Genomic DNA, 72,089 nt, shown 5'->3' on the forward strand with positions numbered 1-72,089 from the left:
TTTCCGTGTCTGGATAGCTCTTTTATTAAAAACTCATCACTGATGATAGGAGGGACGTTTGACAGAGTCACCCTCGTGGCCGGCTGCGTTAGCGGCAGCACCGGCTGAAACATCCCATTCACGGTGATGCCCGTCTCCACCAACCTGTTCACCTGCTCCACCTTCTCAACAAATAGCACCACAGCCTTGTTCATGCGGGCAGCAGACCTTACTGAGCTGTGCCCGATCACCTGCCCCACGGCCAGCGCCACCTCCTCCACGCCACACGGAGAGCGGCACCAACCCTGATGCCGTGCTTCCGGGACAGCCTGGAGAAGCCACCGGACGTCATTGTGGCCTCCCAGCATAGCTGGGAAGCACACCAAACAAAACAACAAAAACCTAAATTAAACTGTCAACACACTACACAAAGTACTCGAAACCAACACAACTAATGAAACATTAAACAAATGAAGACAAGGATAGAGAAAAAAAGGTAAGAAAATCACTTTCATTCTAAGTCTTTCTCTCAGCTCTACTTCCACACCTTTCACGAAGAAGAAGAAGAATATAATACTTTTATCACTCATAGATCAATCCACCCATTTTTTATACCTGCTTAATCCAACTCAGGGTCATGGAGGGTTGGAGCCTATCCCAGCTGTCATTAGGCGAGAGGCAGAGTCCTGGACAGGTCGCCAGTCCATCACAGGGCCACATAGGGACAAACGAGGCAAGCAACCATCCAGGCTCACGCTCACTCCTGAGGACAATTTAAAAACACCAATTAACCTAACATGCATGTTTCTGGATGGTGGGAGGAATGCACTTAGCAAACCTGAAAACTCCACACAGAAAAAGCCCAAGCCCAGAACTACCTCTTGCTGTGAGGTGATAGTGCTAACCACTATGCCATTATGTGGCCCTTCTTGTCACTCATTACTTTCCTTTCTCACCAGCCCTCTCCATGTGCTAACACCCCTCCCCTCTCCTTTCTTTTTGTTCTTCATCACACTCTGTTTTTATCATCCTGAAATGTCTCCAAGCCAGGAAACTGTATGCATATTTGTGCATTTCTACAGTGTTCCACACATGTGAAAATATGTGTCTGTATATATAGTACACTAAGAATAAATTTTCACTGTGTGCACCCACTGTAGATTGTCTATTTTATAAGGTTTATATATAATAGATGCATAAATGTATGTGTGGCTGTATTTGTTTACAGTGACTCCAACTAGTATGCTACAGTGTGTTGTATAACTCTGAATAATGTGGGAATGAGACACTCAATCACTTCACAGCCACCCCCAACCTGTAAGATGGAGTGATTTACACAAAGTGTGTTTCCTTTCCTTATCTGTTTTCCCTTCCTCCTTATTCTACTTCCTCTCTTTCTGCCTGTTGACACTGTGATCGCCTTCACTTCCTTCTGTGTTTGTATGTGAGCCAATAAGGAAGCAATACATGCATATACAGGCATATAGAAAACATGCTTGTATTCAGAAGTGGTGGTGAACTTATTGTTCTGCCAGAGGTTTCCTCTGACCAGACATCTGTTTATTAACTTAATTTGTGTGTCTGTTTGGCAGCTCAGTCACCTTTCCTGTCATACTTTCATGATCCCTTGTTTCTGAGGATTTACTGCTACCACTCAGGAATGGATGTGGGCTCAAACACACTCAGTAGACACTTTTGTAGTAAAAGTTTCATACATGCATATAAATTGCCAGTAAATGTCCGGGAAACAGACACCCTCTCTAACTTAAAGATTATTCTTAAAACTTTCCTTTTTGATAAAGCTTACAGTTAGGGATGGCTCAGGTGACCCTGAAACATCCCATAGTTAAGCTACTATAGAACTAGACTGCTCAGGGGCCTCTTATGTCTCACCTTTTCTCACTCAAGGGAGTCCTTTCTTTCCACAGTCACCTCATGCATGCTCAGGATGGGGGGTTGGAGCGAACAGAAGTTTCGGTGCAATTTGTTGGTTTTCTTAGTTAGGAAATTGTTTTAGAATTGGCTCTGTATGTATGAAATGGGCCCATTTTGAATTTAATTAATGATATTTGATTGGATTATGACAACAATGAATTGAACTCCAATTGGCTTGAATTGGACTGTATTTGAAGTGCCTTGAGATGACATTTGTTGTAATCTGGCACTATATCAATAAAACTGAATTTAATTGAAATTGAGTTCAAATGTGCACACACACACACACACACAAATAAATAATTCTTTCAACAAGTTTTTAACATGTGTTTTGTTTCTCCAGCTAACTGATGGAGGAAAATACAGTTTGCTTCAGTTTTAGTGGCTATATGTCTATATTCAATATATTTATGAGCATTGCACTGGCAGTCAGCAACTAGGCATTATGTCTCAGTCTGCATTATGTCTCAGAGGGCAGAGCATCTCTTGTGCATCTAACAGAGCTGCTATTTTAACAGTCCATATACACTTATACTCTCTCACACTTTGTGAAGGCTAAACTGTGATCCACACAACATGGAAAATATTTGCAAAGCTTGCAGAAATACAAAGTATTTTGTTTCTAAATTTCCATGCTTATGTCAACCCATGACTCTCCTAACCATACGTTAAGTATTTTTAATGTCTAACCATAACCAGTTGTGTTAAATCAAATGAAAAATACAACAAAACAATGCAGTAATAGAGTGTGGTCAAAATAAAGACAAAAATATAAAAGTGAGAAACAGCGATCTTAAGGTTGGACTCAAAATCCCGAAGATCCGAAGCAAGTTTTTTTTTTTTGCCTGTATGCAACTCATACCATGCCACCATGAATCACAACTTCGTAGAGGCTCGCCATATCATTCAAAAAGTACTGCACAGGGAATCATTTATTGTGCTTACCTTTCTTGTTTATTTGTTCTAAACAGCCAACAGCACGTATCACTGCTTACTTAACTGTTATCTTAGCTATTCATTCTCCATGAGTTTCCATTGTTGTATAAAAGTCTTATTTCTAGTCTTGCACACTTTTCTTGGAATCTTTTACTGGTTTGACATTTACATACTCTAGTGGTATATCTAGAGTCTTATCATCCCTGCAAACTCTCACTTGCTTGGTGTCTGTTAAGCTAGTCCTCTGCTTCCTTAAGTGATAATAATATTTCTAACAAATATAGACGTTTTGAAGCTCTTGACACAACACTTTCCCATTTGGAAGCTTACATCTGCATTGTTGAAAACAACCAGGTAGTTAGCCAAGCCCCCATCAGCCAGTAAGCTACCAAGCCGAGCACAGCTAAGCCTCTCAGCTGTCTCTCAGCAGACCCTGCACAGATGGGACCACAGGCTGAGTGATAGTTGGGAGGAGGAATAACCCTAAACTCAAATTTTCAATTGATTTTCCTTACTCAGGGACACACCTGCCCCCACGATTTCAGGTAGTTTTCAAAGATGTGGATGCGTACCCAAACGCAGTACCACCGAGAATCGTGGGGGGCAGTGTGGCACAGTATAGCTCACCTGCAACCAGTGAAAGGAACAAACAAGAAGAAGAGCAAAAACAGTAATGGCAGAGTTCCGTTGACATGCTGCGATGCATTTAATGGCCACACAGACCGCTGTCTTCTGCTGCACGCACCCTTTACGTCTCTTTCTGTGAAAGTGTTATATCGTGATCTTTTCCACCGTCGTCATATTTGCTATTGTCTGAAACTGAAGTTGGAACTCGAAGTGAACTCTGAGCTCTGTTCTGGTGGATGTATTGCCTAACAACTGTGGCAATGTAAAGCACAGATGTGGTAGTGATGCTTGACAACGTTTGAAATGGATGTACCTATTTATGTACAAGACCCAAGATAATATAATCAAAAAAAGCACCAGCGGAACCTTTAACTGTGAAAAGAAATGTAGAAGATATGATAGGAAAATATAATGTTAAGCCTTTTAGACAAAGTATAGTTCAATAATTTTATTTGGCAGGTTTGGATTAGATTAGGCCATGCATAGGAGACATTTATGTAACATAACATATGTCTTTTTGAATAATTAATGGCTGTTTCATCCAGAACATATTTGAAAATTATTAAGAAGCAGGTGAAAGTATAACACCTCATCATATTTTCTTTAGACAGGGAATGTTGATTATTTAAGCATCTTTTTTTAATAGATAAACTGGCACAGTTTGACCTTGTCATGCCCTGAAATTTATGCTTAAGGCAGTCTGGTTGCAGTAGTTACCAGTTCATGATCCCCATAACCCATCACATCTTTCAATCTGTCTCTGTATCAATGTCCTGTGTCAGTGCTGTGTGTTGAACTGTGTGTCAACCATCTGCCATTGAGCCATGAATATTTGAAGGGCCCCCACACTTTAAATGGCTTATATACCCCATGGATGTTGACACGCATCTGAGGAAGTCATGTGTTCACCCTGTGTGCATTTACAGTTGGCCCATTGATTTATAATTAACTCTGGGGTTATTGCTCCAGCACATACACAGCTGGCCCGCTCTCTGGGGTCATAGCAGTGTGAGAATGCCAGTGTGTGTGTGCAGAAAGTTATTTCAGTGTCCAAGGAAGATCTATTGGGCTCTAGTGTATGCAAATAAGGGTGAATGCTTGTGTAGGCGGAACGAGAGCCAACATGTCTTTATGAGTGCATGAAGTTTATTACCTGCTTAACTGTATCTACCTATTCTTAAAAATGAGCATATGCATTTTAAATTGGTTTATCTTTGAGCGTGCATATATCTTGAGGAGAGTTACCATGGTTACCTGCAGACCCATTGATTATAGTGCACATGTTAGCAGACAAACATGTTCTTCAGTCAGCTGCTAACACCACTCCGCTGCACTCTTAGAAATGCTTGCCTCCAAGAGCACAACACACAGATCTTGTTTTACAATAGAGTTAGGACCACAGTTTGTATTGTCATGCAAGAATGAAAGATGTGAGAACTTGTCAAGGTTGATTCACTTTGTTGCTTTTTTTTATTATTAATGTTATCTCAGATTATTAACGCTATTTGGGAAGAAAAGCTCCCTCTGAAAAGAGTATTTTCTTTCATATTTCATAAGAAAAATGTAAGCACATTTTTCCTTGCATATAAGGGGGATTTTTAAAAAAAAATTAAGATGCTCCCACAATTTGTCAAAAGTTTTGAAGCACAAGGAAAAATACGCAGCACCACTGTTTTCTCACATTTTTGTCTCTGTGACAGTATTCAACAACCATATTCAACAGAGTTTGTGCACTGCTAATCTGATGAAATAGTGCACTCTGACTATATATGCATATACTGTATACTGAATATACATGAAGGTGAAATATCAGCTGAAATGATCAATCTCAACATCAACTGTAGGACTGCACAGTGGTGTGCTGGTTAGCCCGGTCGCTTCACAGCAAGAGGGTTCCAGGTTCAACTCCTGGCTGGGGCCTTTCTGTGTGGCGTATGCGTGGGTTCTCTCCGTGTCCAAAAATGCATATTAGGTTAGTTGGTCTAAAATTGCCCTTTGGAGTGAATGTGTGTGTGTGTCCTCTGTGTAGCTTATCTGTGTGGCCCTGCGATGGACTGGCAACCTGTCCAGGATATACCCCGCCTCTCACCCACCACTGGGATAGGCTCCAGCCCCCCCGCGACCTGTCCAATGGATTAAGCGGGTATAGAAAATGAATGGATGGAACATTAACTGTATTTACAGAAGACTTATGAAGATTAGGTACAACACAACCAACTAGAGACACAACTGGGAAAAGAAAAAAAAAAATATATAAACTCGGAGCACATACTATAAATATAAATGCATTTACTGTAACGGTACTTTTTAGTTTACACACACTCACATGCTGATGATTGGGTCGGAGGGAAAATTATGCCTAAGGACACTTCAACACATGTACTGGGTAAGCTGGGGATCAAAAAGACCTGATCGGCAGACGACTGCTTTTTCTCCTGAAAGCTCAGCTGCTCCACATGATTGTTATCCAGGACACCCAGCTTCATCGCCTATTTGACGCTGTACTTTTAATTTGTTTTTAACTACAATTTTGTTTTCACTTTATATTCATCTGTTTAATAGGTTTTGGCGTGAGAACCACATGCTTAAGATTAAGGCATTAAATCCAATGGCAGTTTGTCAAGGGAAAAGCAGTCGTCTGCCAATCGGAGGTTTGGTGGCTCGATCCCTAGTTTCTCCTCTCCATATGCCAAAGCTTCCATTGGCTAGATACTGAATTCTACTTTACTTGATGTAGTCATCTGGGCATGAAATTGTATATCATAGAAAGAAGCTGTGTAGCCAGTAAGACTGTATAGACTTATGAAGTAAGTGATTAATTGCAGATGATTCCCATCCCATCCCAAAGGGCAGACACGCTGTAGGCATGAAAGACACCTCCAACTGACACCCAGAACAACTGTCAAAGTTGTGCTGGGTATCATGACAAAAAAAAAAAAAAAAGACAAAAAACTATCTGCATATATGCAGTCATTTTTTTTTTATGCCGGTGTCATGTTTATACCATGACAGAGTACCATTACAGGTACAGTTGAGTTGAGTTGTGCCTGCAGCTCGACTTGACCACTTAACTGGACCACAGTCCTTGTCCCAGTTGACATGCATAGAAGCAAACGCAAGTTATTGACTGTCGCCACAGTACTGAAGACTGTCTGAAAAAACATTTAAAATATTCTGCCACTTCAAACCTTCCCTGTATGAGATCAAGTAATTATATGTTCATTACTCTACACTATAACTGCTCAGGCTATAAAACCAGGATTTAATTTGAACAGAGCAACAGTATCAACATGCTTTAAAAATCAATACAAACTGACAATTAGGCTTATAAATATATATAGTATAATAATAGTAAAATATGTTATTGTGAGCAACTTTTTGTACTTACTGTACTTACATAGTGCTTTTCTAGTTGAGTTGACCACTGAAAGTGCTTTTACAATACATTTTCATCCACTCACACACACACACACACGGCATGTTTTAGTCTGTACAGTGTTACAGGCTACACATTGCTCTTTAACATATAACACACACAGATGGGCACATCAGAGCCAACATAGAGTTCAGTACTTTGCCCAAGGACATTTCGACTGTCCAGGGATGCCAGAAATTGACTGATTTTCTTCCTCCTGGGCCACAGGTGTTCGGATGAACGTTCTTACTGGGCTGGTAGATTATCTAACAAGGTAGGACCTAAGTCAATTGATATTGTGCTTTAGTTGCCTTTAAAGAAACAGAAAAAAACTGCCATGCTTTTTCCCGTGGAAAATTTGGCTATGGAGTGGAGCACAAACAACAAACTGATTTTAATATGTATAACTGAGATACTTCCCTTCAAAATTTTGAAACTTGGCAAAACGAGAGAGAAGGGGGGTGCTGTCTTTGACCTTCTGAAATAAGAAAGAAATGAAAAAAATCAGTTTGACAAAGATTGCTTCAAAAAAAAATACTGAAATAGAGCTATGTGTCAGTGACAAGTAGGAAAGGTTTGTAAAGTGTTAAACATAAAAAAGAGAAAAATTATAAAAAGTCATAACAAGTTAGATACACATTTGTGGTCATTTGTTATTTATTCCATGTATGTTATTATTGTTGTTGTTGTGTACTGTTATAGAATGTTCTTGGGCACACCTGTATTTTGCAGTTCAGGGTTCAATATTCTTTTCTGCACACGATACAATGGAACCCATTTTTTTTTCTGTTTAAAGTAGGAGTACACTTTTGTCTTCAAGTCACAAGTAATTCTTGTATCTTCATTCAGTTGACAACATGTCAACATAGACTTTACTGTATATTATGAAGGTACTCTGAACTATCTTGACTTCATTTGAATTGCCAAAGGAGAACAAACCCATTCTATTTACTGCAATTCATTGCTGTAGAGACTGTTCAATAGGTTACTTCAAGAAGGTGTGACCTCTGAACAATAATGGAATAAAAATAATCTCTCCAAGGCCATGATGGGTAAAACAAAAAAACTCAACTTTATGCTCTAACAGCATGACTCAAAGCCCACCACAAGGTCCTTCAGTAGAATCAGTATACTTTTACTTAACTTAACACTACTTAATCAAAGGATGGTTAAAAATGAATAATTATTGCTCACTGTTATTTGACTCAATTACAAAACCCTGACAACATACTAAAACGTTAAAAAAAATCAAATTAAGCGAGCTTTGTTATAATACATCAAATAAAAGTGAGCTAAGCATAATGACAAAGCTTTAGTTTAGGTTCTGAACAATAATTATTAAAAGTTTTGGGTATAGAAAAAGTTTAATTAGGGGTCTAGCAGTGTAGCTGCAGACGCCTATTGTTTGGTAGCTTTTCTTATTAGGGGTCTAGCAGCGTAGCTGCAGACACCTATTGTTTTAGTAGCTTTTCTTCTTATTAGTAGGGGTCTAGCAGCGAAGCTGCAGACATCTATTGTTTTAGTTGCTTTTCCTATTATTATTATTATTGGGGGTCCAAGGAGCGAAGCTGCGGAACCTCATTGTTTTTCTACCTTTTTGGGGGTCCAAGCAGCGAAGCTGCAGAACCCCATTGTTTTTCTACCTTTTATTATTATTATTATTAGGGCCCCTAGCAGCGCAGCTGTCAAAATTTGTGATTTTCAGCGGTAAAATTTTTTTTTAGCGATCACAAATTTTGACAGATTCTCATGAAACTTGGCACGGAGTATCTTTGGACCAATCTGCACAAAAGTTAGTCATTGGATTCTTCAATTTCAACTTTGTTCACCCACTACAACCAATCAAAGTTGGCGGCGATGCCCCCAAACAGGAAGTGAGGCCATATCTCAGCAACCCTTTGATATTTTGACATCAAACTTCTAACACAGACTCATGACTCTTTCTCTAAGACTCTCAAGAATGTTGGTGATCTTTGGCCTTTAAGGGACGCTATATTTAGCAAAAATGCATTTTTGCTCACATCTTTAGACCCATTTGTCCAAATTTCACAAATAAGTTAGCGTTGGAATCCCTGGATGTATCCGAGGTTAACGCCCCCTATGATGTCATTCACGCCATCTTGGATTTTCCGCCATTTTGAATTATATCAAAAACCTTCAAAAACCATTACAGGTCACCCAGATTGTCTGATTTCCACAAGACTTCACACAGAGCCTTCAGACCAAGCATTACAAGAGCTATCATGTGGAATTTTAAAGTTCGCTTCCGTTTGCCCATAGCAGCCAATCAAACTCAGCACTGAATGCCAAACAGGACGTGAGGCCATATCTCAGGAACCATTTGATCTTTTGACATCAAACTTCTAACACAGACTCATGACAAAGTCTTTAAGAGGCCCAAGAATTCTGATGAACCTCCACCCAGAGGGGGCGCTATAAGTAGCAAAAATGCATTTTGCTCATAACTTTGGAGCCGTTGGTTCAAATTGAACAAATGAGGTACCGTTGGAATCCCTGGATTAATACGAGCTCGTCGCAAACACCAAACTTGGTGTATGGACTCATGATGCCTTCCTGAGCAGCCATAGGTTTATCTGCTATTCTGCTAGACGCCGCCATCGCTGCTTGCAGCTATATTTTAAGATTGCTCTATGATAAATGGAATGACCCCTTGGTTGTTTGTGCAAGTGGTACATTATGACCCATAGTTAAATTTTCTTTTATGTTGTGGTCATAAGAAACAGCATTAGTTGTTTCAGCAAGTACTTGAAATTACCACTGGCTCAAATTATAGTACTGGTTAGTTACCAAAGTAATCATGACTAAAACGGAAGTCACGTGAAACTATTATAAAACCAGCTGTCCATGAGTTAAAATCTAGGGGCGGCTTAATTTTTTTGTGTGTTTTACTATTTCAAAAGTATGTTTCTATTTGCAATAAGTCTATATATATTTCAATCAAACAATTTTCAATCTTGTCAATTGCTATTGAGGCTTACAGTGATCCAACTGAACTTTAAAATATGCTTTAATCCTAGAACACTAATTTTAAATTTTTGTGTTTAAAATATTGATATAGCAGTTGTAAAATATAATGAAAAAAAATTCAAACTACTGTGTAAAATCTGTTTTTCCTGCACATCCAATATCTGTATGACTCAAATTCAGCTCTGGTGCGATGGAGAAATCCCCCCAAGGACGTGGGGTTTTGTAGCAGATTAGCCAATAGCATATTCATGTTGTCAAACGTATGATACATTTTTATCCAATCAGCGCTGTCAAAATAATTCCAAGCCTAAACTAAGGCAGTTAGACTCTCAACAGGTGCCATTTTTCTACATGATAGCAAGCAAAATGACAACCCCGATAAGACCGAGTCCTAACTCCAAAAGATTTCTCCTTCAAGACCCATTTGAGGGGAGAACTTTGATGGAGAAGCTTGGGTAAAAGAGTTGGGTTCGGATCAACCTGACCTCGCTATCAAAAAGCCGGCAAGCAAGAAGGGAAAGCGATAAGTGAGAGGCTTCTCTCCTAACTGGTGCTCCAGATAGACTTGGCTAGCTGGATTCAACCATGTTAACGCTTTATTATGTTTTCCATGTATGCTTTTTAAAACGACTGGGACAGATCCTGCCTGGACAGTTACAGGAGTAAGGGATATGAAACATCTTTCTGAGAAAATAAAGAAACACCAGAACACCAGAGCACACATGGATAACTCTGCAAAGCTAGTCATATTAGGACGGCAGAACATTGCTATGCAGCTGGAGGACGGTAGGTGACATAGGTTGGCCGTGAGGAAGCACAACGAGGAGGTGGATAAAAACCGACACGTTTTATCCAAAATAATTGATTGTGTGAAGTTTTGTGGTGCTTTTGAGTTAGCCTTGTGTGGACATGATGAGACAGACTCATCAGAAAACCCTGGTATTTTTTCGGGGTCTGGTAGATTTTGTTGCCACCCTGGATAACGTGCTGGAAGAGCACCTGAAGACGGCGACTGTGTTTAAGGGGACGTCGAAGACAGTCCAGAATGAGCTTCTCAACTGTATGTTGTCCGTAGTGAGTTATAATCAGGAAGAAGTGAAGAATGCCAATTTTGTCGCCATTCAAGCAGACGAGACGACGGACATTTCCACCCAGTGTCAGCTGGTGCTTGTGCTGAACAACAATAAAGTACAGGAGCGTTGTGAGTTACTAAATTAAGATGTTCTGGTATTGGTCAGAGTTATTTCATGATGGAATAAAGTTATTGTTGAATGTATAGCCTTTTAAGTGGAAATATCTTACTTTACTTTTTTGCATTAACTCATTTTAAAACATTGACATCTGATCACTGGATGTGGCACAGCCCCACCTAAAAAATATCTTACCAGCCGTCACTGGAAACAGCCTTTATTTAATTAAAAACTAAATAAAAACAATTAAATAGGACCGCTATTCCTGACCAATACATGCAGGCCTGGGAAACGAAACAAACAACACCATGAATCTCTTTAAATTCCGTGTTTTCTCGTGCGGGACGGGAGAAGACCCAAAATCAATGCATCTCTATTGTGTGTGCATAAATAGTTTTGCAGGTGCGGGCAGGAGTGTAACACGCGTTGCAGAAGCAGGTGGTAATAGTCAGAAATGCAAGTAATGCACACAAGCCCAATGACTGAGATAAACTGAAACTCTTTTTTTGGGGTGTTTTAGCTCATAACACACTTTGCCACTGATAAACAACAACAGAGACATACCTATCCACCCCTCCGTGTGGAACAAAGAGCACATTTACATTCATGTGTGCTGCCATTCGTTACATAAATTATTATTTCCATTTTAAAAAGACAAACTCTTGTTGCAAAGGATAGCCTACTTTTCCACTTGATCTGATGATTGTCATTAATAAATATGCACCGACGTTACAGTGTGACAAAAATGAGAATGTGTGCCTGACAGACATTCAAGTTTAGGGTGTCACAACAACCCGACGAGGAGAGAGAGAGACAGAGACTCTCCCTCTCCCCGGCCCCCCCACCTCTAAAATTAATCCGGCAGCGCTGTGCCACATTCACCCAATTTCTTATTTCATATGGATTACACACAATGGTTTCCTCTACGTTATTCACAAATATTCATGTAGCCTGGGGAAGCCAGGAGACGAACCACCAACCTAATGACTAGTAGGCAACTGCGAATCCTCCTGAGCTACAGCCATTGCTCTCAAGCTGTGTCTGCACCTGGGTCCTCATTCCTCAGCACCTCTTACACGTGACGGTTGGATTTTACCAGACCATGGACCCAGCATACATGTTCTCACATTGACCTCAGGCCTCTGCACAATCCTGGTGTGCTGCTCCGAAAGGGCAGATGATGATCAAGCAGGAGGAACCGAGTGCAACCGGTACCAGCAGTCACACTAAAAAGTCAAACAAAAGCATTGCCTCTCAGCCCTGGCCTGCCTCCCCTGTGCCCTGGCTCGCCTCCTCCAGTTTCTGATCCCGAGGGAGCCTGGAGGGGCTCGCCTCCTGATCCCGAGGGAGCTCATGGGGGCTCGCTTCATTTTGTCTCTCTACCTGTTCCAGAGGGAGCCTGGAGTGGCTCGCCTCCTCTATTTCCTCTTCCTGGTCTTGTCCTTGTGCAGTGATGGTGGGCCAGCTTCTCCGATGCTGGAGGTCTGGCCGCCCGACAGACCATTGCCGGCTCCAGTTCCCTCGTCGCTGGATGTCTGACCGACCACCAGAGTGGCCTCCTGCCCATCCCCCTGGTGGTCCTTGTTCCTCAAGTCTCCTGCCATTCCCACGTAGTGGTCCTCGTTCCTCAGGTATTCTGCCCATCGCCCGGAGTGGTCAGTTAAATTCAATTCAATTCAGTTTTGTTTATATAGCCCCAAATTACAACAATAGTCATCTCAAGGCACTTAAATAATATAGTCCAATTCAAGCCAATTGGAATTCAATTCATTGTAATCATAATCCAATGAAATCCAATTAATTAATTTCAAAATAATCCAATTCATTCATATAGAGCTAATTCAAAAAACAATATCCTAATTAAGGAAACCAACAGATTGCACCGAAACTTGTCTTCAGTCCAATCTCCCGTCCTGAGCATGCCTGTGGCGACTGTGGAAAAGAACGACAGGGAGAACCTCTGGCAGAACCAGACTCAGGAAGGGTGGCCATCCGCCTCGACCAGCTGGGGACCAGCTGACAGAAAAGAGGGGAAAAAAACACCATAACACGATTCAAAGGATACAGGAATGGTTAATAACCACAATAATTTTACATGTACATAATATCATTTGAGAAATTAAACAGGGGGAACAAGAGAGGAAAGTGAGGAAATGTGTGACAGATGAGGTCCCCCAGCAGTCTAAGTCTATAGCAGCTTAACTATGGGATGTGTCACAGTCTGCTCTTTCACAGTCTATGTTTTATCGGTCACAGTTTGTTTAATCATGGTTTCAGTTATGTTCTAGTCCTGTTTTTCCCCTGCCACCTCGGTTCACTCTAGTCACCTGGCTCATTGTTCACAGCTGCACCTCATTCACTGATTACTCCCTCCACAGTATTTAGTCTTCTGGTTTCCTTTCAGTCACTGCAGAATCCTTACCTCACTATCCCTTCATGCTTCCACGGAAAAAGATAAGTTTGATTTCCTGCCTCATAGCCTGTTTAATATAGCCATAGTCAGTGTTTTTTCATAGCCTTGTTTTGTTTAGTGTTTTTTTTTTATGTTTTTTTATGTATTTTTGATAATCCGGCTCTGCCGCGCCTTTTGTTCCTGCTCCCCGTTTTGTAAATAAACCTTTTGATTTTGGAAAAGAACTGCATCTGGGTCCTACCTCTCCGAACCGTGACAGGATGTTTCAGGATCACCTCAGTCATCCTTAACTATAAGCTTTATCAAAAAGGAAAGTTTTAAGCCTAATCTTAAAAGTAGAAAGGGTGTCTGCTTCCCGAACATTTACTGGCAGCTTATTCCATAAGAGAGGGGCCTGATAACTGAAGGCTCTGCCTCCCATTCTACTTTTAGAAACAACAAGTAAACCTGCAGTTTGGGAGCAAAGTGCTCTGTTAGGAAAATATCTTACAATGAGATCTTTAAGATATGATGGAGCTCGGTCATTAAGAGCTTTATATGTGCGGAGAAGAATCTTAAATTCTATTCTGAAGCCGATGAAGAAAAGCTAAAACTGGAGAAACATGATCTCTCATGTTAGTTCTCATCAGAACTCTGGCTGCAGCATTTTGGATCAGCTGGAGGCTTTTCAGAGAATATATAGGACAGCCCACTAATAAAGAATTACAGTAGTTCAGTCTTGAAGTAAAAAATGCATGGACTAGGTTCTCTGCATCACCCTAAGACAGGATGTTCCTGATTTTAGCAATATTATGAAGCTGAAACAATGCAGTCCTAGAAACCAGTTTTAAATGTGCATCAAATGATAAATTCTGGTCAAAAATAACTCCAAGGTTCCTCACTGTAAAACTAGAAGCCAAGGAAATACCATATAGAGTAACTATATAACTAGACAATTTCTCCCTGAAGCGCTCAGGTCTAAAGAGAACAACTTCAGTTTTGTCTGAATTTAGAAGCAAACAGTTCTGAGTCATCCAGGTCTTTATGTCACAAGACATGCTTGTAGTCTGAGCAAACTATTGGTTTAATCTGGTTTCATAGATAAGTAAAGCTGAGTATCATCAGCATAACAATGGAAATTTATGTCATGCTGTCTAATAATGTTACCTAATGGAAGCATGTATAAAATAAAAAGAATTGGTCCAAGCACACAACCCTGAGGAACTCCATGACTTACTCCGATGTGTGAGGAGGATTCTTCATTTACAAGAACAAGCTGGAATCTATCAGTTAAAAGACTTATACCAGCCTAACACAGTTCCTTTAATCCCAATAACATGTTCAAGTCTCTGTAACAGAATGCTGTGATTGATCGTATCAAATGCAGCGCTGAGCTCTAATAGGACAAGCACAGACACAAGTCCGCTATCAGTGGCTAAGAGGATATCATTGGTAACTTAAGTGCTGTTCCTGTGCTATGATGCACTCTGAATCCAGACTGAAACTCTTCAAACAGATAATTTCTATGTAAATGATCCCAAAGTTGAACTGCAACTTTGAACTGCAACTTTCAAGAACTTTAGACAAAAAAGGGAGCTTGGATATAGATTGATAATTAACCAACACTTCTGAATCAAGAGTAGGTTTTTTAAGTAAAGGTTTAATTACAGTAACCGTAAAAGTCTGAGGTACAAATCCTGTCAACAAAAAGACAGATTGATCAAATCAAATATGGAAGTGTCAATTAAGGGGAAAACCTCCTTGAACAGTCTGGTTGGGATTGGGTCTAAAATACAAGTTGATGGTTTAGAAGAGACTATTGCTGTTGTTAGCTCAGAGAGATCAACTGGGCAGAAGCCATCTAAATACAAATCAGGTTATAAAGATACTTCTAAATCTGCTCAACTTGATGATACATCAGTGATAATAGTGGGAAGGATTCCATTAATCTTCTCTCTGATAGAAACAATTTTATTGATAAAGAATCTCATGAAATCATCACTGCTGACAGTTAAAGGAATACATGGCTCAACCGAGCTCGGACTCTTTGCCAGCCTGGCAACAGTGCTGAAAGGAAACCTGGAATTGTTCTTATTCTCTTCTATCAATGATGAATAATAAGCAGTTCTAGCTTTACGAAGGGCTTTCTTATACGTTATTAAACTATCTTTCCAGACTAATTGAGACTCTTCTAAATTAGAGGAACGACACTGTCTCTCCAGCTTTCTTGCAGTCTGTGTTAACGTACGCAGCTGTGGATTATACCAAGAAGCCAACCTCTTCTGACTGATTACCTTCCTTTTCAGAGGGGCAACATTGTCCAGTCTAGTATGCATTGAAACTATAGTGCTGTCAACAAGAGAGTCAAGTTCTACTGGAGTAAAATTTAGGTAGCCGTCCTCATATATGTCATATCTGCACATGGCAGTGAAGAAAAGGATGATGAAATCAACTCTTTAAAACTGGCTACAGCATTCTCTGATAGACCTTCTATATGTAAATTTCTTCTCAGAAGCCATATAGTCAAGTAATGTAAATTCAAAAGTTATTAAAAATGGTCAGACAAGACAGGGTTATGAGGGAACACTGTTAACTGTTCACTCTCAATGCCATAAGTCAGCACAAGGTCAAGGGTATGATTAAGGCAGTGAGTAGGTCTGTGAACACTTTGAGAAAATCCTGTCTAATATAGAATTAAAGTTAATATTTAGGCTGTCATTTTCAACATCTACATGGATATTAAAGTCACCCACTACAATGACTTTATCTGTACTCAGCACTAACTGGGATAAAAACTCTGAGAATTCAGACAGAAACTCAGAATAAGGGCCAGGTGGACGATACACAACAACAAACACAAGAGTTTTTGTGATTTCCACTTTGGGTGGGAAAAACTGAGAATCAGAGATTCAAAAGAGCTAAAACTAATCTTGGGTCTGGGACTGATTAGTAACCTTGATCTGAAGATAGCTGCCACTCCTCCTCCTCTACCTGTGGTTTGAGGAACGTGAACATTTAAATAGTCAGAGGGAGTTGATTCATTAATGCTAACATGATCCTCCTGCTGCAGCCAGGTTTCTGTAAGACAAAATATATCAATATGATGATCACAAATCAAATAATTCACTAACAGAGACTTCGAAAGGAGAGATCTAATATTCAGCAAACCACATTTAAAAGTTTGATGTTTTTGTTCAGTTAAAGTTTTTGTTTTAAATTTTTTTTGCACAAGAGGATTTGCTTCTTTTGTGTTTTTTGATTGAGGGGTAGCATCAGGTGGGAAGCCGCAGAGAAGTGTGTAAGACTACGACTCTGCATCCGGGTCTCAACCCTGGGTTGTCATGTTTTGGGATGACTAATAAATTCGTACATATTTCTAGAAATGAGAGCCGCTCCTTCCAAAGTGGGATGGATGCCGCCTCTCCTCATCAGACCAGGTTTTCTCCAGAAAGATTGCCAATTATCTATGTAGCCCACGTTGTTTGGTCACCATCTAGACAACCAGTGATTGAATGAGGAGATACGGCTAAACATGTCATCACTGGTCAGATTTGGCAGGGGTCTAGAGAAAACTACGGTGTCCAACATTGTTTTGTCAAAATTACACACCGATGCAACATTAATTTTAGTGACCTCCGATTGGCGTAACCGGGTGTCATTACCGCCAACGTGAATAACTATTTTACCGTATTTACGCTTATCCTTAGCCAGCAGTTTTAAATAAGATTCCCTGTCGCCCACTCTGGCCCCTGGAATACATTTGACTATGGTCGCTGGTGTCTCTAATGCCACGTTTCTGACTATAGAGCTGCCAATTACCAGGGTTTTGTCCTCAGCGGGTGAAATTACCACTGGCTCAAATTATAGTACTGGTTAGTTACCAAAGTAATCATGACTAAAACGGAAGTCACGTGAAACTATTATAAAACCAGCTGTCCATGAGTTAAAATCTAGGGGCGGCTTAATTTTTTTGTGTGTTTTACTATTTCAAAAGTATGTTTCTATTTGCAATAAGTCTATATATATTTCAATCAAACAATTTTCAATCTTGTCAATTGCTATTGAGGCTTACAGTGATCCAACTGAACTTTAAAATATGCTTTAATCCTAGAACACTAATTTTAAATTTTTGTGTTTAAAATATTGATATAGCAGTTGTAAAATATAATGAAAAAAAATTCAAACTACTGTGTAAAATCTGTTTTTCCTGCACATCCAATATCTGTATGACTCAAATTCAGCTCTGGTGCGATGGAGAAATCCCCCCAAGGACGTGGGGTTTTGTAGCAGATTAGCCAATAGCATATTCATGTTGTCAAACGTATGATACATTTTTATCCAATCAGCGCTGTCAAAATAATTCCAAGCCTAAACTAAGGCAGTTAGACTCTCAACAGGTGCCATTTTTCTACATGATAGCAAGCAAAATGACAACCCCGATAAGACCGAGTCCTAACTCCAAAAGATTTCTCCTTCAAGACCCATTTGAGGGGAGAACTTTGATGGAGAAGCTTGGGTAAAAGAGTTGGGTTTGGATCAACCTGACCTCGCTATCAAAAAGCCGGCAAGCAAGAAGGGAAAGCGATAAGTGAGAGGCTTCTCTCCTAACTGGTGCTCCAGATAGACTTGGCTAGCTGGATGCAACCATGTTAACGCTTTATTATGTTTTCCATGTATGCTTTTTAAAACGACTGGGACAGATCCTGCCTGGACAGTTACAGGAGTAAGGGATATGAAACATCTTTCTGAGAAAATAAAGAAACACCAGAACACCAGAGCACACATGGATAACTCTGCAAAGCTAGTCATATTAGGACGGCAGAACATTGCTATGCAGCTGGAGGACGGTAGGTGACATAGGTTGGCCGTGAGGAAGCACAACGAGGAGGTGGATAAAAACCGACACATTTTATCCAAAATAATTGATTGTGTGAAGTTTTGTGGTGCTTTTGAGTTAGCCTTGTGTGGACATGATGAGACAGACTCATCAGAAAACCCTGGTATTTTTTCGGGGTCTGGTAGATTTTGTTGCCACCCTGGATAACGTGCTGGAAGAGCACCTGAAGACGGCGACTGTGTTTAAGGGGACGTCGAAGACAGTCCAGAATGAGCTTCTCAACTGTATGTTGTCCGTAGTGAGTTATAATCAGGAAGAAGTGAAGAATGCCAATTTTGTCGCCATTCAAGCAGACGAGACGACGGACATTTCCACCCAGTGTCAGCTGGTGCTTGTGCTGAACAACAATAAAGTACAGGAGCGTTGTGAGTTACTAAATTAAGATGTTCTGGTATTGGTCAGAGTTATTTCATGATGGAATAAAGTTATTGTTGAATGTATAGCCTTTTAAGTGGAAATATCTTACTTTACTTTTTTGCATTAACTCATTTTAAAACATTGACATCTGATCACTGGATGTGGCACAGCCCCACCTAAAAAATATCTTACCAGCCGTCACTGGAAACAGCCTTTATTTAATTAAAAACTAAATAAAAACAATTAAATAGGACCGCTATTCCTGACCAATACATGCAGGCCTGGGAAACGAAACAAACAACACCATGAATCTCTTTAAATTCCGTGTTTTCTCGTGCGGGACGGGAGAAGACCCAAAATCAATGCATCTCTATTGTGTGTGCATAAATAGTTTTGCAGGTGCGGGCAGGAGTGTAACACGCGTTGCAGAAGCAGGTGGTAATAGTCAGAAATGCAAGTAATGCACACAAGCCCAATGACTGAGATAAACTGAAACTCTTTTTTTGGGGTGTTTTAGCTCATAACACACTTTGCCACTGATAAACAACAACAGAGACATACCTATCCACCCCTCCGTGTGGAACAAAGAGCACATTTACATTCATGTGTGCTGCCATTCGTTACATAAATTATTATTTCCATTTTAAAAAGACAAACTCTTGTTGCAAAGGATAGCCTACTTTTCCACTTGATCTGATGATTGTCATTAATAAATATGCACCGACGTTACAGTGTGACAAAAATGAGAATGTGTGCCTGACAGACATTCAAGTTTAGGGTGTCACAACAACCCGACGAGGAGAGAGAGAGACAGAGACTCTCCCTCTCCCCGGCCCCCCCACCTCTAAAATTAATCCGGCAGCGCTGTGCCACATTCACCCAATTTCTTATTTCATATGGATTACACACAATGGTTTCCTCTACGTTATTCACAAATATTCATGTAGCCTGGGGAAGCCAGGAGACGAACCACCAACCTAATGACTAGTAGGCAACTGCGAATCCTCCTGAGCTACAGCCATTGCTCTCAAGCTGTGTCTGCACCTGGGTCCTCATTCCTCAGCACCTCTTACACGTGACGGTTGGATTTTACCAGACCATGGACCCAGCATACATGTTCTCACATTGACCTCAGGCCTCTGCACAATCCTGGTGTGCTGCTCCGAAAGGGCAGATGATGATCAAGCAGGAGGAACCGAGTGCAACCGGTACCAGCAGTCACACTAAAAAGTCAAACAAAAGCATTGCCTCTCAGCCCTGGCCTGCCTCCCCTGTGCCCTGGCTCGCCTCCTCCAGTTTCTGATCCCGAGGGAGCCTGGAGGGGCTCGCCTCCTGATCCCGAGGGAGCTCATGGGGGCTCGCTTCATTTTGTCTCTCTACCTGTTCCAGAGGGAGCCTGGAGTGGCTCGCCTCCTCTATTTCCTCTTCCTGGTCTTGTCCTTGTGCAGTGATGGTGGGCCAGCTTCTCCGATGCTGGAGGTCTGGCCGCCCGACAGACCATTGCCGGCTCCAGTTCCCTCGTCGCTGGATGTCTGACCGACCACCAGAGTGGCCTCCTGCCCATCCCCCTGGTGGTCCTTGTTCCTCAAGTCTCCTGCCATTCCCACGTAGTGGTCCTCGTTCCTCAGGTATTCTGCCCATCGCCCGGAGTGGTCAGTTAAATTCAATTCAATTCAGTTTTGTTTATATAGCCCCAAATTACAACAATAGTCATCTCAAGGCACTTAAATAATATAGTCCAATTCAAGCCAATTGGAATTCAATTCATTGTAATCATAATCCAATGAAATCCAATTAATTAATTTCAAAATAATCCAATTCATTCATATAGAGCTAATTCAAAAAACAATATCCTAATTAAGGAAACCAACAGATTGCACCGAAACTTGTCTTCAGTCCAATCTCCCGTCCTGAGCATGCCTGTGGCGACTGTGGAAAAGAACGACAGGGAGAACCTCTGGCAGAACCAGACTCAGGAAGGGTGGCCATCCGCCTCGACCAGCTGGGGACCAGCTGACAGAAAAGAGGGGAAAAAAACACCATAACACGATTCAAAGGATACAGGAATGGTTAATAACCACAATAATTTTAATATATATTTAATTTAATATATTTAATATATAGGACAGCCCACTAATAAAGAATTACAGTAGTTCAGTCTTGAAGTAAAAAATGCATGGACTAGGTTCTCTGCATCACCCTAAGACAGGATGTTCCTGATTTTAGCAATATTATGAAGCTGAAACAATGCAGTCCTAGAAACCAGTTTTAAATGTGCATCAAATGATAAATTCTGGTCAAAAATAACTCCAAGGTTCCTCACTGTAAAACTAGAAGCCAAGGAAATACCATATAGAGTAACTATATAACTAGACAATTTCTCCCTGAAGCGCTCAGGTCTAAAGAGAACAACTTCAGTTTTGTCTGAATTTAGAAGCAAACAGTTCTGAGTCATCCAGGTCTTTATGTCACAAGACATGCTTGTAGTCTGAGCAAACTATTGGTTTAATCTGGTTTCATAGATAAGTAAAGCTGAGTATCATCAGCATAACAATGGAAATTTATGTCATGCTGTCTAATAATGTTACCTAATGGAAGCATGTATAAAATAAAAAGAATTGGTCCAAGCACACAACCCTGAGGAACTCCATGACTTACTCCGATGTGTGAGGAGGATTCTTCATTTACAAGAACAAGCTGGAATCTATCAGTTAAAAGACTTATACCAGCCTAACACAGTTCCTTTAATCCCAATAACATGTTCAAGTCTCTGTAACAGAATGCTGTGATTGATCGTATCAAATGCAGCGCTGAGCTCTAATAGGACAAGCACAGACACAAGTCCGCTATCAGTGGCTAAGAGGATATCATTGGTAACTTAAGTGCTGTTCCTGTGCTATGATGCACTCTGAATCCAGACTGAAACTCTTCAAACAGATAATTTCTATGTAAATGATCCCAAAGTTGAACTGCAACTTTGAACTGCAACTTTCAAGAACTTTAGACAAAAAAGGGAGCTTGGATATAGATTGATAATTAACCAACACTTCTGAATCAAGAGTAGGTTTTTTAAGTAAAGGTTTAATTACAGTAACCGTAAAAGTCTGAGGTACAAATCCTGTCAACAAAAAGACAGATTGATCAAATCAAATATGGAAGTGTCAATTAAGGGGAAAACCTCCTTGAACAGTCTGGTTGGGATTGGGTCTAAAATACAAGTTGATGGTTTAGAAGAGACTATTGCTGTTGTTAGCTCAGAGAGATCAACTGGGCAGAAGCCATCTAAATACAAATCAGGTTATAAAGATACTTCTAAATCTGCTCAACTTGATGATACATCAGTGATAATAGTGGGAAGGATTCCATTAATCTTCTCTCTGATAGAAACAATTTTATTGATAAAGAATCTCATGAAATCATCACTGCTGACAGTTAAAGGAATACATGGCTCAACCGAGCTCGGACTCTTTGCCAGCCTGGCAACAGTGCTGAAAGGAAACCTGGAATTGTTCTTATTCTCTTCTATCAATGATGAATAATAAGCAGTTCTAGCTTTACGAAGGGCTTTCTTATACGTTATTAAACTATCTTTCCAGACTAATTGAGACTCTTCTAAATTAGAGGAACGACACTGTCTCTCCAGCTTTCTTGCAGTCTGTGTTAACGTACGCAGCTGTGGATTATACCAAGAAGCCAACCTCTTCTGACTGATTACCTTCCTTTTCAGAGGGGCAACATTGTCCAGTCTAGTATGCATTGAAACTATAGTGCTGTCAACAAGAGAGTCAAGTTCTACTGGAGTAAAATTTAGGTAGCCGTCCTCATATATGTCATATCTGCACATGGCAGTGAAGAAAAGGATGATGAAATCAACTCTTTAAAACTGGCTACAGCATTCTCTGATAGACCTTCTATATGTAAATTTCTTCTCAGAAGCCATATAGTCAAGTAATGTAAATTCAAAAGTTATTAAAAATGGTCAGACAAGACAGGGTTATGAGGGAACACTGTTAACTGTTCACTCTCAATGCCATAAGTCAGCACAAGGTCAAGGGTATGATTAAGGCAGTGAGTAGGTCTGTGAACACTTTGAGAAAATCCTGTCTAATATAGAATTAAAGTTAATATTTAGGCTGTCATTTTCAACATCTACATGGATATTAAAGTCACCCACTACAATGACTTTATCTGTACTCAGCACTAACTGGGATAAAAACTCTGAGAATTCAGACAGAAACTCAGAATAAGGGCCAGGTGGACGATACACAACAACAAACACAAGAGTTTTTGTGATTTCCACTTTGGGTGGGAAAAACTGAGAATCAGAGATTCAAAAGAGCTAAAACTAATCTTGGGTCTGGGACTGATTAGTAACCTTGATCTGAAGATAGCTGCCACTCCTCCTCCTCTACCTGTGGTTTGAGGAACGTGAACATTTAAATAGTCAGAGGGAGTTGATTCATTAATGCTAACATGATCCTCCTGCTGCAGCCAGGTTTCTGTAAGACAAAATATATCAATATGATGATCACAAATCAAATAATTCACTAACAGAGACTTCGAAAGGAGAGATCTAATATTCAGCAAACCACATTTAAAAGTTTGATGTTTTTGTTCAGTTAAAGTTTTTGTTTTAAATTTTTTTTGCACAAGAGGATTTGCTTCTTTTGTGTTTTTTGATTGAGGGGTAGCATCAGGTGGGAAGCCGCAGAGAAGTGTGTAAGACTACGACTCTGCATCCGGGTCTCAACCCTGGGTTGTCATGTTTTGGGATGACTAATAAATTCGTACATATTTCTAGAAATGAGAGCCGCTCCTTCCAAAGTGGGATGGATGCCGCCTCTCCTCATCAGACCAGGTTTTCTCCAGAAAGATTGCCAATTATCTATGTAGCCCACGTTGTTTGGTCACCATCTAGACAACCAGTGATTGAATGAGGAGATACGGCTAAACATGTCATCACTGGTCAGATTTGGCAGGGGTCTAGAGAAAACTACGGTGTCCAACATTGTTTTGTCAAAATTACACACCGATGCAACATTAATTTTAGTGACCTCCGATTGGCGTAACCGGGTGTCATTACCGCCAACGTGAATAACTATTTTACCGTATTTACGCTTATCCTTAGCCAGCAGTTTTAAATAAGATTCCCTGTCGCCCACTCTGGCCCCTGGAATACATTTGACTATGGTCGCTGGTGTCTCTAATGCCACGTTTCTGACTATAGAGCTGCCAATTACCAGGGTTTTGTCCTCAGCGGGTGTGTCGCTGAGTGGGGAAAATCTATTTGAAACGTGGACAGGTTGATGGTGAACCACGGGCTTGACTTTAGGACTATGACTCCTCTTCCTGACAGTCACTCTTAAGTCCCGGCTGCTCGGGTTTTGCTCGGGGACGACTAACAGAGCTAGGTGGCTCTGCACTGACTAAAGGGGCCTGGCTCACTATCAGGTGGTTTTCAACAGTGCAGAGCCGAGCTTCCAATTCAGATAACCTTGCCTCCAAAACTACAAAAAGACTACATTTGTTACATGTACCATTACCACTAAAGGAGGCAGAGGAGTAACTAAACATCTGACACACGGAGCAGGTGAAAGCAGGAGATAGAGGAAGAGAACTGGTAGCCATGCTAAGCTAGAGAACCAGGCACATGGCTAAAAAGTGAAAAATAAAGACTAAAATTCTCTAAGAGTGAGCGTTAGAATATAACAAGTATGCGATAGAGTTAACTATGCAAGATGTGTATATTATAGGGAGAAATAAGGTGATTATTAGTAGTTCAAGAGGAGCAAGAAATGTCACAGTGCACACACAAAGCAACAGGAAGTGATGCAATACGTCTTACCGCAAAATACATCTAGTACATCAAGTGTTTTAGTACATCATTTCAGTAGCTATCATGAAATCCAAATGAGTGTTAGATTAAAACAGCTGTGATGCTCTGACTGAATGTTGGTTCAAAGAGGCGCCTTGCAAGCCTGGTCACAAGTTTCTTTCCAGCTGTCCTCGACTTCGGTCTGTCACAAACAGTTTCAATGCTTTACAACTAAGGCTTATTCTGCTTACTCTGTGCTCCAGCTGTCCTTAATTTAACTAATTTAAAGCATTGTTTTTATTGTTTTCTTTGTGTGTTTATGAAAATTATCAGTTTTATTGAGGCCTCCACCTTGGGCCACCTACGCTTACATCCGAAGTTTCTAGAAGTTCAGCTACGGTTACAATAGACATAGCCATTTATTTTGGATTGTCCTTTCTCAGTGTACAAGCATAGGAGGGAAATTGATTTATTAACCAAAATGTGTCCAACTCATGTCAAGCAGTTAATGAACAGTTTTACACCACAGCTCTTGACATTTCCCATGTGCTGTTTGCTTTTATTTTTTATAGTATTCATTAATTTATATATTTTTTCACTAGAGTGGTGAATTCTAACCTTTCTGTGTATTCACTGATGTTATAGGCTTCTTTGTTGGTGTGTTCATGCTTTTCCTGTTACTTTCAGGTCAAATGCTGGAGTAGAACTGTTGAGCAAACAAAGATTTCCAAGGCCAATTTTGGTTGAATTGAGAATAGGCATTCAGGAGTAATTTGACTCCTGACTGCTTTTTTTTGGTTGCAAGTCAAATTTCAAGAAATTTGATCAAGTACAATTTCAGTCAGACGAGCATGGTGACATGTATTTTTAAGGTACAGTTTAGTCTAGCATCATATAAATCTACTGAGTGTGTATAGTAAAATCTGATGTATGGTCTGAAATAATGCCAGTGTTTCTTGCATTATACAAGCTGAGCAGCTTAGGCATACCAGCAACTGAAAGTGAAACCAAAGTCTTTGAATTGGTGTTACAATGCAGTTAGTCTTATTGAACAGAACTAGATGTGGTGAGAGTAGTATTTGGTGCTGTTTAACGTGAATATACGGATGCTCTCGTGTCATTTTAAGAATGCAAAATCAAATCTGAATTTGGTTGAAGATATTTAGCTGTGTTCAGTAACTGCAGAATACTGCATGTGTTTGGTGATGTCAGACTAACATTGACTGGTAGCTACTCTATTGTTCAACCAGCGGCTCAAACACATAAAGTATCAAATAGTCATACTAGTATGACTATTTGATACTTTGTCCATCCCACCTCTTCTCTACCCCACTTATTTCCTCTCTTAACCCTCTTTCTCTATCTAACCACTCTGATCATTTTTCTTTACTTGGAGTAAGTTAAACTGCACTTCTCCGGCCTGTCATCTTACCATCTGATCTCATCTTCCCCTTGTTATAAGGTCATCTCTCCACTGCTGTATTTTCTCAAGGAGTGAAGGCAGTGAGAGGCCCTTTCTATTTGATTCATCTCTCTATCGGGAGGTGGTTGGTTGGGCTGTGTTCTGTGACACACTAGATTAAAGGGTTGCATTTAGTTGAGATGCGGAGTTACCCACAGGGGGTTCCCGGGGACAATTCTGCGGATTGTCACACATAGATCTGTCATGGCCAGCCAAAACACATCTCAAAACCCTTTTGATCTACCTCCACAGGCAACATACTCATGCCCACCACATACGCATGGACAAGCACATTTAACAGACCCTGCAAACCTTTAACAGGGTCAGCTGGGGTTACAGATGACAAACCCAGGACACCATCAAGCAGGGTAATCATTGCATTCTTCTAAAAACTTTCATGGTTACTTCTGGCAGGGAAAAATGGAGGAAGTTATCTCTGAATCCAATTATTCTAATACAGCATAATTTCTATAACTGCATCGTATACATAAGTGTAATTATGGTCACATACACCATGAATGCAGTCTAAATCACTTGGTAAGTGTATCTAATACATACAAAAGATATAAAAAATTTGGATCCCAAAGCTGTAATGGCCTGTGGTGTAAGTTGCTGACCAGTGGAGGTGCGTGGAGGGGGTTTGATACCAAAAGAGAAAGATTAGAAGAATCTCACTCTTCAGCACTGTTTCACAAAGGCGCACAGAATTTCTCCTAAAGGACTACATCGACCCCTCATTGCAGAAGAGTAGCATTCCTGGAATCCCTACTTGCTTAGATCATAGTAGTCACACACCTCATCAGAGGGGCCCATGAGAATGGAGATGACTTATGTATGCTGTGGTTGGATTTGGTTCATTCTTATGGGTCCATTCCACACAGACTGGTTGAACTTGCATTACACTGCTACCAGTGAGATTAAGACCTGATCTTTGATTATTATAAGAAATTCAGGTTGAGGGTAATTTCTGGGGTAGAAGCGTCAGACTGGCATCGGTCGGAAAAAAGGAATAATAATGGGTAGTACCATTTCCGTTATCCTTTTTGCCCTGGCAATAAACATGGTGGCCAATTAAGGTGGAATGCAGAGGCCCTCTAACCAAGTATGGCATGTGGCTGCCCCCAATAACAGCAATCATGGATGACCCCATTGTCACAGTGGGGAGGTGGATCTTGCAAAGCCTTGAGAAACTCCTCATCTTGGCAATGATGACCTTCAACCCTACTAAATCAAGATTCATGGTGCCGAAAAAGGGGAAAGTGGTTCCAAGAAAGAAAACAATACAATTACAATACACTGGAACATTATGTCACATCCCATTGGGTTATCAAAACAATGTCAGTTCAGAACAATATTTAGTTTCGGTCCATTTACCGTATTTTGCGCACTTATAAGGCTCACCTGATTATAAAGGGCACCCTCAATCATGGCGTCCATTTCTGTACTTAACCCATACATAAGGCGCACCTGATTATAAGGCGTATGTATTATATAATATTCTCTGATTGGTTTATCACTGCCAGCACACGTAGTGTATGTATTACGTCCCTGTGTCAGCGGGAAATGGTCTGACGGTCAAGGACAACATCGTCGGTTGTTTTTACATTTATAAGACTCATTACATTCTCAGACTGAAGAACAGGCACCCACTGGGACATGGGCAAAAGTATTAATGATGACACGATTCAATCGCTAAATACGAGCTCCATACAATCGTTGTCCCATTCAGAGTGAATGGCTGGGATCCGCCTAACCCTAGATTCACACCGAATGCAAAGCGAGCGACAGAAGTGGCCAGTTGCCATTCTTTTCCAATGTACGAGAGTGAAGAGGCGTGGCAAAAGTGAACGTGGCGGTGAGCGGCGCGAAGGTAGAGTGGTGAGTTATGCGGAGGGGGATTAATGCCCCGACGAATGCTCGGCGCTCCCCGTGGTAAATTCAAAATGGCGGTATCCATGACAGATTTTGGAATCCGGTGCACACATAAGGCGCACTGGATTATATGGTGCACGGCCGTTTTTTGTGAAAATTTAAGGCTTTTAGGTGCACCTTATGGTGTGGAAAATACTGTAAGTGAAATCCAAACGAGGAATTATTCACAATCCTACCACTGGCAGCCAGGTGATTGAGTGGTCTGAGGGCTAAACTCAGCCCATATTGCCGTCGGTCCAACACCTGCGATATCTCTTTGGTGTCCTCTGGTTTCCATTTCATGGGTTGAGCTTGCAATCTGGCATCTCTGTGTGCACATTGTCCACTGCTGCCACACATGCAAGAAAAGAGGAACTGGTCCAAGATGTCTATGTGTACCCAAAAAGCTCTCCCAGGGGAGGAGAAAAACTTTGCATGCACATACAGGAAAAGTGAGTTTAACATAAAATTACCATAAACAACATGGGGACACATCGCTTGTGCACCATTAACTTCTAAATGTAATAGATAAACATTGTCTTTACATCAAATACAACTTCATAGCACAATAAAAAGAAAATGCAAATGCACTTCATACTACATTAGATTAAACTAAAGATATTTACGCAATTAACTGAGTTTTCCCTTCTAACCCATGATAAACAAGGCTTAATTAGCTTATTAACTAATAGACAGCTTGTTTTCAAAACATGATAAAAACAAACTGAAAACTCAGCAAAATAATTTTGATGTTTGGCTGTATCAACAACAAACTCCGGTTGAAAATTCTTCCTTTACTCGACAAATGTACAAAATTAACTCTGCAGTTAGCACTGCCAATTAGCTGCTTTTCTTTGCATTGGATACATCTTTTTTTTTCTCTTTCCACACACCTGCAGAAGCAAGGGGAAAGGGAAGTGAGGGGCTCATTAAAAGAGCATTTCACCAACTTGATTTTAACTTCTTAACTAAACAAACTGTTTGATAGTTTTTATACTAGCGATTATAAACCATATGAATAAGCGATATACTGTCATATGAGGCTCTTTACTGCAGTAGCAGATAACTAAGCTAATAATAATAATAATAATAATAATAACGTTCAAACATTGTCACCTCAACGTCCGAAGGGAGCATAGTGCCTGACGCTTTAACACTTCCTGTTACCTTGTTTGTGTTCGGTGGAACTTCTTGCTCCATTTGCGCTATTAAAAACCAATCAATCTCTTCTTATAACTTACACATTTTTGCAGTTAACTATTGATTATTTTTCTATTCTAACATTCACTCCTACAGAACTTTGGTGTTTATTTTCACTTTTTAGCGGTGTTTCTGGTTATCTAGCTTATCATGGCTGCCAGTTCTGTCCCTCCATCTCCTGCTTTCACTAGTCAGATGTTTAGTTACTCCTCTACCACCATCAGTGATAATGGTACATGTAACAAATGTTGTCTTTTTGTGGTTTTGGAGGCGAGGTTATCTGAATTGGAAGCTCAACATTGCACTGTTTAAAACCCACGTGATAGCTAGCCAGGTCCCTTTAGTCAGTGCGGAGCCACCTAATGTATCTAACCCCGTTAGGCGCCCCTTAGCAAAACCCGAGAAGCTGGGATCCCAGGCTGGCTGGGTGACTGTTAGGAAGAGGAGGCAAAGCCCTAACATCAGGCCCGTGGTTCACCTTAAACCTGTCCATGTTTCAAGCAGATTTTCTCTACTCAGCGACACACCCGCTGAGAACAAAACCCTGGTAATTGTCAGCTTCATAGTCGAAACGTGTTATCGACCGTAATCAAATGTATCCAAGGGGCCAGAGCGGGCGACATAGAATCCTATTTGAAACTGCTGGATAAGGATAAATGTAAATACAGTAAAATATTTATTCACGTTGGCGGCAATGACACTCGGTTACGCTAATTGGAGGTTACTAAAATAAATTTTGCATCGGTGTCTAATTTTGCCAAAATAATGTCAGACTTTTCTCTGGTCAACTTCCAAATCTGACCAGTGAAGACATGTTTAGCTGCATATCATCCTTCAACTGCTGGTTGTCTAGGTGATGTCCAGCAAAAAATGTGGGCTGAATAAATAATTGGCTAATCAGATTAGGAGAGGTGGCATCCATCCCGCTTTTGTAGGAGCGACTCCGATTTCTAGAAATATGGTCGACTTTATTAGACATCCAAAAACATGACATAGCCCTAACGTCAAGCCCGTGGTTCACCTTAAACCTGTCCACGTTTCAAGCAGATTTTCCCCACTCAGTGACACACCTGCTGAGAACATTCTCCAAGATGGCTGCACCATTCTTCCAAGATGGCGGCGCTTATAGATGCAGCGACCACCCACGCTTCCGAGAATGTGTTTGTATGAAAGTTTGTCATGTTTGTCTGCTTCAAATTATAAGTACAGTCAACAGGCTATGCTAGACATCTCCAAGAGCAAGAGTCTCAACATGTTGGACACTATAACAGAGACAACCATCAATGAGCTAGGATTACCCTGCCAGCTGGACTCGACTGCGATCACAGCCCCGGTAAAGAGATGTAGGATATGGTGTGCGAGGAAGCAGAAGAGGGGCAAGCGTGGAGGAATCCGAGCTAGGCTAGCGGCTAACCCAAGTTGCCCAGCCATACCAACCTTCATCCTAGCTAATGTATGTTCCTTGGACAACAAAGTGGACCACTTACGACTGCTGAGGTCAGCGAATCGGACAGTGAGTAACTGCTGTGTGCTTGTTTTCATGGAAACATGGCTTAATGACAACATCCCTGACTCCGCTGTACAACTTGAGCAGCTAACATGCTATTGAGTGTAGAGAGCCCATGTTAACAACGCGGTGGTGGGGTCTGTGCTTACATTTGTGACGTGTGGTGCCAGGACGCTGTGCTAGTATGTAGACACTGTTCACCACTGGCGGAGTTTATGGTCATAAAGTGCCTTCCTTTCTATCTGCCGAGGGAATTTACTGTGGTTTTGCTAGCCGTAGTTTATATTCGTCCAACCTCCAGCAACAGTGATAGGAATGCAGGCCATCAGCGAACAACAGACAGCACACCCAGACGGATTTATCATCATCGCTAGAGATTTTAATCATGCTGATCTCAAAACAGTCCTACCAAAACTTTATCCGCATGTCAATTTCCCAACAAGGGAGAAAAACACCTTGGATCTATACATCACACAAAGGAGCTTAGAAGGCCTCCCCCTCCCCCACATCGGATGTTCCTACCATATCACTGTTATGCTAATGCCAACTTATAGGCCCAGAGTGAAATTGGAAAAAACAGTTCAGAAAGAGATTCCAGTGTGGCCGGAGGGATCAAGGTCTGCTCTTAAGGACTGTCTTGCGACAACAGACTTGGACATGTTCAGGCAAGCAGCTACACACAACAACCACACAGACAATGAGGGGCCTACTCCTACATTTGCAAATGCACAGATGATGTGAGCCACACAAAGACCATCATCACACGGGCTAACAAGAAGCCATGGCTGAAAGGGGCTGTCCATCGACTGCTGAAGGCCAGATACAAAGCCTTCAAAACCGTGGATAGAATTGGCCTGAGAACAGCGAGAGCCAGCCTGTCCTGTGGCAGCAGAAAAGCAGAACAGGACTATTCAAAAAAGTCACCAGCCACTTCACGGACAGTGAATCTTGTTGTGGGAATCACAATTGGACCAGCTGGGGCTTATCACTTCTATTTGCAATTGGATACTGGATTTCCTCAGTGACAGACCACAAGCAGTAAGGGTCGGCAATAACACCTCGAGCAGCATCACGCTCAGTACAGGGGCCCCATTGGGCTGTGTACTCAGTCCCCTTCTCTTTACCCTGCTGACTCACGACTGCACACCAAGCTACAGCACCAATCATATGGTGAAGTTTGAGGACGATACCACTCTGGTGGGTCTCATCACCAAGAACGATGACCCCCACCACAGGAAGGAGGTCAACCTTTTGACTATGTGGTGCAGAGACAACAATCTCCTGCTGAACATCAGCAAAACAAAGGAGATTGTGGTTGACTTCCGGAAAAGCCACACTGAACACCCGCCACTGACCATCGATGGTGCTGCTGTGGAGTGAGTGAGCAGCACCAGATTCCTGAGGGTGAACATCAGTGAGGACCTCTCCTTGGCCACCAACTCTGCATTACTGGCGAAGAAAGCCCAACGGCGCTTTTACTTCCTCCGCAAGCTCAAGAGAGTAAAAGCTCCCTTACCCATAATGAACACATTCTCCCAGGGCACCATTGAAAGCATCCTGTCCAGCTGCATCATTGTGTGGGGCGGTAGCTGCACTAAATACAGCAGGAAAGCACTACAATGCATAGTGAACACCACTGGAAAGATCATTGGTGCCCCACTACCCTCCCTGCAAGACACATACACCACCCGCCTCACCCGGAAAGCTACCTCGATTGCGAGCGACACCAGCCACGCTGTACACTTTGTTCAGCCTCCTACCCTCTGGAAGAGGGTAGCCATTACCATATTGCCTTTTTGCACTACCATAACCTAACTTATACAGTAACTTCTGCTGCTAACCTAACTTATACATAACTTATACAGTAATTTATGCTGCTACTCCTATCAACACAAAACTCAATTTATAAAGTCAGCTGCATGAGACTTGGACGAAGGAACAACAGCATTTTGGAGGTATTTTAAGGTGTTTTTCAACTGGTCGCTGTACACCTCCATTGTTGGAAGAAATGCAAACATTTTTCCTGAGAAACTCCAGAATTTTTATAAAGACTTTTTTTTCTTTTTTTTTTTTTTTTAAATATACCAGAATTCTTGTTGATATGAGGGTGAGTACATAATGGCAGTCCTTCTCTAAACCTATAACCTGAGACAACACAGGCTCACGATGGCTGCGTTTCCCAGATTCGATCGGATTTAAGAAGGCTCTTAAGAAGGGTTCGGCTAAGAAGGAGCGCTAAGATACGGGTGTTTCCCAGACGCGTTCTTAACTGCCTTCTTAAGATCCCGCCAAAGAAGGTTCTAAAGAAGCTCTTAGTGGGAGCGCTGTGGTGCTGAAATTACAACAATCTATGCCAGGCAAATTGATCACCCACTACTTGATTGGCGCATAAGTCACACACAACGCCACAATGCCTGGCGCGTGTGTGAAAATGGAAAAAGCAGCCAGCAAACGGAACAAGAAGTCACCCTCGTTTATCGCAGAGGAGATGGCCATACTAGTGGACGAGGTCTGGCAGCACCGTGATGTGTTGTTTGGAGGAACAAAGGGCAAAAAATACATCGCATTAAAGAACTGAATTTGGCAGGCCAAAGCTGAAAATATGTCCCCCTCTAGTTCATGTGGCCTGCAAGACTAGGGTGCTGTCAGAAAGAAGTGGCAGGAGTTCCAAAAAAGTGCATGGGCATGGGTGGTGGCGCACCTGGTGATACATTCCTCACTCCCGACGAGGAAAAAATACTTTCCATAATTGGAAAGACAGCCGCTGAAGGCATTAGTGTGGGCATCGATCTGCTCAGATAGGTTCTTTGCAGCTTTGACAACCTGGGCGTACTGTTCAGGTTTTATGAGTTCTTGAATGGTCTTCACACTTTTTTAGCTTCCAATAAAAGCCTGCCAAGTTCTCTCAGTTTTTGGCATATGTAACAACCTGAACCCATAATCGAGGATGCAGTGGTCTCCTTTAATTGCAACTGCAATCTGGTCCTGATTCATTACCCTCAAAAACTTCCAATACACATCTGTATGTTCCGATGGAGAAGGTTCGGCGAAAGCACACAATGCTTGAACTCTAGTTTTACCTGGTTTAGTACTTTCGGGTTTGAAGCGGCAAACCTTGAAATGCCGCCACATCGTTCTTATTGAGACACTATAGCAGCAACCCATAGCAGTGAATGCAATGTGCAAATTTATGTTCCTCTGATTTTTTTCCCAGTTGTCTTCATGGGATAAGCTTTCCTTTTTGTGTTTCCAAAACATCCGTGTTGTGTTCAAAGTTTCCCTTATTTCGTATATAGTCCAGTTGTAGTTTTCTTTCCTTTGAGTGTGTTGGAAAACTGAATGCTTTTGCAACATCCGATTCATCTTGGTGTTTATGCCACAATTGTCTTGACATTTTCTGCATAAACTTCCTGCAATAAAAGCAGAAATGTTTCTTATTATAGCTTCTGGATCCATCATCCTTTTTTAAAGTTTGACTGACAATGATAGACTGCTCATCTTCCAGGGGCATTGAAATGTTGTTTTTAGAATATGTTGTGACTATAACCTTTTCATTCCTATCAACTCTGCTCTGGCTAAAATCAAATTGACTCTGACTGGAGGATTCACTTCCACTATCCCTGGGCTTAGACTTGCGCTGACTGGAGGACTTGCGTCTTTTCTGACTGGAGGATTCACTTCCACTGTCCCTGGGCTTAGACTTGCTTTGACTGGAGGGCTTGCATCTTTTCTGACTGGAGAATTCACTTCCACTGTCCCTGGGCTTAAACTTGCTCTTACTGGATGTTGCACCTTTGTTCTTTTTTTCATTTTCCAGGGTTATTTTCATACTGCTATCACTTTCTGTGCTTTCATCCATGGGTTGTGGAATATATTCCTCTTCGCTACCTAAGTTGGAGTCATCCGATTCCATGAGATTCATCTGAATCAAACACACACACACATATGTCAACTATTTTTGTAACATTAAATATCAAAAACCTGAGTATACTTAACTGGCTCGGCATACTAAATGAAGAAAAATATGTATGGAGACTTCAGTATAGAGTATTTTCAAGTTAATTTACAAATTAGAGGAGTCACTTTCAGGCTCACTAGCAAGAAAAACAGACTTTTTCACAATCATGAAAACACAAAATAACACACAAAAATGTATTAAGTATGGCAATAGAAAATTTGCCCAAAGCAACATGACATGATCTGACTAAAAAGCTGCATCCAGAAATGTGAACATCAGCTCTTTTAGACAGTGGAAAATTATAAATGTTAAAATCAGAGTAAAACTATGCTATAGTTAGGGCTGTTCGATTTAGAGGAAAAATATTATCATGATAATTTTGGTCGATATTGAAATCACGATAATTCAAACGATAATTTTTTAGGAACACCTGACCTCGTGCCTGAAGTGATGTCACTTTCAAGGCTGCGCTCTCGCAAGTAATTAACGCCCTATTAACACCCCTCATCACCCTCCAAAAGATACTGAGCAACAGGCCCCGCGCATGGGCAGGCATTGGGGGCCGTGCCCGTCCACCGAGTCAGCTGTGCTGGACTAAAAGCAACATTTTCATTTGTAAGTCACTTTGGATAAAAGCGTCTGCTAAATACATAAACATAAACATAAACATTTTCTATTAGTTTTATTTGGGTTTTGTTTTTTCTGGCAGAGAAGTCATCTTCAATTAATCCCCTCTATCTTTCCACGTCATTCAATCCAACCAATCTAATCGATCGGAGGCAGCGTGTTAACTAATCACAGGTAAAGGAGTCAAAGGTCACTGTTGGGCAGACTCTGCACGTCGGAAAACGAACTCGGCGGTCAAAAAGATGTAAATAAGACCTTTTTTTGTCCGCCAAAAATGGACAATAAGTAACGGGAGAGAGCAGGAAGCAGCGGCAGCGCCGCACATCCCCACTTCCAGGAACCTGAGCACCGAAGCCAACAGCCACACCGGTGTAAACATTCATGCTAGTGGACTCAGCTAGTATGGAGCTGCGCGGTGCTGCAGCTGCTCTCTGAACGCCTCTATCCTCTGTGTAAATTCACTTCAATAAATGAACAGAGCATAGCAGTAATTACTGTATGTGTTTGTTTTTACTATATTTAAAGATGAACTTCCCCTTGTTCGTGAGAGAATACTGTGGGAGTGGTCACAGAGCTGCTGTTAAACCCGAAGCAGATAAAATATAGCTTTAATTAAGTATGCCCCCTCTCATTTGTTTCTGCTGATTAAGGCAGTTATCTGTGGTTTAGTTTTGTACTCACGAGTACCGACCCAGTGCAGGACTATGCAGTGAAGGTGGAGACATACAGCAGTGGTATATTTGTGCCAATTAAAAAATCAATCAAAAAATCAAAATATCACTTGAAACATGTAACAGCCCAGAGAGTGTCCAATTATGAATGTTAAAATCACAGTTGAGGTCTCGCCATAGTGCCTTAAAAACAACTATTGTAAGAACTGGATGGAAGGGCCCCACATGGGTCAGACTAGATATATGCGAGTGTGTAAAGGAGAGACTATGGAAAGGATGTGTTTGGAAGATAGAAGGACCCCATAAGGACATGACTGGAAACATGCCGGTGTGTGTGTGACATCACCTGGCCTTAAGAGCCATATAAGTTTTCTTCTGCTGATGCAGGAGCTTGGGTTTTTTTCACCTGAATTGCAGACAAAAAAAAAAGAACTAATTTTAAATTACATCACAGATCATAGATAACATGCTTTTCTATAGTCATAGTTAAGAGTAATATTGGAAACATGGTTAATATTGGAGAAATACAAAATTAGCATTTTATATAAAAAATAAAAAATTTAAAAAAAGAAGAAATTTCTGTACTTAATCCAACCAACTCACCTTACTGCGCCAGGGCCATTTTTGATCACCATACTTGTAATCAATTTCAGCCCCAATTTCTATTTTCTTCAGAGAAAAAGGCACAAATGTGGCTTGTCATCAACTATGATTTCTTTCATGATGCAATTTGGATTTTTTTTGTTGTCATTGACCAATCTTCCAAGAGATCCATCTTCTTCAGATGTATCCAGGCTGAAAAGTATAAGAAATGTTTTTTTCTTTTAAACAGTTTTAACTGACTATTAGTCAAAGAGAAATGTGCTTTTAATCTCTGAATATTGTCTTGACTGGCATTCTTCCTGTTTGAGGAGTTTATCCCTGTACTCCAAGACGCAGTCCCCTGGTTCAATGAGGAGTGTGGCAAACACTCCTATTCCTACAATTATATATAATAATTAAACATTTCATTCTGGGAACACAAAAAGAGATGTTACAGTATTTTTTAAAGTAAGGTTGAGGTTCTCATGTGTAGTCAGTGTATTACCTGTAGACAATGCTCAGCACTCTCCCAGTTGTGATTCACAGTGTACGGTAAACTGCTTTTTTGATTAGACTTTTTTTATGTGTTCAAAAAAATGTTTTTGATGCCGACCCGTCCACATCAATGTATCACTGAGGTCTTGTCTATGCTCTGTTGCCTTAAACTGAGAGTGCTGTGTACCATTTAGTGCAGGTAACACACCAGTGAAGAGTAAGAACATCATGCAACTCTGACTGACTGACGACAGACATACTTTATTGATCCCAAACTGGAAAATTACAGTGTAGCAGCAGCATGGCATGAAACTCATTATGTAGCAATATAATAAACAGAAAGTATTCCTATTTACAATATAAATATACAACACAGAAGAGCAATATATGTACATTTCCTCACACTCACTTCCATCTCTCTGTCTGCCTCTGACAAAAGCAGAAAAAAAGGAATATATATCCTGAAACACATAAAAACTCTACCCTCCAATTATACCCACAATATTATTTTTCTAAAATGTAAGATTAGGCTTAAAACTTTCCTTTTTGATAAAGCTTATAGACAGGGATTGCTCAGGTGACCCTAAAACACCCCATCCTGTTATAGGCTTAGACTGCTGGGGGGCCTCCTATGTCACATCTTTCCACACTCTGCTCTCTTTTTCCCCTTTTTATTTCCTCACATGTTATTATGTACATTTGGCATTGTTGTCATTAACTTGTATTTTTCTTTCTCAACAGGTATCCTTTGAATCGTGTTATGGTGTTTGTTGTCCCTTCTTTTCTGTCCTCTCAAACTCTAGCTTGTCAAGCCGGATGGGCACCCTGCCTGAGTCTGGTTCTGCCAGAGATTTCTTCCTGTTAAAAAGGAGTCGTTTCTCTCCATAGTCGCCTCATGCACGCTCAGGATGGGAGATTGGACCAAAAGAAGTTTCGGTGCAATGTGTGGTGGTTAGCACCGTCACCTCACAGCAAGAGGGTTCCAGGTTCAATCCCCACCATGTTCTCCCCATGTATGCGTGGGTTCTCTCCAGGTACCCCAGCTTCCTCCCACCATCCAAAAACATGCATGTTAGGTTAATTGGTGACTCTAAATTGTCCTTAGGAGTGAGTGTGAGCATGTGTGGTTGTTTGTCTCTATGTGGCCCTGTGATGGTGTACCCCACCTTTCGTGCCTCTATATAAATAAACTGAAATGAATTGAAAATATGCCAAACTCAAGGCTTCAGCACGACTTCAATCGATCAACATCCTCAGACCAATGGGTCATGTCACAGTGGCTAAGTCTACTTTCTATACACAATACATGTCAAGTTTCAAACAATTCTTGGCAATGACTGAGTACTTATTGAGGATGTTACATGTAAGAGGGCCAGTGAATATATCTATAGCAAAATCCGTGTCATTTGCCAGGTTTTGTTTTTGGTTTTGTATAGGGCAAACTGGTTAGATTAGATTCTGTTATCAAAACTATTTGGTAACAACGAAAAAGTTTGGTTAGGTCAGGCTTAAAATATGTTGCTTCCCTCCTTTAACCTACCATGTTGAGAACTGATACTTCTGCATTGAAAAGTGATTCAGTGGAAAACTAAGAACTGCATTATATGACACCCTCAGATTGAAGATCAGGCACTGGCATTGTCACAACCTGATTAATTTCACTGAGTTATACCTTATGTTACCAAAGAGATACAATTGGTATCCACTGCTCAACGTATTACCTATTCCATACCTTTCCAATTCCTCTTCATAGCTGCTATTATATAGGGTATATACTTATCTGTGCTAAAACCAGTCTAAAAGTAAGTGCAGTAGATGGAGATTGTACTTGGAAAACTTAACCTCTCCCACAGCCCCATCCTGTATCCTATTATCAGCTGCACAGGAAGCTTGTATTCGAAGCGGAGATAGAAAGAAAGCTACTCTAATCATAACAGGATGCATTTTGTTTGTTTATCACCTTGTATATATTAATCTTAATAAAGAGTCTTCATATTTTGATATAAATAAGAAGTAGACAAAGTGCATAAGTTTAAAAAAATACTGTACTATTTGTATACTGATATGTATGTACTTTAAAGTAATATACAGTATGGCTGTTTGTCTACAATAGTGTAAGCTGACCAATAGTGGACAGCTTACTGTCTCTGTGCATGCTGTGTATTTTAAGCTTGTCCACGTGGGCTTGCGTGTGTGTGTATATTGAGGATTGTGGCTTAAAAGAGCCATGGCATACTTAAAGATGCATTACAGGTCTCAGACTAATCCAAAGTGATTGTTAAAGTGTTCTGTGATGACCACAGGAGACTGTGTGTGGGTCTCCGTTTGAAAGATTCTTTTTTTTGGGGGGGGGGGGGGGGGGGGGGGGGTAGTACAGAGAAGACAGCCACCACACACATTATTCAGCATAAATTTTGTATTGGGCCACAAGGCTCTCAGTCTTCAAATTTACAAAGGATGGAGAGAGAGCGTAGAGGGTGGGAGGGAGTGAGAGTTTGTGGAGGAAATGAACCACAGAGAAGGACTTTGAGAGGGAAATGGACAGGGAAGGGAAGGCAAAGAGTAAAAATATCCAAATTCATGAGGACAAAGTATGTTAAAGATATTATTAGAAGAAGGTTGCAGTATAAGAAGCAGGGATGGTAAAATGAAGGTTTATGTATATTCAGAAATATAGGGTGTTATAATTGGCTTTGTTCTGAGAGACATTATGTATTCATATTCTGTATTTTACCAAATAACCTATGTTCCGAGTTTGTACTTTTCCACTCTGCTCATACAACGTCATGTACGTCTTTGAATGGTGCAAGACTTTTAAGATGACATAACGGGACAAAATAACAGGGTCAGATAAAGCATCTCTATTAGGTCAGATAGGTCTGGTACATTAGATACATGCAAAAAACAACACTCACACACACACATTGTTTATCACATCCAAAGAACATGACGAGGACTGTAGATGGCCTGCTCATGTCACTGAAAACTGGCCAATTATACTCGAGTGTAAGTACAACCACTGTGAGATAAAGGTGAATATATAAATATGAAATGTTTCCAGATATCGGGGCTTGGGCTGACGGATTTCCTGCGAAAGCTCTGTCTATCCGATTCCAGTGCTGCCATACTTTAGATGTGACCATAATACTTTGTTTAACTTTAGATTTCTCCAGTTTATTCTTGGGCTTCCAGCACATTGTAAATGCTGAATAAAATTGTCTGATTAAAGATGTCCTCAGATCACTAAATCAATTAACAAAATTACTGGAAGAAACTAGATGACCTGAACTGATGAACTGAATGGTCACATGTAAAGTATAAACACAGAATCTTACATCGGGATATAAATTAAGTGGGTTTTATTTTCTTCTTTTTAATCTAGTTCAATTTGGACAAATAAAATATGTAAAATTCATAGTATAAATGAATAACCCCTGAAGGTTGTCTTCTAAATTGTATAAAATTGTTACTGAATTTGTACATAATCCGCGATAGCGAATCCACGACAGGTGTGAATTTGTGAATAATTTTGTGAAGGTGGAGAATTAAGTGTTTATTTCTGTGTAAGGACACAGGGCCAGATTTGTTATTTTTCATGAAAATGTAGGGTGGTTTGCTACTTGGTTGATATTTTACTGTGTTCGGGGAAATGTATCGAACAGTTGAGACTGATCGAGAATTCCTACACTGTCACAGATCTCAAGTCATTGGAAGGGGAAGTTTAGTTATGGTGAATTAAAACGAGTGAATTGACTGGGAGAATCCCCAGTGATCAAGCGCATAGAGTAAAAGGCTCCGTGTAGAAGAGTTTTGATCGGGTCCCCACTCGGGTATGGCGCCATTCACCCACTCTGACTAACATGTGTAATGATACCTAAATATGTCACAAAAAATTGTTGATGAGTGGAAAACATGTAAACCCGGCTCATTGGGGTCGGTATTATTTGACACCTTTACTAGACGGCAGGAAAAAAAAGAAATAGTTCTTGCAAATTGTCAGTGTTTTTTAGGAGAAGTTAAATTCTCTATTCAGACACAGGCCTCTGTACAACTACCACATCAAATGCCAGTCAAGACATTAACTTCTCCAGAGACACATCCTACTATGCTAGAAGATAAGACACCTCTGCCCAACATAACTGCAACCAAGGAGAAGCCAACAGCACCGCCTCCTTCTTATGCTGAGGCATGCATGCTCAATAACACAAGCACACCATTTAGCAAAAGAAAAAACTGTGACCACTGATACAGATTCAGCATACGCAGTTTAGGCTGTACATGTGGACATGTGTCATCGGAAAAGAAAAGGTTAGATATCGTTAGCTTTGTCATAAATCCTCTCACCCTAAGATTATCTTACCTCAACCCTGCTTCCTTTTTCTCTCATTCAGCCCTGAGAGTGAGGACAGTCCAAACAATACGTTTATCTACAGATTCTGAGTGCTCATTGACCTGTACTTTAAGAGTACTAAAGTTACATGTAGTTATTTAGTAGATGAGTTTACAATGATAATAGAAGTTAAGTTGTTTGCTACAGCAATTATTATTAATTAATTAATTAATTTTAAATGTATTTGATTGGGAGAGATACATAGATAGTACATGGATAACCTGAAAACACCTTTTCAATGCAAGAAAAACAGTGAAGAGATAAGAAGTAGTAAAATCTCCAAAATAAATCCAGGAAGAGCCATTGTGTTCTTCCTGGATTTACACAATGGTTAAAACTAGACATTAGTACAAGTTTGTTGTTGAATTAAGATTTAAGAGCTCTCTTAAACAGTTCAAGTTTGATGTCAAACAGTTTCTTATCATCTTAAAGCAGTAAAGGTTACCTTTTATTGTTTTAGAGATCAAATTAACATTACTTAGCTGATGTAAATACTTCTCCTCTGCTTCTTTTCACCAGTTCTGAGATGATATTTATCATCAGTATTTATATTTGATCTCAGTAAACCATTTAATTATTTTATCAAATCATTTAACTATTCAACTGCAGCAGATTCTCTTAACAGAGCAGCAAAGTGAATCACAGAAAGGTCTAACGTGAGTTAGATTACTAGGAAATTAACAAAAACACAGCAATAAAAGGTGCAACAAGAGTCAGATATCACCAATGGCTTTCTTAAGAGGAAAACTCAGTGAGTCTGAGTCATAACAAGTCAAGTCAAGGTTTGTTTTTATGGCAGATTTAAAAACAGCCACAGTGACTGAGAGAGCTGTACAAGCGAAACAATATATTAGTACTATTAGCAGATTCTAACCCTGCAGATAAATATTAACTTAATTAAACAGTATAACATTGGATAGAATGAGTGAAATGGAAATAAAAACAATGTTTACAGTTAAAGAGATGCAACTCAACCAGATTAACAAACTTGGTGCAGTCTATCACCCAGCTTCACAAGGACTAGTAGAAAGAGCAAATAGAACCTTCAAAAAGGCCTAACAAAAAGGCTCTCCCTATTATGTTATTCAACCTAAGATTTACTCCAAAAGCCACCATGAATGTTGTCCCACATGAGGTCTTAACAGAGAGAAAAATGCCCTGTCCATTTACAACTGCACCAACAGACTCTCCCTGTTTTACTACAGTATGAAAACTTGTGTGAATATGTGAAACAACTGAATAACACAGTGATGAGTATATCTCAACAGGTTACAGAAATACTTACCAAGGAACAGGACTTCACCTATTGAAGTAGGTGGTCCTAAGAAAAGTCAACAAACTTGACTGGTCCCCTCCTCTGTGGACGGGATCAAACACATCACATTGTGTAAAGGTATGGTTGACAGTGGACAGACAGAGTAACTGGATCCACAAGAGTCACTGTACTCATGCTCAAGATCCTACCAAAAGAACACTGACTGAGGTTCGGACTGACTTAGGAACCTCGAGTGTAAGAGAGAGTCGAGTGTAAGTACAACCTCTGTGAGATAAAGGTGAATATAAGTATGAAATGTTTTTTCGGATATCGGGGCTCGGGCTGACGGATTTCCTGCGAGAGCTCTGTAACTCCGAGTCCAGTACTGCCATACTTTATATGTGACCACTAATAAATACTTTGTTTAACTTAAGATTTCCCCAGCTATGTAAGGGTGTGTAGAGAAAAGACAGAAACGGTATTTACATGTCCTGTATTTACTATGCAGATTCTCCCCACAAGCTCCTATTTATACTGAAGCGTACTAGAACACATGTCTAAGTGTGCATTGTAAGCACAACTATAACATAATCTTAAGGAATGTCTACATGAAAGTACATTCTTGAAAAGTCTGTGGGCCAGTGAATATATCTATAGCAAAAACCGTGTTATTTACCAGGTTTTGTTTTTAGTAGGTTAGATTCTGTTATCAAACCTATTTGGTAACAAAGAAAAAGTTTCGTTAGGTCAGGCTCGTTTTGTGTTTTTACTTAAATAATAACTGGTGTACGGATACAGTGATATCACACCAACACTGTTGTGGCATCCTGGAATCAGTGTAAACCTTACTACTCCCCAAGAGAGTTCTCCTCCGTTATTCTCACAGGTGTTTACATCCCACCGCAAGCCCCCGCCCGTGAAGCACGATACCGGCTGGCTAAGCAGATCTCCACTGTGGAAACCTCTTGGCCAAACTTGGTAGTTGTTGTGATAGGAGATTTCAACTTGTGTAACCTCTCCCAGAAACTGTCGAGCTGCAAACAGCTGGTGACATGTGACACGCGGGACAACAACACACTGGACCAATTCTACTCCACCATAAAACCCTCATACCGCTCCATCCCCCGCACCTCCCTTGGAAACTCTGACCACTGCATCATTATAGGATATTATTTTTGAATTGGCTCTATATGAATGAATTGGATTATGATTACAATGAATTTAATTCCAATTGGCTTGAATTGGACTATATTACTTAAGTACCTTGAGATGACAATTGTTGTAATCTGGCGCTATATAAATAAAATTTAATTGAATTGACTTGAATTGAATCATACAGATAGTCCCCATACAGATAGTCTTCATACAGGCAGCAATCAGTTGCTGCCTGTTTGAAGGGCCAAACCATCCAGGATTACAGTAAGGAGGTGGACTCCAGAGGCAAGGGACATGCTTCAAGACTACATGGAGTCTACTGACTGGGAGTCACTGAGTAGCCATGAGGATGACAGCGGTAGCTTTGCTGACACTGTATGCTCCTACATCAGCTTCTGTGAGCAGGTCTGCCTCCCAACCAAAACCATCATAATAACCACAATAACCAAAAGCCCTGGTTCTCCAAGCAGCTCAGAAAGCTCAGGCGCCAGAAAGAGCAGGCATACAGAGAGGGTAACATGGACACATTCAGACAGGACCTCAAGAAGGTTATCAAAAATGCTCAAGAGGACTATAGAGCCAGACTGGAGCGTGATTCTGACAGTTGTATGGAGTACCTTCAGAACCATCACAAACTACAAAGGTAGAAGCCCTGTGGTCACCCCCTCCCCCAGACTAGCAAACAATCTCAACACCTTCTACACCAGGTTCGAGAGACCCCCTGCTGCTCCATTGTCTCCACTCCCCTCCGTCCCTCCCTCACAGGCACAGTCAGCTTACAGGAACACGGTGTCACAGCTGGAAGCATGGTGTACATGTCACAACGGTGGAGTTAGTCATGGACTTCCACAGACACTCACCTTCGCACCTCCCACTTCTCATCAACAACACCGCAGTAGAGATGGTGGACTCTGTGAAGTTTCTGGGCACCACCATCACCAGTGACCTGAAATGTGAGACATACTCATCTAAGGTCATCAAGAGAGCGCACCAGAAGATATTCTTCCTCAGGCTGCTCCACAAGATGAACAACCAAAACTACCAGACACCTGAATAGTTTTTTTCCCCCAGGCCATCACCCTCCTAAACAAACCATCCTAGTTACTCCCCACCATTCCCAAAGACATTTGAAATAACAGTAGCCCTCTCCCCCATCTCTTCTACAATATTTACTCCTGCCATCTTGTAAATATTTCCGGTCATATAATCTTCTGTACATATCCCACCTCAAATGTATATATTTTATTTTTTCAAAGCACAACTTCTATTTTACTTGTCCTGCTATGTTAACTTTTTTAAAATTTTCTGTGGCGCTGTTACACCTGGTCAAATTCCTGTGTACGTTTAACATTTGGCGAATAAAGAGTTAAATAAATTCTGATTCTGATGTATATTGCCTGTGCAAATATACTGCACATAGCACATGCATGCTAATCGTATGCATTTAGATTAGATTAGATTAGATTCAGCTTTATTGTCATTGCACAAAGTAGAGGTACTGAGACAACGAAATGCAGTTAGCATCCAACCAGAAGTGCAAAACAGCAATAAAAGTGGTTAAAGTGCATGTGAGTATGTGCATATGTAAAAGTGAATTCAGTGAATAAAGTGAATAAATGCAATACTGAGGTTGAGAGTTGAGAGTTTAGCAGGGTGACCGCTGCAGGGAGGAAGATTTTCCTGAACCTGCTCATCTGGGAACGAAGCACCCTGTAGCGCCTCCCGGAGGGGAGAAGTTGAAACAGTCTGTGGCTGGGATGAGAGCTGTCCTTGACAATACTGCACGCCCTCCGCAGGCACCTCTTGCTCTGGACAGTCTCAATGGAGGGGCGTGGCGAACCTGTGATGGATTGGGCGGTTTTCAACACCCTCTGGAGTGACTTCCGTTCTGCAACAGAGCAGCTGCCATGCCATACTGAGATACAGTTGGTGAGGATGCTCTCGATGGTGCAGTGGTGGAAGTTCACCAGGATCTGAGGAGAAAGATGAGCCTTCTTCAGCCTCCTCAGGAAGAAGAGGTGCTGGTGTGCCTTCTTGACCAGGGTTGAGGTGTTGAGAGACCAAGAGAGATCCTCTGAGATGTGGACCCCCAGGAATTTGAAGCTGGTGACACCCTCAACCTCCGTCCCATTGATAAGGATGGGGGTGGGTGTGCCATTCTTCTTCCTGAAGTCCACAATGAGCTCTTTGGTCTTCTTGGTGTTGAGAGCCAGGTTGTTGGCGGCACACCACTCTGCCAGATGGTGAACCTCTTCTCTGTATGCCGTCTCATCGTTGTTGCTGATGAGGCCAACCACCGTTGGGTCGTCCGCAAACTTGATAATGGTATTAGAACCATGTACAGGCGTGCAGTCGTAGGTGAAGAGGGAGTAGAGGAGAGGACTCAGCACACAGCCCTGTGGGACCTTTACAATGGATCTCTTTATATAGGAACTTTGTGTATACCATTTGTGTTTGGACAATATTGCCCCTCTGAAAATGAAGGCAATCAATCAGAAGAGGCTGGCTGGTATAATTCACAACTATGTGCTTTAAAGCAGACTGCAAGAAAGTAAAGACAAATGCCATTCCTCTAATTTAGAAGAGTCTTGGTTTGTTTGCAAAGATATTCTGGTAGCATATAAGAAAGCCCTTTGTAGAGATAGAACTGCTTTCTATTCATCATTGATAGAAGAGAGTAAGAACAATCCCACGTTTCTTTTCAACACTGTAGTCAGACTGATGAAGAGTCCGAGCTCTGTTAAGACATGTATTCCTTTAACTCTCAGTGATGGGTTCATGAGCTTCCAATAGGGAGAAGATTCCTGCAATCTTTCCCACCACTATCATTAATGTACTATTAAGTACAGCAGGTACCTAGTATCTAGAGAACCTGTTTTGTATTTAGATTAGTTTCTAAATACTTAGATTAGTTTCTGTCCAGTCAAGCTCTCTGTCTGAGATAACAACAGAAATAGTCTCTTCGAAACTATCAACTTCTATTTTAGACCTAATCCTAACCAGACTGTTAAGGAGGTTTTCCCCTTAGTCATCATTTCCATATTGGAGTCAATCTGTCTTTGTTGACAGGATATGTACCTCAGACTTGTAAGGCTGCGGTAATTAAACCCCCCCACTGGTGAAAGTTATCAATGATCTCCTCTTAGCCTCAGACAGACTCGTGTCTGTGCTTGTCCTGTTGGATCTCAGTGCTGCATTTGATACAGTAAATCACAGCATTCTATTACAGAGACTTCAACATCTTATCAGGATTAAATGAACTGCATTAGCCCGGTTTCAGTCATATTTATCTGATAGAGTTCAGTTTGTTCTTGTAAATGAAGCATCCTCCTCACACACCAAAGTAAGTCATGGAGATCCATAGGGTTCTGTGCTTGAACCGATTAATTTCACTTTATACATGCTTCCATTGGATAATCTTATTAGACAGCATCCTTTGCTATGCTGATGATACTCAGCTATACCTAGCTATGACACCGGAAGAAACCAATCAGTTGGTTAGATTACAAGCATGTCTTCAAGATATAAAGAGCTGGATGAATCTGATTTTTTTGCCTCTAAATTCAGACTAAACTGAAGTCGTTTTCTTTGGACCGAAGTACTTCATTGAGAAACTGTCTAGTTATATAGTTACTCTAGATAGTATTTCCTTGGCTTCTAGTACTCCAGTGAGGAACCTTGGAGTTTTTTGTTTTTTTTTACAAGAATTTATCCTTTGGTGCATAAAAAAGGTTTAGTAACATTGCCAAAATAAGAAACATCCTGTATAAGAGTGATGCAGAAAAACTGGTCCATGCATTTGTTATGTCAAGTTGGATTGGCTCCATCATACATTTAAGATCTCATCGTGCAATATTTTCCAAACAGAGCGCTTTGCTCTCAGACTGCAGGTTTACTTGTGGTTCCTAGAGTTTCTAAAAGTAGAATGGGAGGCAGAGCCTTCAGTTATCAGGCCCATCTCTTGTGGAAACAGTTGCCAGTATATGTCTGGGAAGCAGACACCCTCTCTACCTTTAAGATTAGGCTTAAAACTTTATTTTCTGACAAAGGGGTGGTTCAGGTGACCCTAAAACATCCCATAATTATGCTGCTATGGGCCTAGATTGCTGGGGGACCTCCCATGATATATCTTTCCTCACTCTCAATGAAAATTTAACATTACTGTTGTCAGTAATTATGTCATTGTCTTCTTCTTTCTCTCAATGAAGGTGGATGCATTTCTCTTTTCTGCCCTATCTTCCCTCTCCCTTATCTTCCCTGCCTGTTCTCACGTTTGGTCCTGTCTTGTCTCAAACTTTTTGGTGCCTCTCTTTGCATTGCTCTCAAAAATTTAAATCATGGAATTGATCAACTGGTCACTCAACGCAATTGACAGAATTTTCTCAACGAGAAGCTCGGGTTCGGGGGAACCCGTCTGCCCTGACGGAACGTTCGCCGCTGGTTACATGAGGGACTCCTGGGAGACGTGGAGGGTAGTGTGCCTGGCGATTCTTTCCGTTGAGGACATCGAGGATCTTTACATATTCGGAACCATGATAATGGACTATCTGCTGTTTGTATTAAGCATTGCCCTGGTGTATCGGAAAACTCGGAAGACGGACACAGCTGTCCAAAGCCCGGTTAAGATGCCCGACATGATTGAAGCAGTGGGCAGTGCTGTTGGCGCTCAGACTGTGGTCATTAACCGCAAGATGGAAAATATCTTTGAGAAGCTTTTGGCTTTGCAAAGGCGAATGGATCGATTTGGTGACCAAAATGGACAGACAGAGTAAGTGGCGTCCATTGAAATGCGACTACTTGCCCTAATCCACCTTCGCCAAGGCCGCTACTGAAATAACTCCCCTTGAGATCGCTGCAGTGAGACGCTCTGAATTCCTTTTCCCTCCCTCCCTTCTTTTACGGACACCTGTTGATTGTTGACTCTGTCTGGGACCCGATCAAGGACTTCTCCACGGCATCCTGCTGTGTTATCGCGATGACATTTTACGAGGCACTGATTGTGAGATAGACGAAGCAACTTTCTGGGCTTATGGACACACACGCACCTATTGACATGCACATATGCAGCACACCCTCCTCCATCCCATGCCTTCAAGTTTGTTTTGCGTTCTTATGTGTGAGCAAATATTTGACTATGTTTTGAGTTCTTTGTTGTAAAGCGAGAAAATGTTTGCTGATGTTGCTGATGTTTTTTCTTTTTTCTCGGCCCCACATTGTACTCCCCAAGGAGCATAGTCTGATGCTGAGTTTTTTCCCGTCCCCTCTCCTCTTGTTTTTCCTCTCTAGGCTACTTTTTCATTTCATTGGCTTTGTATGTATGAATTGGACAACTTTGGAATTGAGTTGATTGGAATTTGATTGGATTATGATTGTATTATAATGAATTAGATACTAATAGGCTTGAATTGGATTGTATCTTTGAAGTGCCTTAAGATGACATTTGCTGTGATTTGGCGCTATATAAAATATATAAAATATATTCAAATAAAACTGAATTGAATTGAATCGTATTTATTACCCAACAATATTTAAGGTGATAAAGTTGTAGGCCCTTTCAGTTTTCTCTCAGACCATCACTTTCTTTTAACCCCAGATCTTTGTGAATGTTGAAAAGACTAAAATACACATAGGGCACACCTGACACAATTAATTTTAGCTACAATAATAACTTGGAATGCATTATGTTCTGCCATAATCTTAAGAACTAAAGACAAATGTACGCTCACAGTTAAACCACAAATTAAATGTATTCATTCATTTGTTTTTTTATAATTCATAATTACTAAAATTCTTTTTTGTCACTACTCTGTTCTCAGTTTCAATGTAAATGTGCACAGACAGTTATTTCCTGTTAACTGATGTACAATTCATGTCATGCTAATTGATAAATTTTTAATAATTTTTGTCACGTGTTCATATTTTGCATTTGGAGACTATTAGAATTCATCAATAAACACACAAAGAGGAAACATACTAATAGCCATGGCCCATGATTTGAGTTCATTTTACACTCTGTGTGTATGCATATGTGATCTGTAAATATATGTGTTTTGTAAGTATGCATGTAGTATGATATGATGTATGAAATGTATTACATGTTTAGTGTATGAATGTTTGTGCTTGTGAGAATTGTGCGTGTGGAGATTAGACCAGACTGCAGCAGTAGTGGAGACCTATTTTAATTCTTAACTAGATATCCATGATTTATTAATCTGAGTTTGAAATAACAATTATGGTGTCAGAAGGGATCAGGCCAAAGCTTTAATTGCAATAGAAAACACACCTAATATGGAGCTTGCCCCAACCAAAGCACAGGCATGGCATCCCCAACAGGCCCAGGAAGATGCCTTTTTGCGTTCATGACTATGCATTACACAATTTTATGTAAATTTGATTATACATATCAATGCTTTTTTTTCTTTCCATCAAGTTAAATATTTGTGTATTCAGCAGCAGTCTCATTTTAACATAGATATTTATACTACTTATTTAAGCATATTATTGCCATTTTTTGTTTTTGCCATATTTTTCTTTGGTCTGTAACTGGCACAAGTGGTACACTGATTGAAAATACCAAACTATGTCTGTGTATTTTGAGGTGATCACTGTGTCAGCTTTACCAAATAATATAGTTCATGTACTGATTATCACGATCATGCTGGGCTGGACCGTTTGCTTGGTATATGAAACATTGTGGAGCTTAAAAGACAAATATAATTGAATGTCATCTGCATAACAGTGATAGTGTCCTTAAAAGTGCTCAGAATATGCTGAAGATGGAGCAGATATAACAGAAAAGGCCATAAAGGCTCGAAAACAGAACCTTGATGCACACTGTAGGAAAGAGAAATGGAGTAGAAACAGCCACAGAAAATGAGAATCCAGATAAGTATGATGCGAAAAACTCTAAAGCACCCACCCAGTATGTCAGCCTATTGAGCATATTGTGATGGTTAACAGTATCAAAGGCAGAGGTATAGTCCAATATCACCAAAACAGAACATTCTCCTGCATTGCTTTGCATCAAGATGTCACTGAAGACTAAGAAGAGCTGTTGGGATGGAGCGGTGGAATGAGCTCTGTGAAAGCCTCATTTAAAATGATCAAGAATACTGATTTGTCTAAGGCAGCTGTAAGCTGCTTAGCCACAACCTTTTTTCTAATACCTTTGCAAGAAATGGACATTTTGAGATTGGTCTGTCGCTGCTAAGTAGAGAAGGGTCAAGCTTAGGTATTTCTAAGAGTAGGTGGATGACAGCATTATTAAAATAAACAGGGACTTGAAAGAACACCAGTGAAATGTTGATTATAGTGAGCACAGAGGGACCAATAGAAAAAGTAATTTTTTTAACAAAGCTGAAGGTCAAAAGACCAGGATGATGTTTTCACTGAGTCAACTAATCTTACCACCTCCAATAAAGAAACAGGTAAAAAACTTTCAAAGATAAGTGCTGGAGGAAAAATATTGTTTCTCACATTACTGACATTTTCAACAAAGAAAGAAAAAAAACATTTACAATCTTTTTTGGAAAAAAAAATGGGATACCAGGTCGAGCAGAAGTAACAATATCACTAATGGTGTCAAATAAAACACCTTAGAATTATCTCTGCTCTTTGAAACCAGGCTTGGAAATGGCATCCCTCGTATCTTGAACTGAATTGTTAAAAGAAACTAAAAGATATTTTAAGTGCTGTAGGTAAACATGTGAACGAGGTTTCCTCCACAAGCGTTTGACTTTTTTAAAATGCAAATACGGATTTTTATCCAAGCAGAAGACTTTGAAACAGGAACTAGTCTAATTTTAACCGGACAGACTTGATCTAAAATGGAAAGGCAGTGATTATTAAAGAGATATGTTGAGAGATCAACATGATTTAAGGGGATAAAGAGACATTAAATGCATAAGAAAATGTATTAGCAGGAAAGGAATTCAGAATACAAGAGCTAACTACAAGGTGAACAGGAGAGAGAGGCACAAGAAGATCACAAGATGATCAGAAATCTAATGTCCTCAGAACAATTACAATGACAATATTTAAATACAAAGTAAAATTGAGGTCCAGTGTGTGGCCTTTGGCATGTTAGGGGCCATATACATGATGGGTAAAATTAAAAGAATTCATGGTGTTAATAAAACATCTGGCAAACGAGGTCAGAGTCATTGTCAGTGTAAATGTTGAAATCCTAACTAAAACTATAACCAGTCTGGACAGCCCCGTGATAGAGGATAAAAAGTCACAGAACTCATTCAAGAATAAACTGTTTTTAGCCAGGCGGATGATACACCCCAGAACAATAAAAAATATTCTTATTCCCAGCTTTAATGGGCTGTAGTTCAAACAATAAAAAATTTGCGGACATTCATTGAATGACATGAGAACTTCCAAAGACCACAGCAAGATCTCTTCCTTAAGCTGGCTGATGAAGGAGTAACCACTTGGGCAAAGTTCGATGAAGGATGAACAGTCACAGTCACTTCCAGGGTTAAAGTAAAAAATAGTAAATCAAAAGAGAGAGTAATCTTGGAGAGTAATAGATCAGGCATGAAATAGAGTCATGCTTAGCGAGGTCTATATTACTGGAGAGGATGCTGTGCTTGATGCAGTAAAAGTTTTCCCAAACATCCTTATGTCTCACGCAGGTAGTTGTGTGTTAACATGTATGATCAATAATATACTAACAGAATCCTCTTGACTTAAAGGAGTCTTTAATTTTTAAGAAATGGAAACTTGGATGAGGAAATATCTAATTTAGGCTAATTAGCTAATATTTATCTTTATTAGGACTACCAACATTATTTTGTAGCCACTTGAAAAGCTATATCCATGTACAGCTTAATTGTATGGTTGTTAATGACAAGTGTAATGAGGCTAACCCTTAGGCCTAAAGTAATTTGAGGAGTCTGTTAAGTGACATGATGATTTTGAAGGCAATATCTAAAAGCCACACAAGGTTCAGAGAAAATTAGAGGGGGAGGGTTGGGGCTGGTGGTGTAAGAGTTGGGAAAAGGAGCTACTTTTCAGGAATTGGAGGAGCAGCTGCAGTGAGACTTTTCAATGACTTGCTTATGATATATCATACGTTTGTAATATCTATACTCAAAGAGGGTGCAGAGAGGAATGTCTCTACTTTGAATTAAAAAAAAAAAAAGTGTGTCTCTGCTTGCTCTTCTGTCACTTACTCACACACTTCAACACACACATATACACTCAGAAACTCTCAAATATCCCCTATTCTTTTCTCATAACTCTCTTTTCTGTCTGTACTTCTAAAGGAATTCTCCATCCGTCTAATTCCCCTCCTGGTTCTTTTATATTGAGTCTGGGCCCCACTGGTATACCATGTCAAAGGCTTTTTCTTTATTGAACATCAAATCCTCTGTGTCTCGCCCGGCACTCGTCTCCCTGCTCAGCACCATGCATATTCAGGAGCCGGTAGCTGCACTGTAAGACTGGCTAGTCCTCAAAAATCCATGATTGTGGGCATTAGCGTCTATATTTACATTAAGTCAACCGCACTGTTGCCAATATTGAGGGTGCTGGATTATAAATACATGGGACAGAAGCATACTTTCTATTTCTGGTGATATTTTCTTTGATTCTCTGGCTGCAGGCCTGCTCACTCTGCTTTGGAGGCGACACTTGGTGTCCAAATTGTTAGGAGCAACCCAACTGTGACATACAAAAATAAAGGTCACAGCTAAGATAATAGAAGTATAAACAGGAAGGCAATTGCTTCTCACTTGTTTATCTATTTACTTTATTTCAGTGTTTCAAATTTCTGATGCAGTATTAATCATGTATAATGTGAGAACTCGCCTTCATTTTTCAATGATCAACACGATAAATAATTTTTTAATTGTGAACACAACTAAAATCAAAAGTTACCATCTGGTAGGTCAATGTTGACATTAGGGATTTGTATAAACATAACAAGATTATGTTTTATTTGGTATTCCAGACTCTAATTTCTCTGATTAGCATGTGACTTTCTCTAACAAATTCTTGATTTATCACATGTAAAACTGACGTTCTTTGGAAAGCTAAAGACAGTGTTGCCCGAATATGAGCTTCATTGAGTAACTCTTATTGCCTTTGAAGAGTTTGCGTGAAAGTTAGCTAAACTAAAATGTAAAGAACCACTGGCTTAAGGCAATAAACAGGTCTACAGTAAAGCCAACAGCCAAATGACTTCAGCAAAACTGACTTAAGCTTCTCATGACCATGAGAGACTTTCAGGAGGTCAGAATTTTTTCTGCGTTTGCTGTTTCGACATGTTTGAGAGTGGGAGGGCTTTCTGCTGGAGATGTGCTTTCATGGCTGGAAATGCGAGGGAAGAAGTGCAGGGATTTTTTGTCTAGTTAGCAGGAAACAGGACAAGATGTAGAGTTGAAGCTGAGAAAATTCTGCATTTTCAAGTTGAGAATATCTCATCTTTTTGTAGACATGCATCCTCGAAAGTGAGGAGCAAGTGGAATACAGCATAGAGGTCAGCAGAAAGGAGAAAAACTCTGTTGAGAAGTGCCTCACTTGCTGTTCTTCTGCAGATTTTACGTTGGCAATCAGCGTACTAACCCCTTGATTTGGATGTTTATTTCTTATCTTCTTTATTCCTTCCTTCCTCCGTTCCTGTGCTTTAGATAGGTGATTTATGTTGTACTAGTAGGTAACTGAGCTAAAAGTTAGATAATTTAAGTATACTTAAACAAATTTCTCATTGAACTGGTTGTACTGTTTAACTGTTAACCTTTCCACTAACACTGTGGACTGTTAAAAACAACAGCAACAACAAAAAAAACAGATAGTTACACATGTACTGATCAACCCATGACTAGCTCCAAAGACTTGTGACCAGCATTCTCATCCGTCAGCCCTTCCTTCAGTACTGCCACCTTCATCGAGAAGACAGGGGAATCCATCTCAAAAATGACGAACGAGACAACAACAACATTCTTCAGCCCAAAAGGGGGATGTTGGGATCAACCATGTGCAGGATGAGGCCTGCATATGACATTCCAACCCTTGGAAGCACGTGGTCAACTTCACACTTAGGTGTGCACGTCATTGGTGAGTGTGCCCCAAAACCACAGGGGTTCCCCCAACTCAGCAGTGACATATCCTAGTGCTGCGTGCCAACACTTGCTTTTCCACTATAAAGGCCCCAGTATGGTTGCCGCGATGGCTCGTGCAATGACGTCACAGTGTCGTGCCGGCCATAAATAGTGGCGTGAGTCGATGCCAGTAGTTGCAATCTTCTCCGTTACAGAGGTGTCGCTGCTACGTGAAGGTTACCTATAACTACTCTACAATGACGAAAGAGGAGAGGAAAACAATGCCCACGTCAAGGGCAGGAAGGGTAGCACAGTCGTAGTCATCAATGATCAGCATTCTCACCTCTGCTTACATAATAGCTGATGAGCCTGCAGAAGTTGAAATTTTAATAGGTGTTATCACCATTATAGTCTGATATAGTACTGAGAATATTGTTATAGGACTTTTAAGTGTATTGTGTGTCTTTTGTTTGTTTGTTTGTTATGAAATAGTGTGCTTCAATGGACACACTTGGGAATTATTGTTGCCTTTCAGGATGCAATGATAATAAGAATAGATCAGTTTGCTGTTTTACTTGCTTATGCTGTTTCAGTGCAGACGCAGTTCCTCGCTGAGCCCGTTTTAGAATTGGTCCATCCAGTTTGTCGTTCTCTGCATGCGCCAAGTTACAAATTTTGACTGGTGTATGACTACGTGCCGCACCAGGCGGAAATACGTAATTTTGACGTCACTCGCCGTGAGCGATGCGTCAACTATAAAACAAGCTTAACACCCATTGCAATAGGAGGCACTCTGTTCCAACTAAAAGAAACTTAGTTCTCAGGCCTTAACTCGCTGGAAGAATGAGATATTCTCTGTTCAACTAAACGTTACTGATACTGTGCGAAACTGTGTATCCAGCAATCTCTTTCCATACCTGCAGAAGTGAAGATACTGACCCCCAGTCTTCAGGAGGGAATGCAATTCACTTCTTTCTCCCCATCAATGCTGCTGGGCTTTGCCGCTGCATACAGACGGACCAGCCCTACCTGTGGACTGCTGAATGAGCACTTTACCCGGCTTGTTATATCCGAGTTATAAGGACCCGTTTTGCTATCGCTGAGGACATTCCGATCGCTACAGAAGCGATCTCAATTACAGGCTCGTGTCTGGGCAGTGAAGGTCGGTACTCGGGTTCATAGTCTTCCTCTCTGCTCTATACATGTCTAATCTGACACAGACTAACATGTGTTAGTCAGCTTTTTAGACTGGTGCAATTGCTAGTTATTAGCTTCTGGTCAAACACAGTGGTGCCCTGATAACTAATGATTTGCATTGATAACTTTCTGTAATATGAATTAATGTCCTCTGGTATTTATTAATTATCACTAATAACTAGCTCCCAACAGAATTCCCAACAAGTGTAATGGTCTAATGTTGTGGATTATAAATCATTATAAATTATTATAAGGATTATAAATTATGAGATCGCAATTTTACAGCAGTCCTTTACTAGTGTTTTCTGGCCGTCCCCTCTATCCCATCTTATCAAATGCAAAATGCGGTTGTGTACAGAAACAGAGAGTTACAAAAGTTACCACAGAGGCAAACTAGCCCTTTCTGGGAATGAAGGGAATCCTCTATCAGTAGAGGGAGTGTGACAGTCTCAGCCAGACAGCACTCGGGTTGATGATGCACTCAATGATGTAGGGGCCGATGTACCTGGGAGCCATCTTTCGGGACTCTGTCTGGAGAGGAAGGTCCTTGGAGTAAAGCCAGACCTGCTGACCCACCTTGTACTCTGGGGAAGGGGTGCGGTGTTTGTCAGCGATCCACTGGTTCAGGGCAACTGTCTGGACGAGAGCAGCCCGGGCTTCCCTCCAGACACGACAAGCACAGCAGTAGTGGGCCTGGACTGATGGAACAGCGACCTCTGTCTCCTGACAGGGAATAGGGGAGGTTGAAAACCATTCGAGACCATGAAACGAGACATACCCATAGCAGAGTTGACCAGGGAGTTGTGGGAGTATTCCACCCATGGTAAATACGTGGACCAGGAGGCTGGGAGACGTGCCGCCACACACCGCAGCGATGATTCCAGGCTCTGATTTGCGCACTCTTTCTGACCATTTGATTGGTAATATCTGGATGTTAAGCTGGTCGTCACTCCCAGGGCTTGGCAGAAACCCCTCCACACCTGGGAAGTGAACTGCGGACCCCTGTCCGAGACAATGTCCTGGGGGATACCGTGTAGGCGAAAAACATGCTGGACCAGGAGATCAGAGGTTTCCAATGCTGAGGGGAGCTTTGGAAGAGGAACGAAAGTGAACAGATTTTGAGAAACTATCAATTATGGTTAAAATAGTGGTATTACCTTCTGAGGGAGGGAGGCCGGTGACCACAGCTGTCCACAAATATATGTGACCAGGGGGCGATGTGGGATGGGTAAGGGTTGGAGGAGACCTGCTGGTGCATGGTGAGAGGACTTATTTCTGGCGAAGGACGGAACAGGCTGTGACAAACTTCCTCGTGTCTGTGGTCATGGTTGGCCAACAGAAACACTGCTGGAGCAGGAAAAGGGTGCGGTGAATTCTGGGGTGACAGGCTACCTTGGATGCATGCCCCCACTGGAGCACAGGGCTTCTCATCGACTGGGGAACATATAGTCGTCCAGATGGACACCCATTAGGTACCATTTCCCCATAGTGAGCCTCCTGGACACTTTCCCACCTGGCTGCTCCGACCACACAGGACAACGGTAGGATGGTTTCCTCCAAAGCCTCCCCTTCCTACGGTGTGAACTGCCTGAAGAGGGCATCACATTTGGTGTTTCTCGACCCTGGGCGGTAGGAGAGGGTGAAATCAAACCTTCCCAAGAAGAGGGCCCATCTGGCTTGGCGCGAGTTCAGTCAGCGAGCAGAACGGAGATAGGCCAGGTTTTTATGGTCTGTCCAGACGATGAACGGTGGGGCCATCCTGCCACTCTCGATTCCCCACATCGTAGTTTCTCTCTGCAGGAGTCAGGCGTCTGGAGAAAAAGGCACGTGGGTGAAGTTTGTGGTCCGCAGGCGAGCGCTGGGAGAGGACAACAGAATCTGATGCGTCAACCTCCACTATGAACTGGAGGCCTGGATCAGGGCGAATTAAAACTGGGGCTGCAGTGAACTTTGTTTTCAGTCAATCAAAAGCTGCCTGTGCATCTGTTGACACATACAAAGTTTTTCTTGACTAAGGTTAACTGGGTGAGAGGGGCAGCAAGGCGACTGTAGTCATGAATAAAACTTTTCACGTTATAACGTGATAACTGATTCTGGCATGGCAGCAATACGCTTCATGGAAACATAAACCAAATTACACATTTTTATGAATGTTATTGAACAAATATGATGCAAGGAGCTATGTACAAGAGCTGTTGAGCTTACATTAGGTAATCCTCTACAACTTCTAGCCATCCAACGTAACTGTGAGGCTGGTTATGGCAGGGAAACATAAAAAACAAATAAACAAACAAACAAAAAAAAAACAAACAAACAAAAAAAATCAATAAAACCGTTCTACGTTAATAAGTGAATTAACAAATACATTGCCCATAATTAGAATACTAGTAGATTAACTTACGGTAAAATAGTTATTTACGGTAAAATAGTTATTCACGTCGGCGGTAATGACACCCGGTTACGCCAATCGGAGGTCACTAAAATTAATGTTGCATCGGGGTGTAATTTTGCCAAAACAATGTCGGACTCCGTAGTTTTCTCTGGACCCCTGCCAAATCTGACCAGTGATGACATGTTTAGCCGCATGTCCTCATTCAATCGCTGGTTGTCTAGATGGTGTCCAGCAAACAACGTGGGCTACATAGATAATTGGCAATCTTTCTGGAGAAAACCTGGTCTGATGAGGAGAGACGGCATCCATCCCACTTTGGAAGGAGCTCTTCTAATTTCTAGAAATATGGACGAATTTATTAGTCATCCAAAAACATGACATCCCAGGGTTGAGACCAGGATGCAGAGTTGTAGTCTTACACACTTCTCTGCGGCTTCCCACCTGATGCTGCCCCCCCCTCAATCAAAAAACACAAAAGGAGCAAATCCTCTTGTGCAAAAAAAATTTAAAACAAAAACTTTAACTGAACAAAAACATCAAACTATTAAATGTGGTTTGCTGAATATTAGATCTCTCCCTTTGAAGTCTCTGTTAGTGAATTATTTGATTTGTGATCATCATATTGATATATTTTGTCTTACAGAAACCTGGCTGCAGCAGGAGGATCATGTTAGCATTAATGAATCAACTCCCTCTGACTATTTAAATGTTCACGTTCCTCGAACCACAGGTAGAGGAGGAGGAGTGGCAGCTATCTTCAGATCAGGGTTACTAATCAGTCCTAGACCCAAGATTAGTTTTAGCTCTTTTGAATCTCTGATTCTCATTTTTTTCCACCCAAAGTGGAAATCACAAAAACCTCTTGTGTTTGTTGTTGTGTATCGTCCACCTGGCCCTTATTCTGAGTTTCTCTCTGAATTCTCAGAGTTTTTATCCCAGTTAGTGCTGAGTACAGATAAAGTCATTGTAGTGGGTGACTTTAATATTCATGTAGATGTTGAAAATGACAGCCTAAATATTAACTTTAATTCTATATTAGACTCTATTGGATTTTCTCAAAGTGTTCACAGACCTACTCACTGCCTTAATCATACCATTGACTTGCTGACTTATGGCATTGAGAGTGAACAGTTAACAGTGTTCCCTCATAACCCTGTCTTGTCTGACCATTTTTTAATAACTTTTGAATTTACATTACTTGACTACACGGTTTCTGAGAAGAATTCTACATATAGAAGGTGTCTGTCAGAGAATGCTGTAACCAGATTTAAATAGTTGATTTCATCATCCTTTTCTTCACTGCCATGTGCTGATATGACAGAGGACGGCTACCTACATTTTACTCCAGTAGAACTTGACTCTCTTGTTGACAGCACTACAGCTTCAATGCGTACAACACTGGACAATGTTGCCCCTCTGAAAAGGAAGGTAATCAGTCAGAAGAGGTTGGCTCCTTGGTATAATTCACAGCTGCGTGCGTTAAAGCAGACTGCAAGAAAGCTGGAGGGACAGTGGCGTTCCTCTAATTTAGAAGAGTCTCAATTAGTCTGGAAAGATAGTTTAATAACGTATAAGAAAGCACTTCGTAAAGCTAGAACTGCTTATTATTCATTATTGATAGAAGAGAATAAGAATAATCCCAGGTTTCTTTTCAGCACTGTTGCCAGGCTGACAAAGAGTCCGAGCTCTGTTGAGCCATGTATTCCTTTAACTCTCAGCAGTGATGATTTCATGAGATTCTTCATCAATAAAATTGTTTCTATCAGAGAGAAGATTAATGGAATCCTTCCCATTATTATCACTGATGTATCATCAAGTAGAGGAGCTTTAGAAGTATCTTTCGAACCTGAATTGTATTTAGACAGCTTCTGTCCAGTTGATCCTTCTGAGCTAACAACAGCAATAGTCTCTTCTAAACCATCAACTTGTATGTTAGACCCAATCCCAACCAGACTGTTCAAGGAGGTTTTCCCCTTAAGTTCCATATTGGATTTGATCAATCGGTCTTTGTTGATAGGATATGTACCTCAGACTTTTAAGGTTGCTGTAATTAAACCTTCACTTAAAAAACCTACTCTTGATTCAGAAGTGTTGGCTAATTATCGACCTATATCCCATCTCCCTTTTTTGTCCAAAGTTCTTGAAAAAATAGTTGCAGTTCAACATTGTGATCATTTACATAGAAATAATCTGTTTGAAGAGTTTGAGTCAGGATTCAGAGTGCATCATAGCACAGAAACGGCACTGGTGAAAGTTTCCAATGATCTCCTGTTAGCTTCTGATAGCGGACTTTTTCCTGTGCTTGTCCTGTTGGATCTCAGTGCTGCATTTGATACGATCGATCACAGCATTCTGTTACAGAGACTTGAACATGTTATTGGGATTAAAGGAACTGCATTAGGCTGGTTTAAGTCATATTTATCTGATAGATTCCAGTTTGTTCTTGTAAATGAAGAATCTTCCTCACACGTTGGAGTAAGTCATGGAGTTCCTCAGGGTTCTGTGCTTGGACCGATTCTTTTTACTTTATACATGCTTCCATTAGGTAACATTATCAGACAGCATGGCATAAATTTCCATTGTTATGCTGATGATACTCAGCTGTACTTATCTATGAAACCAGATGAAACCTACAGGTTGGTCAGACTACAAGCCTGTCTTAAAGACATAAAGACCTGGATAACTCAGAACTGTCTGCTTTTAAATTCAGACAAAACTGAAGTTGTTCTTTTTGGACCTGAGCGCTTCAGGGAGAAATTGTCTAGTTATATAGTTACTCTAGATGGTATTTCCTTGGCTTCTAGTTCTACAGTGAGGAACCTTGGAGTTATTTTTGACCAGAATTTATCATTTGATGCACATATAAAACTGGTTTCTAGGACTGCCTTCTTTCACCTTCGTAATATTGCTAAAATCAGGAACATCCTGTCTCAGGGTGATGCAGAGAAACTAGTTCATGCATTTGTTACTTCAAGATTGGACTACTGTAATTCCTTATTATTGGGCTGTCCCACATATTCTCTGAAAAGCCTCCAGCTGATCCAAAATGCTGCAGCCAGAGTTCTGATGAGAACTAACAGGAGAGATCATGTTTCTCCAGTTTTAGCTTCTCTTCATTGGCTCCCTGTTAAATTCAGAATAGAATTTAAGATTCTTCTTCTCACATATAAAGTTCTTAATGACCGAGCTCCATCATATCTTAAAGATTTAATTGTAAGATATTTTCCTAACAGAGCACTTCGCTCCCAAACTGCAGGTTTACTTGTTGTTCCCATAGTTTCTAAAAGTAGAATGGGAGGTAGAGCCTTCAGTTATCAGGCCCCTCTCTTGTGGAATAAGCTGCCAGTAAATGTCCGGGAAGCAGACACCCTTTCCACTTTTAAGATTAGGCTTAAAACTTTTCTTTTCGATAAAGCTTATAGTTAGGGATGGCTCAGGTAATCCTGAAACATCCCATAGTTAAGCTGCTATAGGCTTAGACTGCTGGGGGACCTCATCTGTCACACCTTTCCTCACTTTGTTCTCTTTTTCCCCCTGTTTAATTTCAAAATTGATTTTATGTACATGTGACATTATTGTGATTATTAACCTATGTTTCCCTGTTCCAACAGATATCCTTTGAATGGCGTTATGGTGTTTTTCCCCCCTCTTTTCCCTCTTTTCTGTCTTCTCAAACCCCAGCTGGTCGAGGCGGATGGCCACCCTTCCTGAGTCTGGTTCTGCCAGAGGTTTCTTCCTGTTAAAAGGGAGTCGTTCCTTTCCACAGTTGCCACAGGCACGCTCAGGACGGGAGATTGGACTGAAGACACGTTTCGGTGCAATCTGTTGGTTTCCTTAGCTAGGATATTAATTTTTTGAATTGGCTCTATATGAATTAATTGGATTATGATTACAATGAATTGAATTTCAATTGGCTTGAATTGGACTATATTACTTAAGTGCCTTGAGATGACAATTGTTGTAATCTGGCGCTATATAAATAAAATTGAATTGAATTTAATTGAATTAACTTTCTTTGATTTGATGCAATCAGAGCCATACGCAGGCCCCAAAAAGAGGTCATGAGTCAGACCTTCTAAGCAGGTTCAGGGGCATGCTCCCCTGAAAATTATTATTTTATTATTATTTTTTTTAATCTGGCCATTTTCAGAGTCTTAAAGAGCAAAAACAACATCATTATCACTTTTGAATAGGCTTATTTGTTTTGTTTGTTATCAGAGAACTTCACCCTCATCCTAAATGATTTGCAAATGAGTTACATTATAAAACTGGAGAATGAGTTTCATCAAGTCATGGATTAGGAATAAAAAGGAAATTAACTGCCCTGTACGGTGGCCCTGAGGAATAATATATACAAATGTTGAAAATCAGTTTAACTATTACTGCAACTTATAGTACCTACATTTTGAGGTCTTAAATGGTCAGCAAGTAAAAAAGACAAAAAAAAATCCTTAAAAATAACATATCAATGTAGATGTGTTCTAAATAGACACACTAATAGGCTATAATGAATGAATTGTATATTTTACTTATTTATTTGAATCATTCCTTATTCATATGCCTCAAATATGCATTCTTAATTTGACATGTTTTCCCTTTAGTGAAGAATATAAAACACACTCAGTTACTAAACTGATAGAAATTAAAACAATACGCCATTTCAACATCATGTTTTCAGATGTGTCAGAAATCTTAAAAAACCTTGAGGGCGATGCAGAGCTTTTGAAATTTGAGGTAAAAATGGGGCATTCTGAAGCATTTTAAAGGACCATTATGGTGACTCATGAAGTAAGGGCAAGTTACCACAGAAAATGATTTATTATTATTCTTATTTTGAAAATTAACCGGATGTTTTATTTTGTTTCTGCGCACGACTTCCTGAAATATATAACAGGTTCAGCATCCAACATTGTGAAATCAACACTGAATAAACGTTTAATTTTCAATCGAAAACGTCGCAGACATTTCAATCGCAAAATGAATGTTGATTCAACCGGTGGAAATATATTGACGACTGGTACTGACAGAGTTAACCAAAATTAAACTTTGATTCAATGTTTCCTTGCTATCTGAGTAGTACGCTGGGCTGCAATAAAAATATTTGCACAATATATGCACTTTTTTTTTTATAGTTGTCTACCACTTAAACTGCTCTCCACCTACATTTTTAGATTGATGAGCTCCCTATATATATATATATTACGGCTATATCGTGACCCAGGACACGTTGGAGAGACTATGTCTCTCGGCTGGCCTGGGAACGCCTCGGGTTCCCCCGGAAGAGCTGGAGGAAGTTGCTGGGGACAGGGACGTCTAGGTTTCTCTGCTCAAGCTGCTGCCCCCGCGACCCGACCCTCGGATAAGCCGCAGATGATGGATGGATGGATGGATGGCTATCAGATCCAACTCACCAATTTTGTTCAGAAGCTGCTGTGGGCTAAGCAGGGGGAAATCAAATTGTCTGATAATTGACTGATAATCCAATGTCCACACGCTTTCTCCGGTTTCTTTGGTTTATAGCTCTCTATATCAGTCAGACTCCAATAGTCTTTCTAGACTCCAATAGTCTTAAGTGCAAGATAGAGCAAAACAAGGCTTTTCAGTGAGTCCATGCAAAGTGCGAGTGCGGTACACAAAAGAATAGCCTTCCCCCGTGCACACCCCACGCCAAACTGAACTGAAGCGCAGGTGTCAGGTAGGAGCATTTCAAAGATTACTGTGTCTGATGTGGGCCTGTCTGACCATTCCTATGTTTTCTTTGAGAGTACGATTTCAGTGCACACAAATGTTTCAACAGCAGTGATCTCAAGACGGTGTATAACTGGAAACAGTAGTGAGATCTTTAACCAGGTCTTCTCTTTAACACCTGCACTGTCCAGGGGTTCATTCAGTGAACTCATCAGTAGCTTCAATGCTAAAATGTTAAATGTTATGGATACTATTGCTCCCATTAAGGTGAAGGTTATCTCTGGAAGGAAGAAGTCTCCATGGCGAAATTCCACACTGGTGAAAAATGGGAAAAGAGAGTGTCGGAAAGCTGAGCGTAGATGGAGAAAAACAAATCTCCAGGTTCATTATGACATCTATAAAGAGAAACTTCACTCTTATAATTTACAACTGAGGAATGCAAGGAAATCATACTTATCTGACATCATCACCAAAAACAGTCATAATGCTCGGGCCTTATTTCCTTATGTCTGAATACAGACGGTGGAAAAATGTCAGTCTTAGTTTTACTGGATCTCAGTGCTGCTTTTGATACAGTTGACCACAATATATTACTCAAACGACTGGAGAACTGGGCTGGTCTTTCCGGAACTGTACTAAACTGGTTTAAAACATACTTAGAGAACAGGAAATACTTTGTGTCAATAGGTAACTTTACATCTGAGCAGACAAGAATCACATGTGGAGTTCTCCAAGGTTCCATCCTGGGACCTCTTCTGTTTAACATCTACATGCTCCCACTGGCACAGATTACAAAAAACAACCAAAAAAACTACCATAGCTATGCAGATGACACACAGATATATATTACAATGTCACCAGGAGACCGAGGTCTCCTTGGTAAATTTACCATTTACCTTGGTAAATGCATAGAGGAGATTAATGACTGGATGTACCACAACTTCCTCCAGCTAAACAAAAACAAAACTGAGGTAATTGTCTTTGGAGCCAAAGATAAGCGTTGAAAGTCACCACAGAGCTTCAATCAATCAATCTAAATACTACCAACCAGGCCAGAAATCTGGGTGTAGTGATGGACTCAGATCTAAATTTGGACAAACACATTAAGGCAATAACAAAGTCAGCCTACTATCACCTTAACAATATATCAAGGCTAAAAGATCTGATGTCTCAGCAGGACCTGGAAAAACTAGTCCATGTATTCATCTTTAGTAGGCTTGATTATTATAACAGCATCTTTACAGGTCTACCTAAAAAGTCAGATAGACAACTGCAGCTCATCCAGAACTCAGCTGCTCGAGTCCTCACTAAGACCAAAAAAGTGGAGCACATCAGTCCAGCTCTGAAGTCTTTACACTGGCTGCCTGTCCATCAGAAGATATACTTTAAAGTTCTGATGCTGGTCTATAAAGCTCTGAATGGTCAAGGACCAAAATACATCAGTGACCTCCTGACCCACTATGAACCTTCCAGACCCATCTGGAAGGTCATCTGGATCTGTTTTTTAATCAGTTCCCAGAGTCAGAACCAGACATGGAGAAGCTGCATTCAGTTTCTATGCTCCACATGTCTGGAACAAACTCCCAGAAAACCTCAGATCAGCTGAAACACTCAGTGTATTTAAGTCCAGGTTGAAGACACATCTATTTTCAGCTGCATTTCAATAAGCTTGAGTTTCAAAACGGAATCATATTTTAACTATTGATTTTATCTTTCATATATATATTTTTTTCTGATTTTATCTATTGTTCTTATTTCTTTCTTTTGTTTAAATTTTAAATCATGCTTTTTATTTCTTCTGTTTTAATGTCTCTGTAAAGCACTTTGAATCACCTTGTCGTTGAATTGTGCTATACAAATAAACTTGCCTTGCCTTGACTAGGACTAATTAAGACTTCCAATTGCGCACACGCCCAGCGCCACACCTACGTCCCATAATAACCAATAAACAAAAAACAATAAAATTTAACGATAAAATTTATCATAATGTAAAGCAAAAATATAAAGAAATATATTTATGGCTCCTACAATGTCTATGGCGATAACAACATAAACGTGTGTGTGGGAGTTACCATAGTGAAAGTGTGTGTTGTTGATGACACGCAGTAATATGCCCAAACTCTCGAGCTACTCTTTTGTGGGAGACCAAGATCATCGTCCTGCAGTCAGTTTCACGTGTAATTCATTTTAAGTTTATATACCATAATTTTAGCAAAAATAAATAAACAAACAAAATTGATGTCCTCAATGGTAGTTACGGCCTTGGATGCAATAGATCATCAGCTCTTCCATGTCCCAGAAACTGCGATCCAAAGTATCTGGACTGAACACATACGCCTTCCCAAAACCACACATGGACATCAAGTTGTTATTTTTGTTGAACTTATTGAGGCTCTCATCAAACATGAACACAAATGGCCTGGCCATGTTGATGCGGCCAACAAGCTCCTTCTTAAAAAAAACGGCCCCAGTCCGAAACGTATCACGTAACCAGTTTTGTCTTTCCCTCATGTAAATGTTTTTGCAATTTCTGAATCGGGAAACATGGCTTGAAACATTTCGCTGATTCCTTCATTTGAATTGAGGGATTGGTGCTTGACAACAGCGTCAAGACACCACAAAACCTCTGCCCGGAAAGTCGGTGTCGCTCCCATCACTGTCCCTGATCCCCAGGGCTGGCAGTGGAAGGGGTGGAAGCCTGGCTGATGGTGGGACTCGGCTGATGCGTACTGGGCACACGAGCAGCAAATAAATTGGATATGGATAGCTGCTCTCTGCGACGTGTAGTCAATGTGTGTCTCGCAGACTGCATGTGCGAGAGAACAAGGTTTATACCCATCCAGGTAATACTTATAGTTTTCTTACAGAATGAACAGTAAGCCTGCCGGTCATTTCCAGCGTTGGCCCTCAGCCACGGTTGGAACTCCAGTTCGTCGGTCCATTTTCCGCTAAATTTGCATTTCCCCATGTTTAATCTTTCTTTCTTTCTTTCAGCAGCAGTAGTAGTAATAAAAATAGTAATTTAGACAGCAATGCAAACTGAGCCCGCTAAATTGTTAGTCATAGATCTAGAACAATCCCGAATCTACGCAGTATGGGAAATAAGTCTACTGTACAGTCTATGTAATAAAAGTTTTAACAAACAAACTTACAAAAAATCATGCGTTATTTAAAAAACATAAAAAACTACCAACAACTAGTAATCAGGTATTTAATACTATTTAATACTTTTTAAGGGCCTGCGGACACCCTGGACTGCTCTCGTTTCCTGAGCGGAATCCAGAGGAAAATATGCATATTAACGGGACACGGGACGTCGCTTATATGCAGCAGTAGCTTGTCACTATGACAGAGAACATATGTAGTAAGATCTGAGTTTACATGTGTCGGTAACGGCACACACGGAGGAGAGACACCTGCCTAGGTGTGAACACATGCCGGGTGCGCCATGCTGCCAGTGACCCCCCCCCCGCTTCATTAAAACACTGCAACGGAGCAATAACAGAATGCTGTTATGTGGCTACTTGCGGCTATAGGGGAGCTAATGGAGGGATTTCTACACAGGCACTCTACTGGGACCACTTCATCCACACGGGCCCCTGGAGCACAGTTTATTTACTCCTTTCTCTGTGATAATCGGCTAACTTCACACAGAGTTTGCTACTGCTAGTTTTGTGCAACATGGCAGGATATTTATAAAATGTTGACAATATGAACGAAGACTTTGAGTAAGATGGACGTTCTTACTGGAGTGAATGAGCTGTGCTGCAGCCATGCGTGTCGATGAAGTCGTCCCAGTAGAGGTGTGTGTAGAATTCCCTCTGTTAGCTCTCCTATAGCTGCAAGTAGCCATATAACAGTAGCTATGTGCTAACAGAGCAATAGTACGCGTTCGTTCATTCATGCGTCTTCAAGTATTGGTGAAATAAAGACCGATAATGCCTTCTTTAGAGGCCGCATCGTCTTAACCCTGTTCACTCCATTATATGGATCGCGAGTTATCTAAATATCTTCCGAAGGACGCCAACTTTCGCCAAACTGTTCTTTTCCCCTTTAAACAGCTCCAACAAAAACTAAGTTTGTAACATTTATCTTTCACCGTGATTTACTGGGAAATTTTTATTTCAGGCTTGCCGGGTCCCAGATTCTTAACGAGAAGTTTTTCCGCCTTTGTCCGTCTTGCAAAAGGGTGCATTAATAATGATTTCAATGAATTTGGTGGAAGCTGCTCTTGAACTCTGGTTGTCATTTTATTTCCCGTAGCGTAAGTCAGAGTCTGGGAGTCGCATTATGAAAAAAAACTATCGCTGGCTCCTCATGTAGCTTTAGCAATCCTAAACCTTCACGCATTTTACGCAGCAGTTGGGGCTAAATCTCCAGCGCCCCACAGACGTTAAATTTGGCGACGTTGATAGGCCAATTATTTATCATTTCCCCCTAGCAACCATAACCGGATTGGCTGTTTAGCTGCAGGTCTGGGGTATTTGCCGATAGCCCAATGGGAGAATGATACACTGTGTGTCAATGGAAATTCACTGTTTAATGAGTGTCAGTCAGTCAGTTGGTGGAAATGATATTTGAATTATTTAAATTGCATGTAGGCACACACACTATTAAGTAAAACTAACATTGATGTTAAAAAAAAAAAAAAGCTATTTACTTTTTCCTCTCAACAGCTGGTGTGGCTGAGCCCCAGCAGAGCCGGTTCATGAAACGATGCTGTCTCTCTTCTGGAGACAACTTAGCACGCCCCAACTGCATGGGAGCAGGAGGGCCGGTGTCAACTGTGGAGCTGCTTGATGTTGAGGAAAAGCTGGAAGGGGTAAAAGCCACTTGGTGGGCTGGAGCTGAGGTGAGGGAACGAGACATCTTTCCCTGTGCCTATTCTGTTGTCTAATCTGATGGTTGAGTCTATCAAGGCCTCTAAGCTATCAGGCTCATCTCTGGTGGCCAAGTCATCTTTTAACTTCTCTGATACTCCCTTGAGCAAAATTCCCTGCAAGGCGGTGTCATTCTATCCACTTTCGGGCAGCTAAAATGTAAAAAGTGCATACTGTGAAGCTGACTGGGTGCCCTGTCTCAACCTAAGCATTTGGCCAACTGCCTCCTTCCTTTTAACAGGATAGTCAAAAACCTTTCTTCATGCTCACCAGAGCACCCTGCAACGCGAGCGCTCGCTTGAGGTGGTCCGTCTCCGCCGGGTCCATCTTGGCCAGATGATTGTGTGACGGTTCATGTGAAGGGTGGAGTAGAGGTGAACCAGGCTTTTCTGGAGTGGAATGGTGATTGCTGGATAGAACCCAGGTGTGCTCTGCTGTGCTCCTTGCTCCTCCGAAAAAGTAGGTCAGCTCCACCTCTGAGCCAATGCCTGCCCTGCAGGAGAGACAAGAAAAAAGGGAAACAACCCAAACAAAACCACAGCCATAACTTATATGAAAACGAAAACAAAAACCACAGTCCACAACAGGGAGGATAGAAAGGAATGGTAGAGTTCAGAGAAGAATGAATTGGAGGGAGAGGTTGAGTCAGATTGCACGTGTGGAGAGAGGAGAGACAGGGAGGAAAACTAAAAAGAAAGAAAAAAATTGTGGAAATGAAATGGATGGGGAAACAAGATGAACAGACTTTGGAGATTAAGTTGGCAGTTGTAGGAAGGAAGAGGCCGTAGTTGTAACTAATGAAGCCACCAATTATCAGAGAATGATTCTTTGCTATCCATGGCTTTAGGCACTTATTCCTCTTTGTTGTTGTCAGCTGTAGTCTGTGATATTAGTTTTTAGGATAACTGCAAGTCTCTTTAAAAATGGCATCTGCAGGGGTCTTTTTTGTGAGTCTTCACTTTATACTTATAAACTCTCACTCCAGGATTGGGAGTTGAAAATACATGGTTAGGGGTAGGATTAATATTAAGATACTTGCAGTGTTGTGCATGAATGCTATAAAATGATCACGTTCATAAGCTGCATTCGCATTTTCTGTGAATGTTGGACTAAGCAAAACTTTTTTTTAACTGACAGCACAGCTTTCTCTCTCTAGGGCCAATGAATAACGGTCTTGTAGAGAGATTTGTACCTGCACCCACCCCTAGGGAGCAAGCATAAACCACAGAGCTTATTATGATATTTGTAACACACGCAGGCTTAGGCTAACTGCCATATATAATAACTAATGAAGCTTCATAGGACCAGACAGTTCCTGTCTGCTGTGATGACTGTAAGGAAGATAAAGAGATAGTTGTGATAATCATATTCTCATACTTCACGGATCTACATATCATAACTCAGGAGGATGACTCAGAGGAGTTAAGCAAATTAATATGAATTGATTCATTTTGGGACTGTGAACTTGGTTAGGGTTAAAAAATATATACATAGGACTTACATATTTTACTGTATATCGATCATGGCTACTATGATCTCATGTCGATGCTATCTTTCACAAAAAACTTGCTGTGGATAGGTGGACATCTTAGTTTTAATATTGTGACACTACTATTTCTTAGCTATATGGACAAATGTATCTAAAACTTGTTCCCTTGTGAGACTGGGCTGATTTATTGGATTTCACCCACCTCTGATCCTTAACAGACTAATAAACAAATGTTAACACCTGTTTGTATGGAAAAATAAGAATACTGATTACAAGCACTGCCAACTAGTCATAAAAGGCAGATGGAGGCACAGAAAGGAAGAAAGAAAGGAAGAATAATTTCAAAGGTGCAATAGTAGAAGTAGAATGATATATAAACAAAAAAGAATGAATGCTAAGCCAATTCAACTACAGAAGAAAGGTCCTAATTAAAAACAAGGTGAAGAAACATACAGAGAGAGAGAGAGAAGGATGGCTCAGTCGATGGAGGCAAACGTAAATTGTGGGGACTGTGGGAAAAGGGAATGAAAGAGGGGGGAAGTCAGTAATACAGGGGAAAATGAGAGAAAAAGAAAGGGAAGGATGAAGCAATGAAGCCATAGAGGAAAATTGCATATAGGATAAATGCTACATTTCTCTGTGTGTGTGTGTATGTGTGTGTAAGTGTTTGTGCGTGAGTGTGCGTGGGTCTGTGGTGATGTTGTGATAGCATGAAGCAACCTGGCATCCCTTTTTAATTCTGCCGAGTAAATAATACATTCACCACAGTCTATAATTTATATAAGTGGACATGCAATCAGTTCAGATTAATGTGCATGATGCCCACGGTGTGTGAATGTGTTTTTGCATTTACTTGTGTGTATGAGACAAGTTTTTTTGCGGTAATATGACAGGTCACTGACTTTCTCTCTCACTGTAGCCTTTTACCACTTTGTCTTTGTTGGCCCTTCGTTCAATCTCAAGATAAAGGAGCTGTCTGCAATGGCTTTAGAAAATAAAAGTTTATTCCATGATGTCTGCTTAGGTTCTAGTAAATGTGTGACTGGCAGTTGTTGGTATTCAAGACATTACTTTTTTATTGATAAGCATCTCTTTCCCAACTATAATCAAATCTTTTTTTGTTATTACCAAGGTGAAAGAGATACAGCATTTCAATTATCTTGTATGCCCCGTACATATAGTGAATTGACATTAAAAACATCTTTGAATCACATGAACTCATGAATTATTTCTGACAGGATAAAATAAATACCCAATAATTTATTATGACTGAAAGCCATTTCAGACACTCAGTATGTTACACAACTAATATAAACAAAACAAACCATTGTGGGCTATGGAGCAAGAAAGTGATAAGCAAAGCTTTACTCTTCAATTAATCTACATGAATTAGAGTTAAGTTGAAAGATGTAACCACTTTCGGGTTTTTTTGCCTCAACAGTATTTGATTGAACTACAATCTCTGACCATTCCTCAACTGAACATGTCATTTGTTTACCCTACTCGCCAGCACTTTGCAATAGTGCTCTGTGGTCTCCGGTGCATCCTATCTAACACACGAACATTTTTGCTAATCGAGAGTTATGAACTAGCAATAAAGCCTGATCCCAATAGCATGATTGGCAAAGTCTGTCTTTTGTCTGTTTAT

The sequence above is a fragment of the Leuresthes tenuis genome, unplaced genomic scaffold (genome assembly GCF_036924035.1).
Source record: "Leuresthes tenuis unplaced genomic scaffold, fLeuTen1.0.hap1 SCAF_8, whole genome shotgun sequence".
Lineage (NCBI taxonomy): Eukaryota > Metazoa > Chordata > Actinopteri > Atheriniformes > Atherinopsidae > Leuresthes > Leuresthes tenuis.